General features: G+C 44.4%; 5 protein-coding genes across 6 annotated transcripts in view; 3 read left to right on the forward strand and 2 right to left on the reverse strand.

Annotated features, from left to right (window-relative positions):
• Positions 1–2,205, forward strand: part of fndc5b (fibronectin type III domain containing 5b) — a gene marked incomplete at both ends in the record, with an annotated part of 15,168 nt that extends 12,963 nt beyond the window's left edge. For both annotated transcript variants that reach the window (XM_080516441.1, XM_080516442.1), the window contains one exon: positions 2,066–2,205. In XM_080516441.1, the coding sequence (XP_080372567.1) occupies positions 2,066–2,205 (140 nt within the window). The remainder of the gene's footprint in view (positions 1–2,065) is intronic.
• Positions 2,206–17,305: 15,100 nt separating this feature from the next.
• Positions 17,306–32,613, reverse strand: ldlrap1a (low density lipoprotein receptor adaptor protein 1a). The gene is made up of 9 exons (XM_080516411.1): positions 32,445–32,613; positions 23,779–23,921; positions 23,049–23,161; positions 22,852–22,966; positions 21,707–21,779; positions 21,393–21,503; positions 20,641–20,768; positions 20,322–20,356; positions 17,306–17,996 (listed from the first exon to the last, which is right to left on the reverse strand). Exons 1-9 carry the CDS (start codon positions 32,527–32,529, stop codon positions 17,858–17,860), a joined length of 942 nt encoding a protein of 313 aa, XP_080372537.1. The 5' UTR covers positions 32,530–32,613; the 3' UTR covers positions 17,306–17,857.
• Positions 32,614–35,828: 3,215 nt separating this feature from the next.
• maco1a (macoilin 1a) lies at positions 35,829–43,067 on the reverse strand. Its single transcript, XM_080516407.1, has 11 exons — positions 42,850–43,067; positions 41,957–42,098; positions 41,739–41,865; positions 41,538–41,661; positions 40,334–40,512; positions 39,058–39,589; positions 38,779–38,937; positions 37,530–37,712; positions 37,323–37,443; positions 37,050–37,224; positions 35,829–36,528 (listed from the first exon to the last, which is right to left on the reverse strand). The coding sequence occupies exons 1-11, from the start codon at positions 42,927–42,929 to the stop codon at positions 36,326–36,328; spliced, it is 2,025 nt and encodes a 674-aa protein (XP_080372533.1). The 5' UTR covers positions 42,930–43,067; the 3' UTR covers positions 35,829–36,325.
• A 120-nt stretch (positions 43,068–43,187) lies between these two features.
• Positions 43,188–46,503, forward strand: srfbp1 (serum response factor binding protein 1). Its single transcript, XM_080516520.1, has 3 exons — positions 43,188–43,267; positions 44,097–44,531; positions 44,621–46,503. Exons 2-3 carry the CDS (start codon positions 44,118–44,120, stop codon positions 45,920–45,922), a joined length of 1,716 nt encoding a protein of 571 aa, XP_080372646.1. The 5' UTR covers positions 43,188–43,267; positions 44,097–44,117; the 3' UTR covers positions 45,923–46,503.
• Positions 46,504–47,087: 584 nt separating this feature from the next.
• e2f3 (E2F transcription factor 3) lies at positions 47,088–57,347 on the forward strand. Its single transcript, XM_080515843.1, has 7 exons — positions 47,088–47,194; positions 51,062–51,360; positions 51,486–51,585; positions 52,928–53,129; positions 54,043–54,174; positions 54,296–54,410; positions 54,522–57,347. The coding sequence occupies exons 2-7, from the start codon at positions 51,157–51,159 to the stop codon at positions 54,603–54,605; spliced, it is 837 nt and encodes a 278-aa protein (XP_080371969.1). The 5' UTR covers positions 47,088–47,194; positions 51,062–51,156; the 3' UTR covers positions 54,606–57,347.
• The last annotated feature ends 12,542 nt before the right edge of the window (positions 57,348–69,889 follow it).

The raw sequence follows: 69,889 nt of genomic DNA on the forward strand, positions 1-69,889 counted from the left end.
TTTTAATTGGGCCCGTGGGGCGGGGGGGGGGGGCGGGGGTTACTGCGAGCACATAGCCCACATCGCCCTCTAGTATGACGGAGGCGCTGACACAAGCAGAAACGGGTCTGGATTCAACCTCCACGTGCTTCCTCCGCCGCCATGATTTATTCCCCCCCCCCCCCACCCTTCTTCTATCCGCCCTCGCATCTGCGCCTCCTCCGCCATGTTCTCTAATCTCCCCCGCCGCGCGGCTATCGCTACAGTTCCTATCGCCGCTCCTCGCTCCCTGCATTCCGCGGTCGTTTTTTATCGACACATCCGAGGTGCGTCCCGTCGCCTCCCGCAGCAGAAGGGAAGCGGCGCCGCGTGGAAACTCGCGTGGAATATGAAAACGTGGCGGGCTGGATGGAAGCGTGGACGTCTTGCTCTGATCAGGTGGGGCTGGTGCAAACTGAGATTAGTTTGACAAAACCGCAAAGAACACTTAACAAACTGGCACAGAAATGGTCGTCACGCCGTAGGAACGGGTTTACTGCAGCTGCAAAACGTTCAAATAGCAGCTCAGGTGGTTGTGGAGTTTTAACGGTAAGCGTTTTAGTACAATTTCAGCCCTTTTTGCAGATTTTTTGTTTGTTTGTTTTCAGCTCTCACCATTTCCCGCCATTTTTTTTGCCATTTCTAGCAATTACAGCTGAAAAAAGTGAAACAAAAACTAATAAAACCTGTTAAAACTGCTAAATCTTTTATTGTGTTTTAAGAATTTTTGCAGTTTGCAGCTGTAATACCACGTGTTGAACTTTTTCTGCACGTGATTTGATTCACTGTAAAAAACCTAAAAATTAAGACAAATCCAAAAAGCAAGGCAACCCTACTGGACAGGATTTTTTAGTTTTGAGATATTTTGGATGAATTCCAATATAGTTGTCCTAACTCATTATCGTTTGTACAAAAAAACAAATGATTAGTTTTAATACTAGTAATTTTAAGTGATGTCATGCCAACTTATTATTTTTTGTTTGGGTGACCTCACATTTTAATGTAATAATAATTAAATCCCCTTTCATTGTGTTTTAGTTGTCCGTTTACTCAAACAGTGTTCAGAGCCACTGAAAACTTCCATTACACATTAATTTGAACTATTTTATCAACTATTACCTACGATTTGATCAATTTTAACAGTTTGACATGTAAAAAACATGAATAGATCTTTTTTTGTAGCAGCACAATATGTAATGTTTACATCATTCTGTTCTTATTAAGCAAGCAGTTGGCTGTATTTAAAAAAAAAAAATAAATAAATAAATGCAGCCCCAACTAGTGGTGAGGTGAGCAAATTACATTTTCAGTGTGATATTCTGAATGTACAACCTTTCTGAAACAAAAATGTTGTATCCACTCAATAGTTTTTCCTTGTACATCGGCCCTGAGTGGGACGAATCAAATTAAAAACGTTAATAATATACTGACAATAGATTAAGTAAAGTAACAATTTAAAGATAAAACATTTGAAAGAGCCACAATCCAGAGAAAACCTTCGAGTGTGACGGCGCCATGACACAGAGAATATATTACCGGCGCTTGACTTTGTCAAAAGAGCTTCAATTGTGCTCTAATCTGTATGTCAAGTTAATAACGGATATAATAAATGATGAAATTAGTATGCTGCAGCATCAACTGTCAGCCCAGTTCTTTGAAGGCCACACACAATAACCAGAACGGAAGGAGATGTAGTCTGATTATGTCTTGTTCATGTCAAGAATAATGTGTTTTCTATTATTCCTCATTATTATGAGTTTTTATTGTTTTTATCATGTGTTTCATTATGCTCAATGACCTTTGTATGTAAAAGTCTCGTTCTAAGTTGTTAAGTTTCATTTGCTACGATAAAAAAAGAAAGTAAAAATAATAATTTACTTAGTGTTGACATAGAGAGGAAAATCCTCTTCCAGCTCACAATATTACACTCTGAAACATCAAAAAGTTGCGCCAGAAAAGACGACTTTGTTCGTTGTTCTGTGGGGACGTTGTGGTCGTTTCCCTGTCCTGAGATCTGAACGGACGATCTGTGGTTTTGCCTCCTCAGGCGTGATCGCCCTGTTCTGTCGTCAGTACGACATCATCAAAGACAACGAGCCCAACAACAACAAGGACAAAGCCAAGAACTCCTCGGAGTGCAGTACTCCCGAGCACCCACAGGGGGGGCTACTGCGCAGCAACGTCTGAGACCAGCCCTGCATCGCCTTCTGCAATAACCAACTCCTCTAACCTCAGGACAGGTGGGGACGTCGACGTCTCGCCATCAGGAGCGCTTCCACTTGATTTGTTTTTGGGTTTTTTAGGGCAAAAGTCTACATGTGAGAGTAACGTCGTCCTGAAACGACCTGATTCTAAACGAGTTTTTGTGTACGTGCTCCCAACAGTGCGAGACTGCGAGAAATACAATGAAAAGAAAGATTTTTTTTTTTTTTAAAGCACATAGAATAGTAATCGTTCGCCTTGCCTCTTAAAGAGACAGGCACACAGAAGTATAGCGAGTACAGGTACAGCTCCAAAAATTAGAATAGCATGAGAAACTATTTTTTGTTTGTCATTTCAGAAGGAGAGACTCGGATGTGATATAGAAACATGACGCGTAGATTGAAATGTTTCAAGCCTTTATTTCTTGTATTTTACTGATTATGGCTGACAGATGATGAAAACCTAAAATTCTGTGTCTCAGACAAATTAGAATGTGGCATAAGATCAATCGAAAAAGGAGCTTTTGAGCACAAATGTCATAAAGTGATAAAAAAAGAAATCAGCGATTGGTGCATTTCATCAAACACTTGAATGCTATTGTTATTTGTCAACAGGACTTCTATCTGGGGTGTTATATTATGCTTTGCTTTGTCTCCTCCAGACCCTGAGACCAACGGAAAGCCATTCCCAGAAGAAAGAAAGGAAAAAACAACAACAACCCCATCACAGAAACTGTTCTTGACACGATGGAGAACTCTGTACCGATGCAGCGGACGCAGATCCGGAGGACGATGACACTGCATTCACTTTTTGTCGTGACCAAAAACTGGGACTGAGACGAGCTCGTAGCCCGACGCAGACGCAGGGAGAGGGCGAGGGCGAGGGAGAGGGAGAGGGAGACCCCCCCACTGACTCCCCTTTGCTCCATTCCTGCGTTTCCTGGTCGCCCCTCCATCATCGGTGGCTCCTCATCAAGCACGACGGGTCGGATCCAGGTTTGTATCGGAGACAGCCACAGCGGGTGGTGGTGGTGGTGGTGGGATTGGGGGGGGACGACACAACACAACAGGACATGCTCCGTTTTAAAACAAAGACTCTCTCTTTTTCTACCGGTCCACATGCCATTACCTCTTAGATCCAGCCCTCGGTGTCGCAGCTCACCTCTTCCTCCGTCTGTCCGTGTCGATGTCTCTTTAAATAAGCACATTGCTGTTTGGTGCCACCCCCCCCCCCCCCCCCCCCCCTCCCCTCCCTCCCTCCCTCCTCCTCCCTCCATCATGGTTGTTTCAGCCCACAAACTCCTGATTACAGATTGATTTCATCCAAGTTTTGCACATCAGGTTCGTCTAGTGTCTTACTCTCTCTCTCTCTCTCTCTCTCGTCATGAGTTAAATTACTGAACTTTCCCAAATAATGCTAATTACAGCAGCTTGGGAAACGCAGCAGCCGAACACCGGAGCCAAACTCCGAGAGGAGCGGCGCAGCTGGAGAGCAGCTGATTTCACTTCACGTGTTTTGGCTGACGCTCCATCACTGCATATTCAGCACCATATGTCGTCTTGGGGAGGGGGGGGGGGGTACAGGGTATAGATGCACCAGGCATTTCTCCTAATGTAACGTACACACGAGGCCTGCGATGGACACTTCATCTGGGACGAGCTCAAATGCCAGTTAGATGAAGCGTTACAGAGAATTGATTTGATTTAATTCCATTTTATTCCTGTAGCATCAAATACTGTCATTTCGAGAACAAATTTAAAAAATGTGCGTATGGCTTGCAAAAAAAAAAAAAAATCCCATAATACCTTCAGATAATAAACCTTCATTTCTAAATAATTTTTTTTCCAATTATCTCAGGCGTACTTCATATTTTCCTGCTCTGACATAACGCAGTGTGTCTGTTTCCGATGCATTTTATCTCAGAATCTTCATTCTACCAGCCTCCGGTGCACAAGTGGCTGGTGTGAGATCGTCTTCCTCGATTCATTGCCTTTGCACTGAAGCCACAGACGTTCAACGGTGTGCAGATTTTCTGCTTTTCTACTTTTTTTGGATGGTCCAGCCCCAAAATGTTTGGTTGTCAGTAATATTGGGAGTTTTTCCACAGCGGGATGTTAATTTTTACTCTATATCCATGAAAAAAAAGAACCTCCAGTATTAAGTGTTATCACTGTGCACAAAGCCTGGAATAATTACACTTGGGGTTTTTTTTGTGTGTGTTTCGCAGAGCTCCAGTCATTCATAAAATGTAACACTGACACGTTATTGAGCTGTTGCTCTGGATGACGACAGTGAATCCTTCTGCAACCTGCCGAAGTAAAAACTCACAAGCGTGTGTTCAGAATTTTCACGCTACTTTCAAAGGTCTGCCTCTTCGGTAGGAACATAGATAAGAAATGGTGAGAAGTTGAAAGAAAAGAGCAAATAGAAGGAGGATTCGTTACTAAGCACACTTGCACTTTGTATTACTCATGAAGAAAACTGTCTGATTTACTAAGATCCTGCATAATGTATGCGCCACGCTGTCCGTTTCCACGGAAACGACAGAAACGCTAAAGAACATGCAGTTAGTATGTCGGGCCACTAGTGGGTGCTGTTCGTTTGGTTTTGTAATGAGACCACACACACACACACTCACACACACACACACACACACACTCACACACACACACACACACACACACACACACACACACACACACACACACACACACACACACACGCCTAGAACAATACGCCATAAACAATATTGTTGTTAGTGTTGATCTACTCAAACATGCAAAACAACTACTCCCTATAGCCGCATGCGCAGTAGCAGCGTTTCAGTAAACTTGTGTTTTCCTCCCGTTTCCACGGTGACAGAGTCAGAGCATTTTCGAAAAGTTCCACCTTCGAAGCCGTTTTCAACAAGTTGCATTTTTCCAGTGGCCCCGAGTGTCGTTAAAATGCAGTAAAAGATGTGGAAACGTCATGTTTAACGCATTTAAAATTTTTGGTACATTTTATGTAATAATAGTGACGCCTGGAGGAACTCTTCTTCTTTCCCTCGTCATGTTGTCTCGATTTTGTCGGCTCGTATTTAACAACCACTTGAAATTGGATCTACACGCTGACCAGCGTTGCCAGATATGGCAGGTATCCCCCTCTCTTCCCTTGTAAACTTTAATTTCATGCATTTGTGCGTTTATGACATGTTCTTTATTACACATATAATAGTTTTAGGGTTTTTAACATGATTTCTACACAGGCTGAGATTTGAGCTGGTTTTTATTGAGGCGTGTGGGTTTTACCTGGTTTGGGCTGAAAACAGCGAGTCACATCTGGCAACCCTGGCTGCTGATTCGTGTTTACGTCTGTCAACAGCGTCTCATGGGCTCCGGGGCCCGAACCCGTCGGGTCCGATCACGTTCATTCGGCAGTCTGATAGAGGTCGCGTTTAAAAACGTAATTTGAAAGGATCAGGCAAAAAAAAAAAAAAAAAAAAATCGGATCCAAGCAAAACATTGGAATTGAAGCTAAAGCTGAAGCTTCACTTGGTCACCATGCAGTGATTGGAAGGACGTGGACTTAAAAAAAATTTTTTTTGCGATCTCCAGCACATAAAAGTGGCGTTAGACATGCTGGTGGACGGATTTCTGAAACATATTAGCAGTTTACACCAAATAAATGTAAATTAGGTGAAAAATACGTAGAAAACGTTCGTGAAAAAAAGGTCGTGGAGGAAATGACAACAGCAGCGTCTTTTCTTTAAGTAAAGCGGACATTAGCCGATCAGCAGTCACCATGTTCATGAACGTCATGGTTTTGGTTTTTTAGGGGTTTTTTTTCCCCTCGCTCTTCAGCGTTCCTGTAAGACCTTCCCACCGCTGTAGCAATCGCTTCATCCAGAAGGTTTTTACGGAGCAGAGGACCTCATCAGAATTACGTGGTTACAGATAAGGCGCCATTATCTTCGTCGGAGCCTCGTCTTTAATAACGATATTGAATCTGCCGGATCTCGGCCCCTCTCGCTTCCGCTCACTGGTTGAATTGACTCCACAAAAAGAAAAAAGGAAGGGAAAAAAAAAAAGTCAGACAGAAAAATGCTGCCAAGCTGAACTCGGCAGAGTTGCACCTTATTAGAGATAATGAGTGAACGTCTGAATGCCTCGCCGCTTGAGACGACTGCTAATCGGGAGCACACACACACACACACACACACACACACACACACACACACACACACACACACACACACACACACACACACAGACACAGACAGTGGATTTAAACAGAGAAACGGTCATTATGCTCCCGTCTCAGTCCTGCAGGGCTCTCTCTCTCCCTCCTCTATCAGCCGCCGTCTCCTTCCCTCCGCTATCTCCGGCCATCCTCGTTCCCCCATTTATGACTTCGCCCTCACTGTCGCAGTGCTCCCTTTCTCATATATCACTCCGGTCTCTCCCTCTTCACCACTCTCGTCCTCACTCCACCTCCAACCAGACCGGCTTCCCTCTCTCTCTCCCCCCGGTTCTCATTATGGCCGCTCTCAGACTCCCCCGTCAGCCGCCTCCCCGATCCCTCGCTCCTCCGCTCGTTTATCACCTCTTCGCCTCCCGACTGGCCGGGGATGCGCGCTTCACCTGGTAAACAAGCAGGGAGAAATTGACCGGGGGGGGGGGTACGAAAGAATCGATGAGGAGAAGACGAGTGGAGAGATGGGATGAGCGAGGCTCTTTTTTTTTTTTTACAGCGTTAATAAGCACAGATTTCGTCGACCAGGACCAGTGCGGGATTTTCATACGAACTAAAAATGGAGAAGTGTTTTGCTTGTGGGCGTGTGGCGCTCACAGGCCCAGGTAGAATCTGTTTTGGCCCCATTGTGAGGACGTCTGCTCCTCGAATCCCAGATGTTCTTCTCTATTGGCACCAGCCGGTGTTTTCTCAAACGGCGCTAATGACATCAGCGAGCCCGAAAGCAGTTATGACCTTTAAAGTCAAAAGTGGAACTTGACGCCGCCGATGCTCCACTCGTGTGTCATCGAGGGAAAACAACAAACTACGAGCTGAAAAACAAACACGTCGTCAAATAAAAAAAAAACAGGTTGAACGTTGTTATATTTGTAAAAGCAGAGGACGTGAACGAGCTATAATGGAGTTTGGAAACAATAATATAAGGAAATCTATTACTCATGGCGGCATGTGACTGACATTGGAAAGTAGTTTAGTTTAAATATAATTGGCCTGGAGCAAGAGAAAAACATGAGCTTAGGAAATATTGTAATGGTTTGAGATGTATCTGCAACTGTTCTTTTCTCATCAGATCAAAATCCAATCATTCTGGAGTCAATTGCACCTCTTTTGAAGCCGTTTTCCTCTGAGCTTTCAGGAAATACTATCATTTCTGGCCTATTGAGTGCATCTGTATATAAGCTGCACCCATAAAATTTTAAATGTAGAAAAACAAAATCTGTGTCTATGAGCCGCAGGGTCCACATTGTAACCGAGGAGCGAGAGGGATTACTGCAAAAAGACACACACACTGAGGGTTTTATCTCTGTTGGTAAAGTATTTAATTGTTTATTTTCCTCTGAGGAGGGTGGGCGGTCAGCCATGGAGCGCAGCGGGTCGGGGTTACGTGATGCACCTGAACGCATCGTTGCTTCAGGTCAAAATGTGTGAAAAAAGTAACAGCCAGAAATCACGGTACCTGTGATGAAACCAAGATGAACTTTCAGGTCGTTGGAAAATGCAACTTTTTGCAAACGGCTCCCAAGGTGAAAATGCTCCATCTCCGTGGGAACGAGAAAAACGTAACTTTTCGGAAACACTCCTTCTCCGATAAAACACTCCGGAAACACTCCGATAAAACATTGCCGTGTAAACGCCAAATTTTTTTCCCGAAACGAAAACGCACAAAATCAAACCTTTTCGACTTGGAGCCTCATGTTTTAAGTGGCTCTCAGCGGGTTTGACGTCGGTGAACCTCAGGACGCATCACGCCATCTGGAAGCGCTCGTGTTCATCAGTTACTCTTAAGGCAGGACGAAGGGCAAAAAGACAAAAGCGCACTTTATTTAAATGCTACATAAATAGAATGTCAACCTCAGAGAAGACATTAAAAAGGATGGCCGTATAGAATGAGCGCCAAGAGTAGAGACAAATCTTCTGACTTTGAGAAACCAAATAAAGTTGGTTCCACCGGCACACAGCGGGGGCAGACACTTTTTCTTTTTTTTCTTTTTTCTTTTTCTTTGTCTATTGTGAAGCATATGATACCTGAGGCGGTGACAGAAGTGGAGCATCGTGGCCGGCTGCTCGGCGGAACGCAGCAGAATTAGCAGAACGAACACGCCCACCGGACGAGACCCCGGGGAGGCGAATGTCAAGCTTTTCTTTCAGGGCGTCTAAGGAGGCCTGTTAAATGGTTGACGCTCTGTCGGCACGGGCGCGCCAGGTGAAAGTCAGCAAGTTTCTTTTTAGGGGGGGGGGGGGGGGGTATTTTTAAAACCGCCCCTCCCCTGCTGTTACCCCTCCTCGCTCTTGTCTTTAATCTCCCCTCGGCTCTAGAGGGGGGGACGGGACGGATCCATTCATGAAAAACACTCCTAATTAACTTAAAGGTCAACGTTTGCGCCTGCTTTCCTCATCGGGATTATTTATAGCCGTTTTAATTTCTTTTTCTTCTTTTTTTCCTTTCTTGCTCGTATCGTGCGCTCTGTGAATGAAAAGTCCACACATTCTGTGGTGAGTGCTTGAGCTCGTCTCTGAGGAAAGACTGTGGGATGAGAAAAAGGTAGATTCTGGATTTCGATGCCGATATTGTCACATTATCAAATCGATAGTCTGAACCGGAGTACCGTATTTTCCAGACGATACCTCACATTTTTTTGTTTTTTTGTTTGGTCATGTGACCAAATATCATTGGGGACCACTAGATGTCACTGTATGACAACAGAATACTGCTACAATACCACAGACAAACCTCCATTGTTACTATATTTCACTGAAATTAGCCGAAGGCTGCAAACGAGATTTATAGAATCTGTCTTAGAAATTGTTTAGAATCTGAGAAACCTTTGAGAGTCACTCTTACCGTGCGAAAGAAAACAAAGAAGGATAATCGTTGGATAAACGGCAAAAGGAACAAATCCACAGATGTTCAGGAACAAAAATCTGCTGGATGAGGATTAATCAATCATGCAGTTTCATTTGCACACGAAAAAAATAAACACTACATATAGATATTTGAAATTTATTGACAGATGTGACTTATAGTCTGGAAAATACGGTAATAATCTTTAGTGGCTTGTTGGACTCCTGCATGTTTTCAGCTCCTGTTCAGATCCCCGGGCAAGACGAAGCATAACACTCCCTGTACTTGTTTGACACTTTAAGTCTTGAGTTAGTATAGAAAGTGAGGCTCCAAGTATTTAAAGAGTTCATCAAGTCAACAGATATTGGAATATATATATGGGATTTTTTTGTTTGTTTTTGAGAACAAAAAGGGAGGAAAAAAAGATTGTTTTGGCTCATGTGGCCTTAATGTGGATGCCGTGGAAAAAACCCAGTTACAGCAGCTGCTGACTATCTGAAGACTTAGCAGATAGTCTAGTGAACCGTCTGGTTAATGTGGCTGCAGAGGGAGTGAGCGTCATCATTGAGGGCAGTAAAAGCACAAACGACTGAAATACTTCTGAGGCCTCAAGTACTAATTTTCCTACAACAGGCTATTCTGAGAACACACACACACACACACACACACACACACACACACACACACACACACACACACACACACACACACACACACACACACACACACACACACACACACACACACACACACACACACACCAGTCCCGTCCATAGAGACACAGAGGGGGGGCGCAGCAGCAGAAGGCGGCTCTGGCTCAGACAGCTCAGTCTCTGTCTATCTGAGGCTGCAGGAGGCGACTCAACAGCTGCTCAAGGTGAACGACCAATGAGGCATGTGCAAAGAGAGAGAGAGAGCGAGAGAGAGAGACAGACACCTGAAGACAGACAGAAGAAGAGCGAGGCGAGGGGGAAGATGAGTCAGAATCAGAGGGAATACAGACTGACAGGCACACGGGGGCAGGGCGGATCATTACACACAGCCGGGTTCGCAGCGTCGACGTCCTGTCACGGCGCCACAATTGAATATCGGCGTCCGCCGGCTGGGATGGGAAGGAGAGTCGGATTTGATCGTCATCCGAGCGAACGTGGCCTGAATATCGAATCTAAGTTTCCACATTGAGCAAATCATATCTGGATCCAGGGGGGGAAAAAAGAAAAAAAAGTCTTCTATCACTTCTACAATCTCCCTAAGATAAGCTGTTTGTATGAATGTTTGAGCCCCGAGTACCGAGATGTGATTAAAGTCATGTTAAAATGAGAACTATCCCAGTAGTTCACCACGGAGCTTCTCAGAAACCCCATTACGACAAACCCCTGCTAATTTAAATAAAGTACCGGCTGAAATATGGCTGAAGATCAACTCCTTCCCACCGCCGATGACCGACGAGCGAGAGCTGGGGAATATTCACCCTCGAGGCCCTACATAAACCCCTACCGAACAGGGCCTCCTACTTAATGGCATATATTTGTACTTTATGTCGAAGCAAATAACCAAGAAGCATGGATTTACAGCAGAATAATGGAGTCAGTGTTTTATGTACGATCACCACGTCCGTGTTGAGCCATTTTGATGTTTATGGGATAAAACCTGTTCATGAGGGCTAGCATGACTCTGCTATTGTTCACACTCATGGTATATATAAATATATACGTATATACTATTTCTATGGAAATATTAAATGTCTAATTATGTATTAACACAGAAGAAGGAATAAAATATTTTCAATGCACCGTTCACGAGTCGTCTGTGTGTGAGTGTGTGTGCGTGCGTGTGTGTGTGTGTGTGTGTGTGTGTGTGTGTGTGTGTGTGTGTGTGTGTGTGTGTGTGTGTGTGTGTGTGAGTAAACTCAGCAGTGTGAGTAATCACACTGGTCAAGGTGGAATTAAAGCCCCCCCTGCTGATTAATAGGTCAAACAACAGGAATAGTTTAGCAATTCATCAAATAAAATGCAGACTAAATTGGCTCTCGGTTCCTCAAACATGAAGATTGTTTCATTTCATTTCATTGCATGTTTCACTTTGGTGTGTCTGGAGATATTATCTCTGAAGAGAACTGATCAGAATGAATGAGTTGCTGATCTGAAGAAAGTGGCAACTCGAGCTCCGTTGGCACGACGACGTTCTCAAGTGAAAACACATCGTTACACAAAACGGTGTAGTCTCCATGCCGGGCCACTAGTGGGTGCTGTTGTTTGTTTTGGTCATGAAACACACACTTCATGCGTACAGAGATAATATAAACATTAACGGAGCTTTATTTCTCATTCGAATCATTGGATTTAACCTCACAGGCCCCGTTTCCACGACAACATGCCAAGTAAAAACATGTCATTTCTGCGCGTTTTGTTTCACTAAAGTTTTGCTTTTACACGTCCATGCTTTGAAAATAAAGCGACATGGCAGAAACGCTGAAGACGTGTTTCAAAAAGTTGCGTTTTCACTTACAAACAATATGCAAATGATACTTATTATATGACGTCAACATTTTTGTTGGTAAAACCGAAAGACTTCCAATCATTTTACTTTTGTTAAAATCAAAAGAGTTTATGAAAATTGCTGACGAAACCGAATTGTCTGCTTGTGTATTGTTTATTTGTTGCTGTGTAACTTCCAGTAAACTTCCAGCACCATTGCATGATGTCATCGTTCACCTCCCTCCCCATCTGCGTCATTATTCATTATTCACATTATTCGGTCATAACAAGGATCTGTCGAGCGAATCCCTCCGAACCTCACCTTTTAGTTTAATGTATGCTGAGGCGTGTTTCCCTGAGGGCCAGACTCAGGAAACACTTTGAGCTTCAAATATTATGCAAGAGTCAACAGAACACGGAGGAAAACCCTGTTCACTGTGAGCATTATGCATACGGTGCCGAGGACCGAGGTTCCCGGCCAACTCGGTGGGGGAACACAGTCTGCAGCGGTCAGAGAGCCAATACAGCCGCCAGGTCTCACACACACACACAAACATGTCCGCAGTGTGTGCTTTAAGCAGCTTAGTACAGAATAAACCCTGAAAACAAAACTACTTCAATGGAAGTTGGGTTCTGGTTGGAGCTATCGCATGGAAATCAGTGTGCGTACAAAGACGCGGCGTCCTTTAAAGAGCCGGACGGCCGGCAGAGTTCAGTTATGTCTTCACTTTACTTCCAAGCGTCACTTCAGACAGACGCCGGCCGAGCCTCCTGCAATCGGAGGCGAGAACCGACTGAAGCGTTTGCATCATTAGCCGCCATCGGCCCCCGCCTGACAATACACGCAGTCATCATCTGCCGCCGCTGTTTACCGCCAGTCATTATCCAGCAAATACGTCTATACACGACGCCAGTGTGTGTGTGTGTGTGTGTGTGTGTGTGTGTGTGTGTGTGTGTGTGTGTGTGTGTGTGTGTGTGTGTGTGTGTGTGTGTGTGTGTGTGTTGTAACGATTCACACAACCAGCCTTGAGTTTGAAGGCCTTTGCAGTCTAACCTTGTCACACCTCATGTGCTGCAGGCCAGTTCTGGCCAGATACACACACACACACACACACACACACACACACACACACCGTTCATTAGCATTCAGAGAGAGGAAGCATCTGCTGTTAGCAGCTCAGCTCTGATCCTGTTTATGGGGCCGGAGGTGGTCGTTCATTCAGATCAGATCACGTCGCCTCCTGTTGGATGAACTTTGACTCAAACCAGGACGGCTGGAGAGAGAGAGAGAGAGAGAGAGAGAGAGCGCCGCAAACTCTTTACTGAATAATGAATGGATTCTACTGGGTTTTTTTGAAAAATAATTCATAGTTTAATCTCCAGATATCCAGCAGCGCCTGACCTTCTCAGGCTTTATTGATCTCATGAGGGTGATCGCGCTCAACTGAACTACTGTGACACACTGCACTGTGTTTGACTGCAGGTTTACTTCCATCCATCTATCCATCCCTCCCTCCATCCATCCATCCATCCATCCACCCTGCTTTATCTAGATTGTGACCATTAATCCAAACAAATTAAGCGTCTTGTCTTTTTTGGTTTCCAGCTCTCTCTTCATAACAATGTTGTTCTACTTCCAGAAAAAAATGGCACAAATGTTGCAACAGTTGACAAACTATTGCATCGAACTCTGAAGTAACATCAGAGGCTTGTTTTGTCACTTTGGGGAGGAAAACTTTTCTCCGTTGTCCCAGAACCAGTGCTTTTAAAGGCCAGAGACTATTAGCAGGACGAGTCTGGGAACAAAAACATCTTCATTTCATGCTGCACTGCAGTGGAATCCTCACAAATACAAGACTGTAACACAAAATAATAAAATATAATAAGCTCATAAATAATATATATAATAATAAATAAGCACATATAATAAAGAAGCACATGGTGTAGACTATAATAATAATAATGATGATGATAATAATAATAATAATAATAATAATAATAATAATAATAATAATAATAATAATAATAATAATAATAACATGCCATAAGTCAGTGGTTCCCAAACCTTTTTGATTGATTCCCTCTTTGGTCTAAAAAATGTTTTCATTCATTCATCCCCCCTGCAATGACACTGCACACCCCCCACTTTGTCTATAAAAAGTAAATAAATAATTATTTTTGGACATTAAAATGTAAATATTAATTCCATTTTGAACAGTTAATGTGAAAATCAATTAACATTTAGTCTTCATGATCTTTTTTGCATATTTACACTACATTATTGCCTTTTGTCAAACATTGTAAAGTGTCTGTCGTAGTTTTAGGTCTGGAAGAAAATCAGGAACCGTTGATCACAAATTGGTTCGAGGTGCAACAACAGTCAAAATAAAACTTCCTCTGCGTTTTACTTTGAAGCAAACGTGGAATCCTGAAGAATTCCGATTTTTCTATCATTTTTCTTTCTTAAACGGACCTTGTTGCGAAATCTTTGCCATATGGAAACATAAAAATGATGTATTTTCACTTGAAAGGTTGTCAAGTAAACAGAACCTTTGGCGTATTTGATAGAAGATATATATATAATTAGCTACTGCACTTCTGCATTTCTCACAATTTCTTTCAAATTTCTGAAAGTGACAGTCATAAAACTAACAAGGATGTAAAATGTCGTCTCCTGATGCTGCTTATAAAGCCTTGGATCTATTTTTCCCCGCCAGATAAAACAGATTTTCTTCCTCATTTAGAATTTTAAGACCAGTTTATTGCTGTAGAGTATTTATCTGGCACACATTTTCTTCCGTGTGTTATTTTGTTGATTCCGTCTCTGTGTTTCTCCTTGCCCTCGCCTCCTCCTGGTGTCTGATTGCCTCCCTGATGAGCTTCACCTGTGACTGAGTGACTGATCGTCTTCACCTGGCGGCTGAGCTTCATATTGGGCTCCTCCTGGCGGCCCGTCTGTTTGTTAGTCGCTCTCCGGTGTGTTCTGTGTTTGGACTTCACAGTCTCCTGTTGTCTCTGTGATCCGCAGTTGTTTTGAGATTGTGTGATTTTGTCTGGAACGACGAGTCCGCAGAGCGGATTGTCGACTCTGCACCTTAGGCCCCGTCTACACAGCATTTCAAGTTAAAAAGATTCAAGAAAAAGCAGCACTGAGGATCCATTTACTCCCCCACTTGAACTTTAATTGAGCCACCAGCGATGGCAATCTAGCTCCTTTTTGTGTTTGTATAAATGTCTGTGTACTGTTCATGTTTGTGACGCCGCACAAAAAAAAAAAGGCCCCCACTCGTGACCCAACATGAAAACTACGTTGTTTTCAGGGTTTGCAGTGCAAATGTGAAACGCAAAACGTCTCGTGAACCTGGCTTTAAAGTCTGTAAAGGTCCCTGAGCTCTCACCATGGGGTCAATTCCACTGATTTTCAAATTAAAATAAAGCCGATTCCTCACTCGCTGCCCTTCGTTCACACTTTTTGCTCCAGACAGATTATTAAACTTCACTTTTTCGCCAGTTTTTTTTTTTTCTTTCCTTCTGAATGCACCTTCAAAGATGCTGGACTGAGGCCGTTTGCAGCTCGGGCCGACTTCCTGCCGGCTGCAGCTTCCCGTCAGACACACATCATCTCCTGCTGCCTTCATGTTCCACACTCGTCTTTTTTTTTTTTCTTTTTTTCTCCGTCTTGACCTCCGATGGGAGCCTGTTTTGTGTTGTCGTGGATCGTGTGGGGAAAGTTGAAAGCCAGGAGCGTAAGAGGCCGGAGGGGGGGTGAGAAGGAGAGAGACTGTGTAGGAAAAGGCGGCCTGATTGGAGATCGGTGCTGTAAAAAAGTGATCATCTGGAGGGGAGTTCGCCGATCATCTGCCACTTGACCTTGACGCCCAAAGGCTCGGCGAAGCGTTAACCCTTACCGCCTCGCTTCTCAGCGGGAACGCTTTCATCAAACTTCCAGAGAGTGGAGCCAGGAGGCTCGGAGCTCCCTTTGAGGAAAGGCTGCTAAATAATGCAGGTGGTTAAGTAAGCTTGTCGGGACGAATCGTAAGGGGGAAAGAAAGAAAAGGAAAAAAATCCTCCTGCTTCACTGAGCCAGAGCCTGATAGAGGGAGGATGAGGGAGGGAGGGAGCGCGTGACTTTCAGGCCTCTAGAGTCCTGTTCACACACACGCACACACACACGAGTTGAGTGCAGAACGTGGCAGGGAAACGTGTGTGTTTGCACGGTGAAGCCCTCATGCTTCTGCTTTCCAGATCAATTATAAACAGCTTCTTTCTCCCAAAACCGCTTTTATTGACCCCCCCGTGCGCCGTCACTTCCAGCTGAGCAGAAGCAGGACGGGAGGCTTATTGGACACAATTAGACATGTTCTAACATCAAGGTCTGGCAGCGGGGGGTACAACCTCGTCATGGACCAGAGCAGAAGATGTGACGCTTTGAATGGTGCAGTGCTGCCCCCTGCTGTTTGAACGCCGAGCTGCACCCTGGAAACCCTTCCAGGGGTCACGAGTTCTGTTTGTAAAGGTCAGATCGGTAACGTGGCAGGTTTTGAAATGCACATTCAGTGCAGATAAGTTTAGAAAAAAAAACAAAAAACACCCATAGATAGTTATTGTACAAACCATCAATGTGATAGTAGCACATTAGACTCTCACTACCCAGTATTTCCAGCAGATTTTTGGAAATCATCACCCAAAATAGTTATTTCCTGATCTGTGAACGATCCACATCAAAATTCTCTCCAACATTTTTACCATCAATTTAACTCTTAATCTTTGGTGTAATAAAGAAACGTACCAGGTTTTTCCAGAACTCCCTCCCAATCCGTGAACTCCTGGTTGTTTGGTGCATCTTGCACGTTATGCCAGTCATCTTCTCTAGTTTCCATATTAAGCTCCCAATTTTCTCTTCTATAATTTGATGAATGTCTTTCTTGTCAGTTTAGCTCTTGATATATTGCTTTAATTATTCTGGTGTGACTTCCTTTATACACTTTTATGATTTGAATCACACCGCTCACTTCTCTGGATGGATCGACCTGGATTTCCTTTCTGTAATAATCTTTGATGGAGACATCTATAAAAGTCATGTGTATTTTATTTTACAATTCTGGAAACTGTCCAGCTGTCCTTCCGTTTCCAAAACACACCAAGCCGTCGCCTCACTGCCCTCCCCCCACTGGGAAAAGATGCATCTTACACCCAGAGAGGAGCGTAATCTGTTTACAATGCACACAAAATGTGTAGATAATGTAAAATACAGACCTTTTGAAGATGTATTCTCTGCTCTGGCCTTTGTTTGGTCCTATTTTGTCACTTGTTATGACTCAATAAACCAGGTTTCAACAACAAAAAACTAAACATGTCGCTGTGTGATAAACGAATGTGGCTCTTTTGTATGAAGGTTTGAGAACCGTAGCTCAGATGCTACATATCTTTGTGTATAGCAAGAAAGAATGTACATATTAATGTTGTGTAGTTTTCCCGTCGACTCAACCAGAACATGCATGAAGACCATTCAGTAATATTGAATATACTTTAATTCTGTACAGTGCTGGTGGATTGTAAAATACAAAGAAATGGTCACGATTAAAAAAAAAAAAAAAAAAAGAAACACATTTTAATCACTTTAACAAAAAATTTCCGAAAAAGATTTTGTATAATACAAAAAAAAAAATACAAAATACAGATTTTCCGATGATTGGCAAAACACTGGATCCAGTGACGGTTCCGCTCGTCGTCCATGATTTGAATATACAGTCCAGCTGATTGTCCTGCTGTTATTAAGGCCGGCGGATATGAAATGATCAGCGCACAGGAAGCCCTACAAAAACAACTAAACGCACACAAAAAAACGCCAAGTACGCTGGCAAAACAGACGTAAACACGTCGGAGAACATAAGTTAGACGTGACGTTTGGACTAAGAGGGGACGTGGCAACACTGGATGTGGCGTTATTGCTTTGGTGCGAGTGACGGGGCCAGGACTCGTCTCGTCTCGTCCTCCTCTCCGATTTAAACGATGCTGGAAGACGACATCTGCTCCGGTCGAGGGAAAGGGTGGTGGTGGTGGTGGTGGTGGGGGGGGGCGTCGGTCAGAAACCCAGGATATTGTCCTCACACTGGCTGAAGTCAACGTTCCCGTTGGTTCGGTCCCAGTCGGGCTCGGCCAGCCAGTCCTGAGGCATCAGCCCAACGTCCAGGACCTCGGGGTGAGAACGCGACACTGCCAGTCTGAGGGAGCGCAAATCAAACGAGGTCACGATGAAATTCAACAAAAAGAAACAACAACAAAAAAACAGATAAAAAAAGATATTGCTACTGTAACCCAAACAAGTTTGAAGTGTGGTTTTGTTTAATTATCTGGAAGCGTACAAGTTTTTCCCCATTGTGGTGCATTTTGCAGTGTGTACAGGATGAACATGTTTAACTTTTCACCAAAAACACCCCGATTAAAAGATGGTAAATGACCTCAATTGCAACATGAAGCCAATTTTATTGAAACCTTCTGGTGTAAAATGCAGTAAAATGTCCAAATTGGAGCCTGTTGCAGGCCAGTCTTGGCCCACGGGCCTCATGTTTCACCTCTGATTTAACCAAAACCTGTTGAAAAACAAGGATTTGTAGATCCGTCTGCAATTCGGATGATTTCTCAACTCATTCTAAAGATGGAATAAGGAGATTCAAACTAAGGTTGCATGAGATTAGCTAGCAATTTGACTTGCAACGAATAATAATAATAATTTTAAAAAAAAAACATGTTGATATTTTGTTCCGTTTTTCTTCTTTGAACCCCCTTTTTTTTAATTCTCGGTATTTCTGAAGCAGATTGTGGGTTTTTTGTGATTAAATCAAAACCAGATATGACAAAATGTTGAAATAATGATTAAATATGACATGTCGTCAACACACTCATAAATGTTGACATGAAGCAAGTGTACACTAATATACACACACACACACACACACACTTGAATTTCACTTTGTGTATTTTGCTATATGTACATTAAAAACCACAACAATGCATTTTGTACATATAGTGCAAGCAGAGTTAAAAAAAACTGATTTTCACTTCTTATTGCGTGTGGATCTGACTTGCCTTTAACAAAAACATAAAATAAGTGTGATATTAAAACAAAAATCACCACTTGACGCAGGAGAAAGTGTGTTGTGAGAGCGCAGTGCACCGATGACATGAGCAATCAAAGATATTAACGGCCGGAGGTTCTGATGGATGAAGGTTATCATGAAGTTTTGGTGTAACTGAGTCGGGAGTTCTCAGTAGTTTTATGACTGATCAGTGCGACATGAGAGGAAAGTTGAGCAACAGTCTTCTTACAGGTCTGCTCATGAAACTGGGCACATTTTAGCATAAGAAGAATAATTTTTTACAAATGTCAAAAAATATGTTTTTTGGGGAAAGCCTTAGTGAATTAAGTCAAATATTTTGGATATGAACTCCCCAACAGCTGTTTGGTGCTAGAACTTTGTAAAAACCCCACAGAATGAAATATATCTGCTGAGAATATAGTGATTAGTTGCAATCAAGAAAGCGATAATGAGAGATTAGGTTAAAGAAACGCCACCGACAACGGATCTAAAGATTGTGGAACAAATCTTAATGGAGTTAAAGGAAACATTGGAAAGAAAATGTGGGAAATGAACTGGATTATAAACAATGAGTATTGCATAAACCTGACTTTAAGGCATGAAGGCAAATCTCGGGTGACATTTGGTTTAAAGTTTGTGTCATGAATTGTGTCCATGATCTCAGTTCAAATCTTCATAAACATGATTTTGATCTAAACGATGTTGTTGAATTTCCACTAATCTTCCAGATTTGAACCCGGAAGTTGTCAGATTAAAAGATCCTGAGAACAAAATACCTGTTTGTGTGAATAAATAATGATGAAAAGAAAAAAAAAAAAAATCAGAAATCTCCATCAAAGACGGTCAGACTGAGGTGTTTTGTGCACAGAAACCAAAACTAATCCGAGTTCATTTATTCCGCCGGTCCTCGGTCATCACGGTTCAACATCTCAAGACATGTTTCGACAACAAAGGGGTTCAGACTGTTGAAACCCCGGGCTGGTTTACCGAGAGACGCTCTGCTCACTGGGAATCGACGCCGCCGTGACCCACTACTCCACTTTCACACTGGCGGCCAACAGGCCCGACCTGTGAGCCGTGTTTAACTGGGTTTGATTGGGTGTGATGGATTGATGGCGGGTTAGTGAATTAGGACGGACAAGTCGCTAAGTGAGGCTCGTAACTTTACCTGGAAATGAACCATAGCTATCCAGAGCACAGCTGGAGACACAAACACATTGAAGACAGTTCGTCAAATCAACCCCCAAAGATCAAACTCCCTTTCGATTGGACGTGATCAGGCTGCAGTTTGTTTCCCGCAGTGCACGGAGATCGGCAGCAGGTGGCGCCGTGAAGCAGAGCGGCTACAAAGCAGGACAGGCTTGATTTTCTTTTTTTTTTTTTTTGAGATGAACAAGCAGAAAACTTCTGTTTTTAATTTATCTTAAATGGTTACGGTTAATATCTCACCTGGAGAAAGCTTCATCCAAACCATCTTCTATTTCCTGGAAAGAAAAAAAACAAAGTACAAATGTGATGAATCTTTACCCCCGAGAAAGGTTTTATACACTCACAACAAGACATGTTAAACTCGCATTTTCAGAGAGGATTGAAAACGTCCACTGATCAATGAGACACTGTCAAACAAAGGGCACAGAGGACAGACTGCAAACTGTCTATAAAAGTTCCCTTTGTGTGTGATGCCAGATCAAAAACTTAAAAAAAGTTAATTATTTAAAAACCCAGCGATGTGTAGTTGGTGGAGAATGCGCCGGGCGAAGCGGCGTACCCAGGCCGTGTTGTTATTGGTCTCGGAGGCTCTGTGGTTATCCAGCTGATCCTCTCCTACGTTCCCGTTGTTCTCCACCGCCACCGACACACCGTCCTCAAAGTCCAGCAGGTTGTCTGTGGCCACATCTGGGGGAAGAGGAGGAGGAAAAAAAAAAAAATCTTTAAAAATAACAGTTTGTTTTTCATTCACGTTATACTAACGGAACACTCTTTTTAAAGCTCTGGTCATTTCTTATGATCTACTTGGAAATGCCTTGGAAGCATGTGTGTCAAAGATGGCTGTGAAATTCTATACTTTTTTTTTTTTTTAAATCCCTAATCTGCAATGGGAACGACTTTCCTCTGTCGCATCAGACCCACGTCGTTCCCCGTCTGATTTAAAAACATGCCTCGACCTCTTTGGCCTTCGACGCCACGGGAGCGGTTTGTAACCTCTGTATCATCTTTTAAATCACCCACGTTTTTAATTTGCTCTATTGTATTGGCTGCATCTTTTATCCATTTAATGTTAAACGTGTGAACTTTTTACATCTTATTCATTCTTTGGTCCACTGCAGGGATTTCTTTAAGTAGTGCTTTATAAATAAAGTTGGGTTGGATATTGTTGAAGATGGTTTAAAAGAGTGAATATGGACCATTTCTGACAAATTCCTGCTGTAAACTTATAAGCTGTGTGCGTGTGTGTGTGTGTGTGTGTGTGTGTGTGTGTGTGTGTGTGTGTGTGTGTGTGTGTGTGTGTGTGTGTGTTACCTGTGCCTTTCAGGCTGCCAAAGCTGTTGGATCTCTCTGAATGCGAACTGCTGCTACAGCTGCTGCTGCTGCCCTCGCCAGCAGAACCAGACTTCACTCTCTTTTCTTTCTCTAAAAAACAAACAAACAAAAAAACAACAACACCAAAGTGAGACAGACAACAGTTTTACTGTCACAGACTTTAACTTCCTCAGCGAGTCAGAACGACCGGACAAAGTGTCAGCCACTTTAAGCCAGCGACCAAAAGGAGAAGCCGCTCCGTGGGAGGTGGTGGAGGACGGTGTGATTTCCAGGATGAGGAGTGTGTTGCTCACCTTCTTTGGCCACCTGCCAGAGCTCAAAAGCGACGGTGAAGGCCTGAGCCACCGTCAGCGCCACCGCCTGGGCCTGAGCACAAAACACATAGGAGGTTGAAACAAAAACGGTACATTTGTGTTTGATTTGTTCGGGGTTTTTTGTTTTTTTTTCTTCCCCCTCAGTGACTCCCAGTTCCAGTACGAATGAGAAGACCGTGTTGCTGCAGGGACTCCGGTTGAAACATTTGTGAACCGCGTTGATACTACGGGCGAGAAAGATTAGAACCAAGGACAGATGCAGCTACAGTGAGGAGCTGTCACAAAACCTGAGGTCTATAAACATTGTTAAGCTCCTGTGTGTGTGTGTGTGTGTGTGTGTGTGTGTGTGTGTGTGTGTGTGTGTGTGTGTGTGTGTGTGTGTGTGTGTGTGTTCAGTCTCAAACAAAGGCAAAGAAGCTTAAACAAGTGTGAGCATTTATGAAACCATTTGAAAAGAGCTAAAAAAAAACAACAACAAAAACACCCAAGATAATGCATGAATTAAAACATCAAAATGGATAAAACAGCTAGAAAAAAAGATGAATTACTGAAAATGTTTTTAAAAAATGGGGGGGAAAAACCAGTTTAAACCGCTGGGGGGGGGACATTGCAAAATAGCTAAAAAGGAACAACAAAAACTAGAATTTCTGAAGTGGTTAAACAGATAAAATAATTTGAACATATAAAACGGCTTGAACCACGAAATAAAAGAAGAAAAAATGTCTCGAAACAGTCAAAAACTCTTAAAAATTGTTTTTAAAAAGAGGTGAAACCACAAAACACAGACACAAGAACGGTTAGAAAACCAATAAAATGTTTTACTGCTCTTAATTTGACTCGTAACACACAGTTTTTTTTGTATCTGTGAAAAAAAAAAAAACTTCACGAGTTTGGAGGTGAAGCTTATTTCACTTTACTGTAACGCTAACGTGTGTCGAGATATGAAACGGGTTCATTCATGTAACCATTTGATTCCACCGAGGTTTAACGCCGCGGCATTAACAGCCTGTCGGAGAAGTTACAAGCCTCCTCCGTTTCACCTCGTGTCGTTAAATGTGAAACCCAATGTTTATATATATATATATATATATATATTAAAAAAAAGTCAAACGCTCCAAACTCACCACTTTCCTCTTGGAGCAGAGGTAGGCGTGGCACTCCAGGGTCCCGTTCAGGGTGTTCTGGGCGATGTAAGCAAAGACTTTGTCGTTGAGTTTGTCCACCGTGCAGTAGGATATCCTGGGAGTGGACGCGTGGTTTGATTTTTACTTTTGCTCTCGCCGACATTAAAACCGCGGAAGCCACTTTGCCTGACACGTACCTGTATATGGAGACGTTCTCCACCAGTTTGTCGGTGGAGCCGTCGTGCAGCACGATTCCCTGAGGGGAAACCTTGAGAGACACTTTCTGAGGCTTCTTTCCGCTGGCTTTAGCCTGCAAGAGTGAAACGACAGCTTTTAAACTTCCACAGCAGAGAGCATTGGGGGAATTCTTTTTTTTTTTCTCACTTTATCAACATTTTCAAAACAAAAAGAGCAAGAAAGCTTCTTTCGTGAAAATAACGTGAAATACACCCATGATATGTTGGCAGGCGTCGCTCGTGTTTCAAAGCAGACGCGACGATATTTTAATCCCGGATCCACAAACGGTCCAATTTCATCCCGAGTGGATCAGACTGGAAAAATAGTTCCACCATAACCTTTAAATTTAAACTTTAAAAAGTTTTTTTTGGTTGTTCGTTGAGGTGCAGAGTAGTTTTTGGCACTTACCAAGATTTAAAATGTAATTTTTTTTTTTAGACATGATCAACAATTTGGTTTATTATTAAAGTCATTTCCTTATTTATTTTAGTCCTTGTCTTTGCATTATAGTCTTAAAACAGGATTTTGAAAATCAAATTTTTAAGAATTTCGTGCCGCATTGGCAGATGAGGTCACAAGCTTTCAGTAATTTCCCTCGAAAAATACATCTCGTATCGACCCGACGGCATGATGATACCGCCGTCATGTTCTACAGCAAGACGACTTAAGAGGTGGACTCTGAGCGCTGACCGTGGCCACGATCCTCTTCACAGCCGCCGCCGACAGCTCCTCTCCCTTGGGCTGGTCCACCAGGGTCATGCCGAGATGTCGCAGGTTAAAGGTCATGCCCTCCACGATCGTCTCGCGCGTGTCGGTCCAGTTCTCCGGAAGCTCTGCCGAGAAAATTTTTTTTTTTTTTAAAAGTCACCACCCCCCAAAAAAAAAATCTTTTCAGTGACGAGTGGGCCAATCCATTGATCTGCGTTCATCACGTTTTTTCCTCAAGTTAGAGACATCAAATATTTATATGCTCTCTCTCCACACACACACACTTTATGCCCCAAAATAAATGAATATTCGTCGTGAGAACATTCAAAGAGCTGGAGAAATGTAAACAGCCTGGATTGAACTTCCAGTCGAGCTCTTCTCTTCCCCAAGTGAGAAAAAAAAAAAAAAGAGAGAGGCAAAAACAGGGTATTTAGGTCAGAGGGGCTGTGAATGTAAAGTAAATATCTCCTCTCCAAAAACAACTTATAGGGAGCGACAATAAAAAAAAAAAAAAAAAAAAACTGCACACATGGACTCTGACATGCTGCGATAAGGAGCGTGTGGTTTTCCTCTGATAGGAGGTCAGAGTTCACAGATGGACGTCTCAGTCTGCTAATGTCACGTTTAGAACAGAAGTGGAAAGATTTCTCACTGAAACACACGAGGAGCGTTAAACATCTGATCGCTGTGTGTGCTTTCTTATCGTCGTGTGTGTGTGTGTGTGTGTGTGTGTGTGTGTGTGTGTGTGTGTGTGTTGACCGATTAGCCGTGACCCTGGAGTTGTTTACACAGATTTCCTCAGAGAAAGAAAGGAGGGAATTGCTGGAATTGAAAGGAGAGAGGGAGGGAGGGAGGGAGGGAGGATCAGGGAAGGCAAGAGCAGAAAATCACCACCAATACCTGGAAACTCATCCTCCTCTGGGACGCAGTGCATACCACACACTCCTGCAGGCACATGCTCTCACACACACACAAACTATGAAAAGTGCACAGCCAGCGAGAAGCGAGTGATGGTTTCGTCTTCCAGCTGGGATTCATTCACCAAAACATTTGCATTCCAATACATTTCAACGAAATAAAGAGGGAAAAAAAAACCCTTTCTGACACCAACCGAATCCTGATTTTCTTTCTTGTGTGTAAATGGATCAACTTGTGTTTAATAATTTCAAGATGGAGCCAATTGATTAAATTCCAGCCCAACATGATTTTTCTTTTTTTGCCTCGTCTGTCAGGAGTGTAAACAGAAACAAGAGTGTCATTGGGGGGGGGGGTCAGGCTGCTGTTCTTTAGCACGTGGCGTTAAAGTCAACATCAACAAGTCAGTGCTCCCACGGTGACCCGGCTCCGGTGATGAAAATGAACCGCTTGTTCCATGAAACGTCAGACAGCCCGACTGCTCTCAATGCAAATATCTCATCGGCCGATGACGCGTGTCAACGAGCAAAGAGAAAAAAACAACAACAACAACCCGATAGGTCAGAAACGGGGTAAAATGACTACATACTTTCTCAAGCAGGGATCATATTTTCAGGATATTTCCCAGAGGAGGAGGAGGTGAAGCGTTAGATTTCTAAACAATGCTCGGACACAAGGTGGGACCGCGACGCTTCGGTCATCGGTTTCCAGCGTTGGATTATTGGGTCTTAACATGCCAATATCGCCTAATCAGGTCTACAGGAACGTACAGTTGAGGCCGACAGGAATGTTAATCTTTGTTGCTGGTCGTCCGCTACAACGCGGGAGAAAATCAACTTCGACGGGTTTGTGGTGCGCAGTCATTCGTAACGGCGTCGGTTTAAGTTGAAGGTAATCGGATGGAGGACTGGTGGGAATGTTGGTGGATTTAAAAAAAAAAAAAAAATCAATAAAAGATTGAAGGTAAACCGTTTCTCCACGTCCACTCTGGGGGATCCCAGTACGACTTTACACTTAAACACACATCTGAGCCTCATAATGGTGCCATGTGGAGAATTCAACTTGTGAGTTAAAAACCCACAACAATAAAAAGCATAAAAACCTTTTTTTTTTTTCTTGCCTAAAATAAAGTTACAGATGTTTTCTGGCACAACCACCTCCACCAATGTAGTTTCCCACATCCACTGTAGACTCAAGAAGGGTTTTTTTTTTTTTCTATTCTGGGTTTTGCTAACGTCTCAGCGCAGGCACAACCTCAGGTTCCCAATGTGATCTGAGGAACCGCTCTGTGGGAATCCAGAACCCCCTTTAGGCCAAATCGATTCATCTAACAAGTCCAAAAATAAACTTGCCGACTCGGTACAAAAAGTTTGTTGGTCATCAGGCGAGTTTGGCTTCATCGTCTCAAATGTTTACTTTAGTTAAAAAATAAATAGGAGTGAAAATAGCCTTCTTTGGCCCCGTTGAATGTATAAATGTATGGACGGACGACGGAGTGGGATTGTTATGGCAGGAGAATATGGACTGGGGAGTCGTGACACTCCGAAGGAAACTTTGTTATTGTCGTCCATCTACAGTGCAGAAGAATTATTTACTACGACCATGGTGTGCATTCGTAGTTCCAGCATTTAAAAAAAAAAAAAAGTTGAGTTTTCAGTGGCTCCAGGCATTGGACACAAAAACACTATGAAAGTTTTGCCTTATGAACCATTTCCGCCCATCCGCTGATGCAATTACTGGCTTTTATTATGGACTAATGTGGAAAACAATTCTGTGCATTTTACTTTGTTTTGACGTACCGACAAGAAGACAGATTAATTATACAGGTGCTTGAAAAATCAAGTCTAATATTTCGTGTAAAACCCAGAGCCAGTTGAACTGAAATAAGAAAATAAAATAAAAAAACTCAAGAGTATCATGCTTTTTGCACCACATGCAGGCTGTTTAAAGGCTGTAAAAGGAGAGTAAGAGAATTTTCAGAATGACAGAACAGATGTGTTCAACTACATCTGCTCCAACTGTTTCCTCCTTTCAGAAAAACCCACAGAGCTTTCTGTCACCTTCTGGCCAGAAGATTCGTCGTGGTAAAGAGGAAATCTGCAACTCCTCCCTCACAAACTGGATAAAAGACGTCCTTCATTCAGGAAAATTAGAGCGAATTAGAAATATAGAGAAAAGCTCACTTGGTAAGTTTATAGTATATGGAACTCTTTTTTTTAAACTATGTTCAAGAAGTAGACTTCCAGCATATTACACCTTTTCAATAACATGATTGGTGACTTATTGACACTGAACCGCTCTACTGCCCCCCCCCCCCCCCCTCTCCGTTTCCCGTTTCCTTTTTAGTCATACTTTTTCCTTTTTATGCGTTTATTTTTCTGTCTCGATTTCGAGCTTGACTTTCTCTCCCCTTGTTATGTGTTCACTGTTATTGTATGTGCCTTTTTGGTCATGATTGTGAAAATACCAAACCGATTTGAGGAGGAAAACAAAAAGAAGAAGAAGAAGAAGAAGCAGGCTCCAGCCTCAGTTTGCAGTAGTTTCTCATGCGAGCAGCAGCAGCAGTACAGGTACCAGGCGCCGCTCGGCTCCAGAGTGTAAAGGGCCCCGGGGGGGTCAGAGGTCAGCAACGACTACACGTGAAAGGAAACAGCTGCGTTCACGTGTGAACCGAGACCCAGTGAAACCAGGTGACCTCTTCTGAAATTACAAAGCAAACTTACCATCTGTTGGTGTAAAAAAAACAACAACAAAAAGGAAACCTCACGTTTTAGTCACCGTTGTGTTAATGAACACGTCTATAGAAGACGGAGAAAAGGAGGAATTTAAAGACAAGGCAAAGTCTTCAGCTCCGCTGCGATTCATTCCATCCAACACTGATGGATGAGCAACTATTTCACGCCGCCGAGTACAAGAAAACGTCTTTGTGCGGCAAACATGGCCGCCCCCCCCCTAGGAAAAAAAAGAAGGTGACGGGTAATTCATGTCCGGACTGATTTGTGTGTCTTTACCAAACACAGAGTCACTGGGGAAACCACCAGCACTGCTCCTGCAACTTAGGATCCCTCCAACACACTTTCTTTTTTTTTTTTTTATATCCGCCCTTTACAACTCATTTCACTTTCCTCTCGACTCCACTGATCTACACAGAGCACCGAATGTGTTTGACTCCATGTTCGGGGAGAAAAAAAACCCCAAACAAACTGTAAACACATCAGAGATAACGCACTTGTTTTGAAGATCATGGGCGGAGGCAAAAAAAAAAGAAAAAAAGAAGAAAGTTAAGCAAGTATTTCAGAGGCATTTCACCCAAAACGTTGTGATGTGTGGAGCCTGAGAATCACAACAACTTGATGAACTTTTGCAACGCAGAAAAAAAAATCCACAACCCTGGAGGAGCGGGGAGAAGTTCAACGTCTGTCAAGAAAGTGAGACGTTTCATTGGTTCGACTTCAGTCATCAAAGAAGCGGCACGTCATTAAAACAACCCCATAAGAGCTGATAAAAACACGGCTCTAGTCTTTTGAGGTTTGTTTCGCTCCGTGTCCAGTCGAACCCCCCACGGCGCCGCCTCAATCTGATAATCTGACATTTTGCTCACGTGCCGCTTATATGTTGGGATTTTAGGACGTAAAAGGAGGAATTAATGACTCGCTGTGTGAAGCAGGGATGTTAAACACAACACACGTCCATAAGAGGCTCCAATCGGGCCAAACCACTAAGAATGTTGTGAACATTCTAAACATAACTTTTATTTGTTTGTTTATTTGAACACATTTCTGAGGAGTAATGGACACAATCCAACACTGACACGAGATGAGAGATTGATGATGCTGCCATCAAAGAAGGCAAACTAGCATGAGTCTCAAAGCCATGCTGTCAGGGTGAGTTTGTATTAAAAAAAAAAAAAACAACAAAACAATAATGCAACAGCTATGGAGAGGTTTTTGAACATTTCACTATATTTTATGCCAAAAAGTTTCATAAAAAATTGGCTTAATGTAGAGATTGTAGTCATTTTCAGTTCCAATTGTTTGGTTTGGTATAAAATATAGACTTTTTTGTTTTTATCATGTATACTCCACAAAACAAACACGTTGAAGTTCAAATTTAAACTGGATGACGACACTATTTTTTACCGGTCTGGCCAAGTGGTCATGATCTGGATTTATGTAGAACTGAAGCAACCAACTGTAATTTGGTGATTTTCTACGTGCATGCAACCTCTCTTCAGAAAACAATACTCTGTCAATAATTCTGTAAGAGTGCGGCTCACAGAAATCTCACTGAAGCTTTGGTCTGTTGCTTAACAAGCCCTCTGACCCTGGATGGAAACTCGTCCCCACAGCAGTCTCATAATGTAAACACTTCTGTCATCCTGCTTCAGTCCAGAACAAGAATCGCCCAAAAGCCTGAGCACAGCTTCTCCAAAACTAAGTAAGAACAGTGGAGACTGATATAAAGAGGAATATATACACAAGCAGACTTTAAGAAGAGAGAAGTTACAACATGTGCTTTGTTGAAAAAAAAAAAAAAAAGTTCATGACTTCACAGGGTTCCGCCCTTCGTCCGAAAAACCTAATTGAGATTACAAAGTGTCTTAAAACACATAAAAAAATATTTTTTCAAAAACCTCAATACATTAAAAGCTTGCTTAAAAAAAAAAAAAAAGAATTACCTCACAAATTAAAATTAAGTCCATCATTCAAAACATCTGCAGACAGATCACTAAGCAACTTTTTAAAAGAGTCCAGGTTGGTTTTTTTTGGTGGTTCGTTTCAAGCAGACCGAGCCGCAAACCTGAAAAAGAGTTTCTGTGACAGCTATTGGTCTAAAGATGAGATGGGCGCAGACCAAAAATACACTTACTGAGCAGTAATTTGCTATATTGAGCGCCGATCTATGCTGGTTCAGTCACGTGCCGCCAGTGAAGGAAGCCCTTTCGGGGAAAAAAGGGCTTTTTGCCAGAGTCAAGCGCCCTCTGGCTCGTCCTTGACACTGGCAATGTGCCGCCACAGGTCGTCTAGGGCGACGAAACTGAGAGGAACAAAAGAACCCCAACAGAAAAAAAACAGAGGGCCGAGAAGTGGTTTAAAGCCTTTGCATTGAAGCTATTGAGCCGCCGTTGAGTTCAGCCCCGTTTTAAATGGCAAACTCAATAGGTTAGAAAAAGAAAGAGCCGACTCGTACAGAACGTTCACGAGGTTTTCTCCAGGTCCTCCAGGCTTTCCTGCCTGCCGGACTCGCCGCTTTCTGCGGTCGCCCGACACAATCTGAATATACGGAGAATGCCGGGCCGATCAGTTCAGAGTCAGATCGGGAAATCTGGCCCCGGACGATGTGGGTCAATGCTTGGTGAGGAATGTGAGCCCTGCAGTCAGGAGGAGACCTGGCAACCAACAACTGGGTCAGGAGCTGCCTTCACTGGAAATTATTAGTAGATTACACGCTTTGCGAAAACTTTAGCCGGTCCAAAACTAGGTTAAAAAAAAAAAAAAGGAAAGGAAAACATAAGACGGTTTCACCTGTAAAGACTTCCTCCTTCTCCAGTACTACGCCCATATTTAGTCTTGTCGGAATCACGTTGATAATGTCTTTTTCCATCTCAAATGATAGAACCGGTTAGAAATGAGCAACCAACATGAATGTGTTTAGATTCAAACAACAAAACGCAACAACTGGACTTCTTGCACATCTGACTTTTTTTGACAAGACAACGCAAACAACAACGGAATTCAGTTTTTTTTTTGTTTCCTGACATGTTAATGACGTGACTTCATGTACCAGTAAGGTAATGACGAGTGATTGTTCTCAGACTGTGGTACGTGGACCACTGGGCAAGCTTTCTCCAGTGGTGCCTGAAAGATTTGGTTTTGGTGGTTTTGGTGGTTTTGATGAAGGAAAAAAAAATGAATGCTTGGACACTGCGAGAATAGAGGACGGGCTGTTGACTGGACTCCTGTGTAATACAAAGCAGAATTTTAATTTTAATTTTAGCCATACATGCCTTAGGCCCCGGCGACACAGCAATGTTTTCAAGGGAGAATCGAAAAGTTTCATTGTGTTTTATGCACCTGTTTACATGACAACGGTGCTCGGAGTTAGTGAAAACGCCCAGTCTCCATGGAAACGGCAACTTTTGTGAAACGCTGCTACTGCGCATGCGCACCACGACCGTAGTAGGTGGTTGTTCTGCCCGAAAAACAACGGCAGCAATGTTTGCCTCCAGAGTGTCATGACTCCCAGTCCATAGTCTCTTGGAACTTTGGTAGTTTTATAATTGAGAGTCACTGTAATAACAATCCAACTTGGTTGCCTGTACATTAGAATGACGGTGTTCGCATTGTATTCTCTGCGGGCAAGTCTGGTTTCATTAAATAAACAAACAACAGCCACGAGTCGCCCAACATGAAAACGACTACTTCAGTTGTAAACGGTCACGTGTAAACGCAAAAACGTTCTGAAACGAAAACACAAAAACAATGTTTTCGCTTGAGACGTCGCGCAAACGAGGCTTAAACTAGATAAATATGTGAACCCCCCCCCCCAAAAAAAAATCACATTTTTGTTCTCTGCGCCTTCTTGAGGCGACTTTAAGTAACAGTACAGCTTCGACAGATCAATAAACGATCCTCACATTATAAATAAACAGTGTATTTTCGGGTTTAGTCATACTTGGTGAGCTCAAGGTTTTGTCACTGTGAAAAATGTGAAGGCGTGGCCTGCTCCAGGGATCACAGCTGGAAACAACCGCAGCCAGTGACAGATGTGCACAGCCAAACATCTGCGCTTCAGCCATTAACCCAACAAAGTGTTGGCGAGATCCTGCAAGGCTGGATGTCAAACTCCTGACACACAAGTCTTTCTTTCCAATAAAGACGAGTGCACTTATCTGATCTCCCCTGGACTTTTCAGTTTTGACAATCGCCTTTCTGGAATTTCAAATAGACCCGCATGAAGTGGAGCCAACAGGGGGGCCGTGCACCGACTGACCCACAGCATTCCTGGCTTGTCCTCTTGGTTACCGGCTGCAGGAGCTTTTAGGCTTTTCCACTCGGGCCATCACAGCCGTACGTACACACAACTTTTACAGCCGGGATCAAGCAAGATTTAGCTGACAAAGTGGCCCTTGAGGACCCACAATAGGTCTTGACGGACACTTTTATGGTAATGGGGACACTGTGTGGGCCAGATCTTGCCCCCTGGGTGAAGTGCCCTCGAGCAAGAAACAAAAGGCAGATAGAGAAATCAGCTGTTTTAGGTCTGACCCCCGACCTGTGTACTTCCTCCGGTGGTCGTGGAGGGGGATGTAGATTGGGATTATCCAATAAATCCAAATTACTGCTGCTGGCAATGATGTGAGAGAGCAAACAGGATTGTGTTTAATAAAATAAGCTCTTAAAATATCCAATTTACATGTTTTTTGTGCTTGTTGTAAAATAGTTATGTTTTGAAGTTTGTTTATAAACAAATGACTTATTAAATCCAGCAATAATAACAAAAACAAACACAGCCACTAACTTTAGGAATAAATAGATGACCCACAAAAAAACCAAAAAACAAAAACAGGACCAACTTTTTCCCCTTCAGACTCACATCTTTATCACTTTTAAACAACAACACACACTCACACACAAAAAAAATAAGTTTGCAGAAAGTTTAAACCGAGTAAATAATCTGTCTCCGACACGACGGGATAAAAAAAAAAACACATTTTCACAACTTTGTCTTACTTCTGTGTCTGCCGGCAGTCCACGACTGCTTCGCCATGCTCGGGCTCCGGATGATGGCTCTCCCGGCCGACTTGAGTGCGTCCATGTCGGGTCGTGAGAGAGCGGGTTACCGTCGGAGTTCGAAGCCGGAGTTCGCTGCTTGTTCTCGGGGAAGAAGGGTTGTTGTTGTCCGGAGAGCCGCCGCTGCTTAGGATGGACCGGTGTTGCCTTTACTTGCACTCGGACATCCCGCTATTTATAGCGACGCCGCGTTCACGTCACATGGGGCATTACGTTTCAAACAGGAGTTCAACCAATTCTAATGAGTATTCTATCTTTATCTGATATATATTTATATGACTCAGTATTAAGACTACTATTTTATGACAAAAAACACTACTTTAAGTTTATAGTAAAATGTGTTATTTCTATCAGTAAAGTTTCCGTGCAGCTTTGAATGCAGCACGAACAACCCCATTGGGACGTAAACATCCCAATGGGGTTGTTGCTCATTTTTTTCCTGATTTTATCTTGCAAAAAAGAAAAAAACAGTAAAAGTAAACAAAATGCTTCAAGCAATTGTATGTGGACTAAAAAAAAAGTTCTTTCTTTGCTATAAATGGAAAAAGTGCTCTGGTCTTGATCTCAAGTTTCAGTCTGGGACCCTTAAAGCTCTGGTCTTGGACATGAACTTTTCATTTGAGCTAAAGTGGGTCAGACCAGAAACAACTCAATTATTTCAGTTTGATTTGCTATCAAGACGTTTGATTGGATTTATACGTTCCCTTTAGGCTTTCTTATACAGTTCACATGCATTTGAGAACATTTGTGATTCTATATCACCAGTAGGTGTGAATGAGTGTTGTCTGTGTTTGTCCTGTGACTGCTGGCCTGTCTGGGGTGTATCCCGTTTTCTCCAAGCAGTGATTAGCTCCTGTGATACTGGATAAAAGACATACAAGGCGGACGGATGGTGCTTTGAGAACCTTATACAAACACCCACAAACCTGAACAGCTTGATTTTTTAAATTAAGTGCAATTTCAACATTATGCTCTATTTTCTACTGGTGAAAAATGCAGTCAAGTATTGCTCAAAACTTTACCTTCAAATCAAATGGGTATCAGAGTTAGACTGGCATTTGAAATGTTTGATAGAAAATGTGCATGACACAATCTACCTCCAGCTCACAAGACATGGAGAAAGTCTGGTTGGAAGAATCTGACGAGATTATACGCAACTCCCCAAATTAAGAGCAGACAGCTAAAAAAACCCAACAACCATGCTGGAGACTCAGTTGTTTGGTGTATCTACAATATTCCAAAATCAGAAAACGTATGAGGTCCCTCTTGAACACCAGTGTTGTCATGTATCTGGGAAACCCTGAGGAAGCCGTGAAGAAAGATGACGGCTCTGGTTAAAATTTTACTTATTGCCAGTAAAAAGGCCATAACCAGGAACTGGCGTCAAGTGGAAACACCGAGCATGGAGCAATGGTTTGAGATGAAAGAGTTATTCACTGGAAGAGATGACTCATTACTTAAAACTCAATGGACCACCACTGGAGGAAATGAAACATCGATACTGTTTTTGTAAGACAAACTCAGTAAAGTGTCTAGAACATCTCATCTCCATATCATTAAATTGTTGCTTCCAATAATCCCAAAATAAAATTGTGGAGCAGTGTCTCCCTTCCCAGGATTTTTTTTTTGCACTATCAATCTCCCAAATGTGATCCCGCTGTCCAGACCGGACCCTTGGAAACATCTGCCGTCAGTCATGTTTCGGTAAAGGTGAATGTGAAAAGGAAACGGACTCAACAGCATTCATTTTGCCACCAGCAAGACTTTCTTTAATAGTGTTGATCAGAGTGAGACGTGGGACACTGCCACCACCGTCACTCGGCAAAACAAAAGAAACATGGTGGAACAATAAAAATGTAAAACAAAGCACTTTGTTTAAAACCTTCTCTTCCTTCTACACAAACTCATAAAAGCCGAGAACTGAATTCACAACGCCAGAGCGATCCACAAACAATACAATTTTCTTTTTTTTTTTTGTTGGAAATTTTTTTTCTTCTTTTTCCCCAGGTAGGCGACATGACAGCACGACGTGATCAAATGGTTCGGGGGCTTTTCTTCCCTTTTTTTTTTTTTTTTAACCTTTTCCCAACACAACACATTCACAAAATCCTTCCTGGTTAAAAAATAAAAACCAAAAACAAGGAGAGGAATCCAAATGAACATGATGGGATATATCAAATAAGTGCCACTCAGTAAAAGTTTGTAACAAATAAATAAATGTGTGAGTAACACAATAATCAGCCCGGCCGACCATCTGCTGCTCGTCGGCGATCGGCTCGGACCTTGTAAACACAACACCACCCCAATATGTTCCAATGACGAAAAGAAATTAAAATAATAATTAAAAAAAATCATCAAAATGACACTTCTGAAAGCATTATGCTAGCTACATCGATGGGAACTCAACATCAACACTTGGCACTTAACTGAAACAAAGTTAAAAAAAACAAAAAAACAAATAAAACATTCCTCAGCAAGTTAATGTACATCGTTGTAAACAAAACGCCAGCTCCAGGGCACGAGAGCAGACAATCAAGTGTGGTTGGCGTATCAATACCGTGAGACGACTTTTCTTTTCCCCCGCCCTTCCCTTTTTAAGCCTTCGCTAATGTGGTTCGTTTCGTTTTTTCAAGGAATACTGACTGGAGTAGAGAGGAATTCTGCAAAGGGGGCCGAGAACGACCTCCTATACATGGGGGGGGGGGGGGGGGGGGAAACGAGTGTGAATGCCGTTTACATCTTGCTCAAGGCACAGCAGTAACCGGAACGAGGCTGGTGTCAAATTACGAACACTGAACGATGACTTGCGCTGGCCAATTGTAAAGAAATGGGGTTAAAGATTGAGTCATGAAAAACGTTCAAATTGTATCTAAAAGGAAACGGTCATAATAGCCCCGCCCCCTTTTAACAGACAGGTTTGAAGCTTTTGTATCGGAGGAATGCAAAGTTTCTGTACCTTTTAAAAAAAAAAAGAAGAGAAACAGCAAGGCACTGTAAAACTGGAAAGTCTGGTTACCTCGACATCATTTCAATCCAGTGAACGAATATGGCCTAGCGGGTTTTTTAAATTTGGTCCGGAAAGGGGGGGGGGGGGGGCCTTGTGGCAGTGCCGGGTCCGGTCCGGGACGAACAGAACCACAACCGGCTTGGACCGGCTCGGCAAATCCTGGAGGGTCGGCTGTTCCAGCATTCGAGAAATGAGTCATAAACTACCGTCTGAGGAACATTGCAAACTGCTCAATATCACTATATTCCAAAGACACGTTGTACAAAAAAACTCCCCCCCCCCCCAAAAACAATCACCGATTTTAAAATAATGCTGATATCAAACATGAACAGGGTTACATTCATGTATCTCACTTTACAGGCGAGCGTCTTGATGCTCGCTGGAACTGAAGTCGTGCCTTCCGTCTTGACGAGGCCAACGTTTCTATGAAATTAACAGCCTGGGTGTTTCAGGAGGAGGAGGAGGAGGAGGAGTACACACTGTAAACAAAAAAGCAAACTGACATTAGGTGATGCATGACGGCTCCTCGGTAAACATCTTTCCCAACCGACCGCACGTTTTCCCTTCTCCCCTCGTTTTGAACAGATCATGCTGTCTGATGGCTCCATCCCCAAAAACTGCCACCCAAAAAAAAAAAGGCTAAATTAAAATGTACACAACCCCCCTGTAAAAGATAACAGTTCTCATAATAGAACGAAAGAAGAGTCCGTGTGGGTGTTTGGGGGGGGGGGGCCGTGTGCACTGGTAAGAGTGCAAAAAAACCTTTAAAAACTGAAAGGCAGGGAAAGAAAGAGGGGGGGGGGGGCGGTCAGAGTCACTTCTTGAGCGGCTGGTAGACGGAGGCGTTGGGGTCCAGGGAGGAGGGACTGTTGTCCATGAACTTGGAGGAGTAGTGCGGCGTGACGGGGCTCAGGCTGCCGCCGTCCGACGAGTACGACAGGCTCGGCATCACCGCCATCACCTCCGCTATCTTCTGCTTCAGCTCGGCGATCTCCTGCTCCCTCTGGTGGATCTGGCCTGAATGACACACGGGTGGCGGGGTTAGAAGCAAATCTACCTGGAGCCGAAAAAAAACATGCTTGACTTTTAAAATGAGGCCGACTGCTTCTAACGTTTCAACTACAGCTTTGATCAGAGTAAAAAAAAAAATCTATATATGGATACATTTATGAGATTTGTTGCATTTTTTTCAAGCCGTTTTTGCATCATTTACCACTTTAGTCACCCACGAGAGCAGGGGTGGGCAATCCTGGTCCTGGAGGGCCGCAGCCCTGCACGTTTTCGATGTCTCCTCACATCAATACAGCTGACAGCAATTAGTGGCTCCTTGTCAAGCTTTCTGCAGAGCCTCATCATGATAACAGGTGTGTTTGAGCAGGGAAACATTAAAACGTGCAGGACCGCGGCCCTCGAGGGCCAGGATTGCCCACCCCTGCTTGAAAATGACTCGTCACATTGGACTTTGTTCAAACTCTCTTTCTTTCCATTTACTACAACAGCCGACTCGTCTCGCCGCGGGGCTGCAGCCGCCTCCTGACCTTGAGCGATCTCCAGCTGCCTCTTGGCGTCGCCCAGTGCGGAGAAGAGGTCCAGCTTGATCCGGGTCTCGGCGCTGAGGCTGTTCTCCAGGTGCTGAGTCTTCTCCTGCATGGCCGACAGCGCCGACATCAGCACCTCCGTGTCCTTCTCGTTCTCCTTGTACTTGCGGAGCTCCTGAATGGAGGACGAGACGGGGGTGGACGAGGGTGGGGGGGGGGGACATTTAAAGCCACTGGCATGTCGTGTCGCAGCCTGTCGGTCGCCTCACTCACCTGACACTTTCCCTCCAGGTCTCGGATCTGCTCCTCCTTCAGCTTCATGTCCATGCTGAGCTTCTTGCACTCCGTCTCCAGCTCTCTGATGCGGCCGCGGAGAGAGTCGGTCGACTCCACCCTGTCGGACAGACGACACGTCTCATGCTTTGGGGCGGATCGGCCGAGAGACGCGAGGCGACCAAACGAACGGGGGACCACCTGTACCTGGTGGCGGCAGCCAAGGCCACGGCCCGGGCGGCGGTGGCCTCCTCCATCTTCTTCCTCTTCCGCTCCTCGGCCAGCTGTTTCTCCACCAGGGCCCGGGCCTCCTGCTCCGCCTTCAGCCGCTTCTCCAGCTGGGAGATGGTCTGCTTGTCTTTCTGCTTCGCCTGGACGGCGCTGTGGAGCCTGGAGGGACGGAGACGGTCGGTTCAAACATGTCGCCGTCTTAACGGGACGACAGCATGCAAATCTCAAAGGCAATTTGAACAAATGTGTTGTCGTGGGGAAGAGACACACGGTCCTGAAGAATTCTTAGACATTTGGATGATTCAGATTCAGTGTTTGAAATTAGCTTCAATCTAGTCTGGATGCACCGCTTAGGCTGTATGTGTGGGAAATAAAACCCAATCCACTTTAAATCCAGCTCAACTATATTCAAGGTAATGCACAGGGAAATGAAAATAAGATTACTTCAATAATGTTCATAGTATCAAATGTCAGACAAAACTAAAAGGATAGAAACCTGGGAAGAGTTATTTAATAATGGCTTTTTCTATTCAAGCCCACTTGTCGAGGAAGAGTTTCCAAATCTATTCGATGGGGCTTAATGAAAGTTTTAGTTTTTGATCCTGTAGGAAACTACGAAAACATCAAAATATGTCCCTTCTATCTGCCTCATGGGACTTTAGAACTAATTGACGGCAATAAAGCTCCCATATATGAAATAAACTCTGGAAATACAGGTGTGCTATGTTAAAACCTAAGTCAGGGGTGTCTGAACGGTCCTGGGGGGCCACTGTCCTCCATGCTTTAGGGGTCTCACACTTCCAGGACACCTCACTGCAATGAGGAGCTCATGACTGGGGCTTTTTCACAAGCTTGATGATGACGTCATCATCATCAGATGCAGGGACGCCAAAGTGTGGAAGCCATTGGAACTCCTGTGCCGCTGACAGTCACTCAACACACCATCTAGTGGTGAAATCAAGTATTGCAGGTAGGTTTACCTGCAGGAACTTCACATGTTTGTCCTTTATAATGACGTCAAGACTATTTAAATTTACATTTAACACACTTTGTTAGGAAATCTTGAAATTTGTGCATGAAACACCTTTATTTAATTTCATTCTGACCATTTTAATGTCGGGTGACCTTGATAATTACCCACTTCAATAAACCAAAATTACAGTAAACGACATCTGGCGTCCCGTGGGAGCGAGGTAAAAGAGAGAGCGAGCGGCGAAGCACCCACTTGTTCTGCAGCAGCTCATTGTCCTGGCGCAGCTGGCCCAGCTCCGTGCGGAGGCTGCGGTCCTGGCTGCTCAGCGACGACAGCTGACTGCGCAGCTCCGACTCCAGCTGCCTGTTGGCCTGGAGGTCGGCCTTCAGACGCTTCACGTCCTGCTCCAGCCTGCCGAGGAGAACGACGGCATTGACACACACAAACACCTCGTCACGGCACCGGAATCTGCAATTTCCGGCCGTCGCCGGACGAACGGTACCGCGCGCCGCGCCTCCGACGGCGTCTTACCGCACGAGAGCGTCCGGCTTGCCCAGCTGGTTGTTGGGGATGCAGTTCTCCACCGGGTCCTTCTGGCCCTTCCCCGCCCCCTTCTGCTTCTTCTCGGCCTTGCCGGCGGACGACCCCGGCGGCACGCTGCCGTTGGCCGCCACGTGGTTCCGCGGGGACGAGTTGCTGCCCCCGCTGGCGTTCTTGTAGTTCTTCCCCGTCCCGCCCATCTCCTCTTTGGACGCGGTGTGCGCGTTGCTGTCCGCGTGTGTGTTCTCCCCCGCCAGGTCGGTGTTCAGTCTCTTTGCCCCGACGTAATTCTCAATGTACTCTGCCTCCTGCAGTTTGGAGTCCAGTGCGTGTACAATGCTGTTGTTATTGATTCCGATTGTGTTCTGTTTTTTGCCCTCGCGCTCCTTCGCAGTACTGTCCTTCCCCTTTTCCCGGTACTCCAGTTCTGGCAACGGGGCCGACGCGCCCTTCTTTCCGGGAGGCGCTCCGTTCTGGGACACCACTGTGGGCTCGACCTCCGAGATTCCTTTAGCCAAGGCAGCTGGACCAAAAGCAAGCAGAATGAGGTTTTTAAATGAAAAAAAAAAAAAAATGGAAACAGATTTTCGAGAAACAGACTGAAAGATGAGCTTCATTCGGGAAAAATCTCCCGACTGTGCGAGTTGAAGTGTCTTAAGCACACCACATGGAGTCTCAGCAGTGTGCGACACGCTGCAAGTAACTTGGAAAATATCGTGTCAAATATTCAACAATTAAAGTTACTTTTCAGGTGAAATTGACATTTTTCGTCATTAGAATCTGCCGGCTTTGAAGCATGTGATGTAAAATAGTTTCTCATTGGGAAGTAGGGAAATGTGTTTTGTGTTTTGAGGCGTCCAAAAGGGGTTCGATTTTTTCCAGTTTCCTACAAATACTTGACACATCGACTTCACGTTACTCGAGCCGTCTTTCATACTTACTGGCTCATAGTCTGTGGTTCCATATACCTCTGATAAATGAGTAAATGACACACTTTGATAAGAAAATGAAGTAAATGGCCCCCTTTTACACTGGAATGTCTAATTGAAAACTTCCATTGTATTCTGAGACTCCCTTTACATGACAACGGTCTTTGGAGCCACTGAAAACGCAACTTTTTGAAAACGTAGACACTCCACTCATTGTTCTCTCTGGACATGTGTGGTTCAGATACATGGAAATCATCTGACGTATTGAAGAGAAGCAGCCTGATCGCCGCAGCCTTTTGTTCACTTCGCGCCAACTGCTGTGTGCGCCGAGGTCTCACCTTCTTCCGCCTCCCTCTCTTGTCTCTGCAGCATCTGTTGCTCCGGCGGCAGCGCCTGCTGGAGGAGCTGCATGTAGAACTCGTTCTCTTTCTGCACCTCCTTCTGTTTCCTCAGTCGCATCTTATAGCTAACGTAGCTCTTGAAGCCGAAGCCCAGCGTCACGACGGGGTAGCCGATGCTGGAGGACGACAAGACGAGCATGTCGCACGAAGGTTAGAGGGAGTTCTGGTTTTCGGGATGCAATTCCGTGCTGCGACAATGCTTCGTGGCAGAGATTATACATATTTCAAGGAATATGCATTTGTAATGAGAACAGCAGAGCTCAGGATGTAGACATGCAGGTAAATAACCAGTGTATTCAATAAACAGGAGCCTCGGTAGGTCCTTCTCTGCAGTGGCTCTGTGAAGTAAATAAACTTTGTTTTAAATAGGTAAAATAGCTGAAATGGCTAAAATTGAAAAAAATGAAATAGCGAGGAGCAGCTAAAACAGAAAAACGCCTTTTAAAAAAAATTATAATAAAAAAAAAAAAAAAGAGTAAAAACTGTGAAAGCAAATAAAACTAAAATAGATGAACAGCTAAAATTGCTATAAATGTGACCGAAATGTAAAAAAAAAACAACCCACTGACAAATGTGACAAGGAAAAAAGATATGAAACAATAAAACAATGAAATTGAAACAGTTTTATGAAATTTAGACACTTTCAGGCCCAATTCCTTCGACAATGTTTCAAGTGAAAACATTTTGGATTCAGAAATGTTTCGCATTTACATGACGTTTTGAAAACTATGAAGTTCGCACGTTGCGTCACTCGTTGGCCCTGTTGGTTGTTTTTGTAATAAAATCACACACAAACATTACATCACAATGGTGAGGAGACAGATATTCATACGGACAGGCGATGGAGTTGGATTGCTCTAAAGTGACTCTTAAAAGTAATAAAGTCCCAGGAGAATATGGACTGGGAGTTACGACACACTGGAGGCAAATCATTATTGTTAATCTCAACATATTCACTATTGACTACGGTGATGTTGAGCACGTGCAGTAGCAGGGTTATCAATAACATTTTAAACCCAAACACTGAGTTCTGCTGCTTATCTTAAAAATACAAAAAAGGGAGGGAAAAAAAGACAGAATGAGCCTTACAGTGCAAATACACACACACAAAAACCAAAAAAAATCTATAAATTCTGTTTACCAGTGAGCAGCGAAGGGGCGACACAAGTCGACGTGAAAGTTCTTGAGGTCCTTGAACCGTATGGCGGCTTCGATGTACACAAACAGGATCCAGAGCGATACTGTAGGTAGACAGACTCCTCTCTCTGGGTGGAAGACAAAGAACAACATCAGTGCCGGGGATGCACTTCGCCCTGAAGAAACTTGGCAGCGGTGGACTGACCTGTGTGCCAGACGTACTGGACCCATACGTAGGTGCTGGCAGCGAAAAACAGCCACTGGACCGGGATGAAGAGGAGGCATATGATGTCTGACGTGAACGCCACGCACACAAAGAAGACGGAGAACGCCTGTGTGCGGGAGGAAAATAAACAAACAAACAAAATAACAGTCATATTTCACATTAAATGCAGAAACATGGAAGGCCGGTGGATCTCTTACCAGCCCCTGATATCTGAAGGAGTCGTAGACGCTCCGGATGAAGAGCCAGAAGGGCCACAGGTACTCGAATCTGAACTCCAGCACAAAGTCTGCCAGCAGGACCAACACCCACACCACCAGGAACTTCAGGTACAGGAAGGTACTGTGGGGAGGGACAATGGAGCACACAGAAAGGCACATTAGAGAGTGGGGCTTTAGGCGCTTTAATGGAGAGCACGGGTTCAGACACATTTGCAGTCAAATTTTTTTTTTTTTTTGGAGTAAAACCCACTAAATAAGCTGAAGATCACACATGTTGGGAGCAGAGTGCGGCAATGTACCCAGTGTCATGCCTGGACATGTTTTACCCTCAAAGCACAGCTGGGGTCAATTCACCACATTATCTCGTCAGTCAGTCTCGTGCATTAAAGACACGCCTCCTCCTCCTCCTCCCCCGCGCAGCTTTGTCCAGTTTACCGTTAATTGTCCCTATTCACGTTTTAACAATTACCAATTAAGCCCCGCGCCAGACAAAGCGCAGGTGAGAGCAGCCGGGAGCGCCCGGGCGGCAAAACGAGCGCTCCTAACGCCGCTACTGTCATATCTTAACGTTGTTATTACATTTTTCTCTCTCTCTTTCCTCTCGCGCGCAAGTTTTCTTCTTTGTACTTGAACACAAAATACGACCGAGCGCCATTCATACTCAATTGCCAACGACATTCATTTGAAAATGTGAGCAGGAGCTAAAAGCTAAAGCACGCACACACACACACAAAAAAAGAAAGGGGAAAAAAAAAATTAATAATACACATGTAAACGTTCACGTCGGGCCTGTGATCGTGAGAATATGCGGGCATGTTTGAATGTATCAGCCCCGCGCGGCGCCATTGTTACACAACCCCGTCCCTCCATACCTGCTATATATACCCTCGGTGATTCGGTTCCGTTTTAACGGCCGTCGGAGTTTGCTGCAGTCCGCATTGCGCCGCTTCATCCTCCCCCCTGTTGATTATTCACGTGTGATATCGCGCTGGTCAACAAAAAAAATAAAAAAATCCGTGACTGGAAATGTCATCCGCTCATCCCGGCATTCAAGCTCCCTTCCAATTACCCACCATTGTTGTTGTTTTAATGCTACATGAAACAAAGAAATAAATAAAAACAGTCCCGCGGAAGGCCCCTCCCCCCTTTTTTCGCTACACGCTGCGTCGTCTACGTCTGACGTCATGACGCCGCGTACTGCGTGACCAGGACTGAGGAAAAAACATGGCGGCCCCCTGCAAGGCGAGATTATCCTCTCGCTGTTAACGTTTTAAAGCTCATTTCTCTACGGTAAGGTACATTTTAACAGCATCGTCTGGTTTTCTAATAATCGGTTGTTTTAGTTTAAGTCGATAAAGCTTGTGTGACTCAATATAGAGTCTTAATTACGCCTCACGTTTCGGAGTAGGATTCCCCCATGTGTAATCAACCACGTTTGTTATGTCAGTTTTCTTCAACTTGCTATTTTGGCACTGTCGATTGTGTTTATAGTTTTCTTTTGGATCTGGTCAATAAGTTAATATCGATTAAGTTGTCCCTGAGGTAGAAACCGACAGTAATGTCCCAGAACGCTTTGAAGTTTTACTTTTTTGGTCGAGCAGCTATTTTGGCATCATCATCATCATCATCGCCACAACTACGTTCCCTCTTCTCTCCAGATAAAAATAAATAATCCATGTGAAATATAATTCTTGTTTAAATCAATAGGTGGTGCCATAAGTCTACATTTTCTGGCGTGTTGGACGTGAAACTGGCCGCTGTCTAAGCGTATTTCCCCAAATATAAACTCTACCACACTATAATAACATGAGAATGACTAGCTTATAAAATTAGGTTTAAATCCCACAATTTTATTTGTGAACATTTTTTTTTTAAGTCATGTATAATTTTCTTTGTACTTCACAATTGTGTGACACTTTGTGTTGGACTTTCACATAAATTTCCAATAAAATATAGTTATGTTTGTGGCGTGTAATGTGACAAAATGTGGAAAAGTTCAAGGGGTATGAATACTTTTGCAAGCTACTCAAAATATCCATCATTTATTGGGGTTCGGGGCAGACGTTTGTGGTAGCGATGTGGTTATTTACCAATAATCTAAAATGTTTTCTCCCAACAGATGAAAAACACACAAGGCGAGATGGAGAAGATGATGCTGTCTGCTGAGCACGAGGAGCAGGAAGACAACCAGAGCGAAGAAGACGGGGAAGAAGAGAGTGAGGATGAAGATGTTGAACTGGAAGATGGTGGAGATGATGACGATGACGACGACAAAAAACCTGAAGCCAAGCCTCAAGGTAAAGATGGAAAAGTCGCGCCACCAGCTAAAGGAAAGAATAAGAAAGAACCTGACGTCCTGAACCTCAACAATGAGGTGGTGAAGATGAGGAAGGAGGTGAAGAGGGTGCGGGCTCTGACCATCAGGAAGCTGACGCGTCAGATCACCCTCCTCAAGAAAAAGAAGGGGAAAGAAGCCGAGGTGGAGAAGAATCAGAGGAGAGCGGCGAGGCTGCTGGAGGAGCTGCACGCCATGAAAGAGCTCGCACCCGACCTGGTAAGTTGGTTTGGTTTGTAAAGCGGGAGCCGACATCCTTGTTTTTCCAACTGCAAAGCATTAATACATTTGTTTTTAAATAACACCAGGTGACTAAGATGGCCCTGCAGAAAGACATCAGCTTCGAAAAAGTGTTCAAAAACCCCAAGTCAACCATTTCTGACCGGGCGACGGCTCGCATCGCCACGCACCCTCAGTTCAACAAGAAGATCCAGGCCATCAAAGCTGCAGTGAAAGCTTTTAAAGACGAGCGGAGGAGAGGCGGGAAGCTGGCGGTGCAAGTGCAAGTGCAACCTGCAAAGGCACCCCAACAGCCACCGGACAGAACGAGCGCAAGAGAGATAGAGGATGAGGAGGAGGAGGAGGAGGAGGAGGAGGAGGAGGAGGAGGCGGCCATCGCAGTGACGCCTCAGAAAGCGACGGGCGATGAGGTCAGAGTCAAAGTAGTGGAAGACGCTGATGATCCTGCTGTCAGCGAAACGGAAGAAGTTTGCTCAGATGCTCCAGAAACACCAGAGTTTCAGAGTGAAGAGCCAGTCAAGATACAAACATGTGACGTGAAGCAAACCGAGAGCACGCACATTGAAAGCCGAGGTGCCAAAAAACCGCCCAGTCCAAAGCCGGCCGCCGCTGAGCCGCAGAGAACGACAGACGACGACGACAACGAAAGCGATCTGGAGTCGTCCGGAGACGAGGAGGAGAAGGAGTACTTTGACGACAGCACAGAGGAGCGCTTCCGCAAGCAGTCGTCGCAGTCCGAGGAGAGCGACGACGACGACTTCTTTTTGGGAAAAGTGAGCAAGTTCAAGAAGAAAAAGCCGAAAGCAGAAGGGGAAGTAGAGCCGAAGGAGGTGAAGAAGGGCAGTGAGAAACCTTCAGATAAGCTGCAGAGCGAACTGGACGTGCTGGAGTCCCGGCTGAAGTCCAGAGGAAAAGGCTTAGAGTCTGCTTTCTGCTCCTCCCTGGGCGGGGCCAAGGCAGGCCGGGGCGGGGGGCCCGGCCGGGGCCGAGGCGGAGGAGGGGGACCCGGCCGGGGCCGAGGCCGGGGAGGGGATCGATTCAGAGGTCCTCAGGGCGGCAGCGGACCAAGTAGAGATTTCAGTCAACAATCAAAGTACCAGAGAGGGTCAGAAAGCAGCGCAGTGTCCAAGTACAGCAAGCCCTGTCCTGAAGCAAGGCATCAGGAGTTGGGAGAGAAGGGCGGGAGAGGGAGAGGGAGGGGCCGCGGCAGGGGCGACGCTTTCAGGCAAAAAGATCCCCGAGATTTTTCCCATCAGGCGCCACGGCAGGCGCTGCATCCATCCTGGGAGGCCAGCAAGAAAAGAAAAGAGCAGCAGGGACAAATCCTGGCCTTCCAGGGAAAGAAGATCAAGTTTGATGACGACGACTGACATTTTCTTCCTTTGTCCTTTGTGAATTTATACATTTTACTGTCTTTTGTTCTGTAAGGGGTCGTTTAGGGTTCATTCTAACAAAATTATGAGCAAAGGTATCTTTCAGTCTTTTGAATAAAACTAACTGAATAACTTGTGATTTAAAAACAGTGGTACACATTCCTTTACAGTCAAAGGCAAACAATGTTTATATCAGAGTGCTCTGTTTTGACTTGTGTATCCGACAGTTTGAAGTATTAAAGGATTGAGTCTGTGCTACAGTTGGATTCTTTTAAGGGCGATTAGAAGAGTTTCATCACTAATAGCAAATCCATGTTTTCTCTTTTTTCATTTACTTTATTTGTAGTGCACAATACATTCAATTCAAATGCATCTGAAGAGAAAAGCATTTTAAATCTACAAAACCATCAGACGCAGACGGACAGAAATACACAAGCTCCTCTGTCATTCTCTGCTGTGAAATATGCCTGTTATCTACTTTTAAATTGTATTATTATATTGTGTACCAGTTGCTGTGAAACTTTAATTTTTGTGCCACTCAACTGGGGATTATTAATATCCCTTTGTTTCACATTTTCTCCAAACCCAATACTTTTATTAAGATATATATATTTCATTTCATTGCACCAATACCTTCTTTCATTTTGTTTTCTTCATCATGGTAGGTTAATAAATACCTTGTTTGGTAGTTCTATGTGTATGTTCAGATATGGAGAGTATTTTATACAATAACTTGAGTGTGAATTAATCTGTAAATAAACAGTGTTCGCACACAATGTTTGATTTAAATAAATTTAAAAAAAAAATGATATAGCCACTTTCTACCTTCCAGAAACCCCCACACCCTCGCTGACCTCTTGGTCTCACAGAGAATATTTACTATTGGTCAGCTGCAGCACGTGCCATCAACCAACGCCATCACGTGCACACATTTGACCAATGAACAACCGGCGTGCAGTTTTACTTTCAAGGTGTCCGCGGGAATGAATCGGGTGTTCGGAGTCACGACGCGGAAAACAACATCTTTATAACAAGTTAAAGTGAATATCGGGTGTTGACGGTGGAGGATTATATTCTGGGGAAATGGCGGAGCAGACTGGAGAAAACGACGCGACGGGAGGAGTTCCGTCGGTTCCTGGAGGCTCTGTTGTGGCCGCCGACGTCTGTTCGCAGCTGCTCGGGGTGATGAGCTCCGGCGGCCTCGTGTCGGTCCTGGAGGAACCGACCTCTCTGCTGATGCACGAGCTCGAGACGTCAGGAGAAGTCGCGGTAAGACACAAAACAAAGTGTGGAATAACGTCCCAGGTTGATACGCGGATTTACAAAACTACTGTTTATTTACTTTACACCCCCAGAGTGGATATCTACTGTTAATTTGAATCAGAGTAGCGCCACAACGCTTGCTATCACGTGACGCAATACGTCACACGAAGGAGCCCTGAGAATGTAAACACCGGAACATTTCTGTGTATCTTCAGAATAAAAGCACGATAACGTTTTGGTTGACAACTCGTTTCCTTCATGTTTAGTGTATTAGTGTTGTAGTCAAGAAGACCAGAGCCAGACCAACTAATCTGAGACCAAGACATTGAAAATACAGTTGAAAGACGGGTTTCAATATGACTGCTCTTAAGTTAACAACACGGCAGTGTTTGTAAACATAAATGTTGCCCAATTTCATTAGTTTATTTAAAGTTGTTAAAATTAGAAAAACAAAGTTTTTTTGTAGGCAGTTCTATCTTCAATATATATTGGGATGTATAGAAAAATAGTTAAACACGAAGGCAGGATAAAGACCCTCTTGTTATCAAAACAGTCCGATTGATGAAAAGAATCTACATTTATGTTTATTTACAGGTAGTTGCATTGAAGGGCTGCATGGTGGTCTAACTGTCCACTGCTACTGACACATTTGTATTTATTTTTTTAGCAGTGGTGATCTCGATGCTGGAAAAACAGACTCGAGATTTGAAATTTGCAGGTTCGAATCCCCCAGCTTCCAGAGCAACACCCTTTTACCCCCATCAGCTCCCTGGAGCGCCTATCAACATGGTTACTCACTGATTCCTAGAAATATGACGGGTAAATGCAGAAGAAACAACATTCTCAAGGCGATTATTAAAGTATTGTTAGTTTAGTGTATTTGCAGGGCAATCATCCTCTCTTCAACTATGGGCATGGGGAGTTTACGCTTGTGTTCGTCACCAAAAACACATTATTTAGGGAGTTTGTGACTTTAAATACTGTTGCCTCTTGGTATTGAGGTGAGATTGAATGGTGCTGTCCAGAGTGTAGCCTGCTTCTACCCACCGTTCCCTTGGATTTGCGTTATAAAGTAGAATAGTCATGGATGCATGTCACAATACCTACTTTGATGTTATAATTACCTCACCCCGATCTTGAATGGGAAAATTTCGGTTTAAATTATAGGCTCTTATTTTGAAAGCGTTTCCGGAAACACCTTTAACTTGACGAGTTTATTGAAACTCAACATTTCTACCGCACCCCGCAGGATCCCACGCCAATACAAGAATTTGCAGGTGAATTTGTAGACTTGTGTTGCAGAGGGAAACACGTGGGAGACAGTTTGTGACTGGACACAGAAACTCGCGGACTTTTCGGCGCCATCTTGAGGACCGACTTCCAAAATAAAACAAAAAAACATGCCGTCTCTCTGCGCTGCTGTGGGCTGCAGCAACACCAAAGCCCAAAAGAGGGGATTGACTTTCTATTATTTCCCCAAAACGACGACACGAAGACAGAGATGGGTGGCTGCCTTAAGGAGGAAAGACTGGATCCCGACGGATCACTCCAGATTGTGCAGCGAACATTTTATTTCCGGTGAGGAAACGTGAGGCTAGCTTAGCCTCTGTGCTACACTTTTACCTCCATGGTCTTTAAATAAATGAAAAAGTTAAGTTTTTTTTTTGTTTTTTTTTGAAAGAGTATTAAAGACATATTTAAATAGACAGTGGCTTTGCTAAGAATTTTAAAGTACCTACTTATGAATTTCCAGTCATTCAACTCATTTTTTAATTGAGTTTATTTTTCATGGACCATATACAAAAACATTTATCTTCAATAAAAGATGTTTCGTGCCAGATTTTAGCCAGAGCTAGTTTACATCTGCGGTCCCCGGGTAGGCACACAACATAATAATACATATTTTCAAATATAACATATAGTTAACAACAGATTTCAAAACCTTATGTACCACATTATACAGAAAACACAATGAGCAGGAACACGTTATACATATACATATTAATATAACCTCCAATGAAATCAGTAACATTATTATTAACATCAACAGTAACCATGCAAATTCAACACCTGGATTCTTAAAATTCATACAAAATACTAAAATGCAGTATACAATTGGACAATTAACATAGACAAAGGCCCCGTTTACACGACAACGATTACGAGTGTATCCGCAAAACTTTCTTCACTTTTGGTGGGGTCTGTTTACACGGCACCAGTGTGCGTCTGCACTGTATCCGCAAAGTTTTTAATCCGGCTCCCAAGGCGGAAAGTTTCTTTCACGGTCGCTCATCCCTCCTGCAGAGACTGCTGGAGGCTACAGAGCCTGTTACTGCGGTTACGCAACTCTCCCCCTCCCTTCCCCTTCCATCCCTTGTAAACAAACATGGCGACCCACTGTGGTATGACTCGCGGTCAGTATTCTAGTCTTATCGTCTATCAGTAGTCTTATAGTTGAAGGTACATCCACACAAAGAAAAAAAGCCTTCTCCAAAACAATTCCGTCCACACGTCACTATGATCTCGGCTCCACACGAGGCTGCAGGTCATGTAGTACACATGCCAGGCCTTTAGGGGCGCTGTGACTCTCCAAACACAGCAAAAATGCAGTAGAAGACCGAGTACATAGGAATTTAGATCCCTCGTTCTATCGGTCTATGACCACGCTGCTGCTGGCATCAAGGAGCTTCTGTAGATCAACCAGCGCTTGTAGTCCCTGATTGTTGTCGTTATTTGATGGCATTGTGGACCACAATAGGGGGGAGGGGGCGACTCCATTATCTTTTATTTCACAGACGATCGTCTTTGCCGTATTTTAAAACCCCGGCACGAGCTGGGGTTTTGAAATGTCCCCACTCAGGGACCCGTGTTAAAAAAAAACCTGTTTTCACGCTTCAAAAACATCACCTCACGTGGATGACAGGCCGATGTGATCAGTCCACCCTGATGTCGGGTGCTCACCATTTTCTAAACGCTTCTCTTCACACGTCTGTGTGGTTTCATTACAAAATCAAGCAACAGCGCCCCCACGTGTCCCGGCGTTCTAACTACATCATGGTCTCTGTGTCCGCTGCAGCAGTGTGAACGCTTTTTTTTTTTAACAGATTAGGTGTTGTCACGTGAAATGTTGTCGTGTAAATGGGGCCTAAAGCTGACACAGCTGGTTTTACCTAATGTGATTTTTAAAATTTTTTTCAAGTTTTGAGATAGTGTTCCAGTCTATAGAATGCTTCAGACTGTCTGGAACGTATCCATATAGCGCCAAATCTAAGAGTAATCTAAATGCATTACAGAGGAAAATTAAACAAGATCAAGCATAAGTAACGGCAGAAAGGCAGAAACAAACTCTTTTAAAGAAGGAACCTGCAGAACTAGATGTTTAGGTTTTCCCACACATTTAAATATTGCAGCAGGGGAATTTACTTGTGTATGTAGCTTGACCGCTGATTACATGAATAATATTTCTGATTTAAGATCCTTACCAGGTTTTTTTCTTAAGTGACTCTGAGTTCAGTATAAAAACTGGCACTTGGGTGACGTGTTGTTCACCCAATCTAACATGGATACTTAAAGATATATGTAGAAATACTATATTGTTGGACTCTTTAAGTAGTGTCAATGCATGTCGTATGGCTATATTTTGAATTGTGCTGGTTTTAAGTGTCTGTTTAATTTGTTTTCTCTCACACCTGGCAACCCCGTCTCTCTACGTGTTTCTATCTTAGATTATAGGCAGATGATAAAATTTTATCATAACTGAATTTTGAAATGGTGCCGTTGAAGTAGCTCCATGTCACGTCAGCTCTTGTCTTTTGAATATTGGAGGACGTCTCAGTCCAGCGACGTGTGGTTTGTGTCTCGTTCCTGCTGCAGGGAGGAAAAGCGAGAACCCTCTCAGTCCGGATTACGTCCCGAGTCTCTTCAGCTTTCTCTCACCTGAGCAACGTCAGCAAAAGATCCACAGCTACATGGAATTTCAGCAAGCACAGGCGGACAGCAGTGACGGCGTCCAAGAAAACGAGGACGGAAGTCAGACTCTGGGGCGTGATGAAAACGGAGTTGACGAGGAAAACGTGGAAGAAGTAGCTGTGGTGAAGTCGCCAATGAAGGATATGGCGGACGACGAGCTCGCCTCCATGCAGGAAGCTTTCAGAGAGGACGATGACGCCACGGTGCAGGATTCAGCAGACTGTCCCCTCCATACCGAGCCCGTTGGAGCATGTCATTTCCTCGCGACTCGCCTTCGACCGGTCAAATAGTTTGTTTCTAACGAGCTGTGATAAATGTTTTCCCACAGGCGAAGACAAAAGTGGAGGTGGAGGCCGATGACATTGAGGACGGCGACCCATCTGCTCAACTCGTCCAAGCAAAGGAGACGACGACCAAGAAAATAAGAAGTAAGTCAATTCATTTCAATGCAGGGAAGTTCTTGTACTGGAAACCATGGCAGTTCACAGGATGTCGCAGCAGGGGAGCGGGTTCATTCCATGAAATCATTGGTGCTTCCAAAAAGGCTCTCCTATCTACTTTCCTAAAGGAAAGGTGTTGTTCGACCTCCTAAAGGAGATAGTGAAAGGCGATCACATTGTTTTGACAATCAGACGGCACTTCCACGAGGTGACGTAATAATAATCAGACGAAGGTTAGTGAAAAAACTACTAATCTCCAAAAAAAAGCACATTTCTAACACTTTCCCCTGTGGCTCTAATCTCTGATATGACCTCAAATATGACAAGATTTGAATGTAAATCAAAGGAGAAGAGGCCGCGAGGTGAATAAATAACCAATCAAACTGAGGACAAGCTGCACAAAAACTCATTTCTTCAGCTTCTAGAGAATTCCAACGCTCCGCATCACTTAAACACTTCTAGGTGTTTAAGGAAAGGTGGATAGGAAAGGAGATAGGAGGGACTATTAGGACGCACCCATTGTGTGAGAAAGAGATAAAAGAGACATAGAGGTGATGGTGCAAACTTGCTGTTGTGATCGTGTCTCACATTTTGCTGGACACTCTGCTAGAAGGAAACCGTATCACCTCAACATTATTTAAACAGATTTTCTCTGAGCCCCCGTTAGAGCCCAATATACAACAACGACCCAAATTGCAATTTAATCTGATGTAGCAAAACCCATAATATAATAACTGGTCGATTATGTAACAAAAAGTGCTGAGCTCCAAATGTCATGAGAAAAATGTAATAAAACCCAAAATGTAATAATTGGTCAATAATGCAAATCAACCCTGAGGCCAAAGCTTAAACCTTTAATGTTGCATTATTATGATTTTGTAATAATTGTATTGCGTGATAATGTAAGTTAATGATTTATGGTTTTGACTTGAACTGCTTCAATTTGAATCACAGTGAAAGAATGAGTTCTCACAGTTTCGACTGTTTATACGTGTATCTATATACACTTTATGGTATTTATGTATTATTGCTGTTGTAATCTGTAATCTATTTATCCCATCATCAGTGCAAAATAATGTACAAACGTTAAAATCACATTTAAATTCTTGATGACTTTCTATTGACATTTTGTGTTTTATTACTTAAAAAATATATATTTTTATTATTATTACAGTTCTGGCTCAGCACTTTTGTTTCATTAATGACCAGTTATTACATGTCAGGTTCGTTGAGGCGTGAACACGAAACCTTCCTGGAAAAAAAAAACACAAAACGATGCGTTTTCACTTTTCTTTTGTCTTTTTCCTTACATTCTTCCCGTCGTCCCCAGTGAGCAGAAATTTGGACAACACTGCTCTGGGCGACCTGGCGCAGAAGCTCACGGCGCTGATCGGCTGCCCCAACAAGGTGTTTGACCTCAAGCTGATCGCGCAGGAGCTCGGCGTCCCGCGGCGACGCCTCTATGACGTCACCAACGTCCTGCAAGGGATCATGTTCCTCGAGAAAGCCTCCAAAAACGCCATGCGCTGGTTGTGAGTATATTTAACTGTGATTCATTTTTTTTTAGCAGTGTGTTTGTCAAACGCTTGCTTCATTGGTAAGAAGCCTAAAGTTTAGTTTGTGGGCATTCGTTGTGCTGCTCATCCCACTAATGTGGCAGCAGACGCTGATGTACAGGCTTTATAGTGGTAGGAGATGTAATCGCATAAAAGTTCCAATGTGAAAAGTGTAGCAATAGTTTATTTCAGTTGCATTTATACAAAGCAGTAAACAAGAACATTATTACCCATAAAATTTCGTCCAGCAACCGAAAAAGGTGACCGGCTGAAGCCTGTGGCTCATTGAGCCGATCCTGTACCGTCAAAGGATGACAAAGAGAGATCAGTAATCAAAAATACAGGTTTAAGTTGGAAAAAGTTCTTTGGATGATCAGTAAATATCAAATCAACAATTCACAGCATAACCTTTAATTATTTGACGTCTTAAACTCTTTTTGAAAACACAGAGAATTACACCTTTTCACATTTGGTCTTGCTTTAGAGCTTTCAGACATTAACACCCCCTTTAAATGATTAATTGCCTTTCTTTGAAGAAATAATTTTTGAATCCCGTCTGGAATGCTATGGTCCATCACACGGAACATCATTTCTAATGTTTTTAAATATGTAATTTCCAGGGATTTTAGTGTGGATGATTGTATGAAAAGTTGATTGGTGGAGTCCTGATATCCTGCTTTATTTATGATCCTGATCTCTTTCAGTTTCAACATTATTTAAATACACTTTTACTTCAGCATCTGTCCTTGTTTCCACCAAACAACATGCGTTTTGTTTTGACTTGCGTTTAACGATAACCCTGTATTTAACTTATTGAGTTCTATTTCTGTTGCTTTCAACAATTCCTTCAGGTGAAAAGTGAAGTTTGTTGTTTGTCTGTGTTGAACAGGGGTCCGCAAATAAATCAAGCCTTGAAAAGTGAGCTGCAGTCCCTGGTTGAGCAGGAGAGGGAGCTGGACGAGCTGATCGAGGACTGCAGGCTGCAGGTGCACCGGCTGTGTGAAGAGAGTTACCGTCATGGATATCCTCTTCATTTTTATTATTTAAATTTTTTTTTTTGTAAATGGCTTGAAATTGAAGTGTTTTGCCCTGGCGCTCAAATCGGCTCCTGTCGGTTGTCCTCCCTGACTCCCGTGTCGCACGTACGCCTACTTGACGTACGGAGACCTGCGGGCCGTTCCCACCCTGAGGGACCAGGCCGTCATCGTGATCAAAGCCCCCGTCGAGACCAAAGTCCAAGTGTCGCATCCACACGAGGTACGTCTTCAGTCGTCGTCCGGGAGACGGGAGTGCCTCCCCAGAGCGCCTCCCCAGAGCTCGCTCTCCATTTCCAAAAAAAAAAAGGCTCTCGTTCTGTCACGTTCTCAGAGCTTCCAGATTCACCTGAGCAGCAGCCAGGGACCCATCGACGTGTTGATGTGCCACGACGACCCGCAGGAGGCGCCGGCGTGACGCGCCACGTGCCCAGTTTTAATGTGAAAAGGCCAAGCACTTGTAGTTTCAGTACAGAACATTTTTGTACTTCGATGAGGACGAATCCACCCGCGGTGGGAAACCCCCCTCTGGGAAAGTAGCTTTATTTCAACCTGCTTAACTTTCATCCTGTGTGACGTCCACATGTCCTGTGTCTGCTGGGGGTTCCGTCCGGTTTGCTCCGTGGACAAGCCGATCTAAAAAGCGAGCTCACGAGGGGAGTTGGCGACGAAATCGTCTGCGAGTGTGACTGTGGAGGGTGTTGCCCTCCTGCCGGCCGCGACCTCTGTCGTGTTCTAAAACACTTACAGGAGATGGATGAACCCACTCGCTCCACTCCCAAAGTTTTCTTTAAACACGTTTATAGGATTGTCCAAAGTCGTCTGCAAGACTTTCTGCTTCCATGTGCTGAAAGAGAAGGAGAGAAGGGAAGAAGGGAAAAAAAAAAAAAAGGTCCTTTCAGGATTCCGAGTGCACAACAGTATGATTGATGAGGCTGCGTTTTATTGCTAAATCAATCACATTCGGAATCAAATCTTGTGCCCCCGTGCAGACGGTTAGCTCCTCTCGACCGGCATTGACATGCACAACGTCCGTGTCCCGCTCGCCCCGCTTCACCAAATGGACTCCAACACTTGTAATTTCGTTACGTAAACAAAGAAATGATTGAGTTTGGATTTGTTCTGCGGCGTGTCGGCCCCACCGGCCGCTTCCTTCCTCCGTGAGTCAGCTCATATCTCAGTCCTCCAGAGGTTCTTTTTTTTTTTTTGTCTTCTCAACGACTCGGGCGACTTTTACTGTACTGCAATTTGATCTACGAAGAGACCGATTCACGCCGCGTGCTCCCCGAAGTTTGATATTGCACCCCGGACATCGTCGCAATACTTTTTGATTACGGGCGAAAGCTGACGGCTTTTCAACGACCAAACGACTAAAACGAGTGCGAGCAATTCACTCGTCGGTAGAAGCCCTTTTGGTCTGCTTTGAGAAGCCGTTTCTAAAAGACCCGTCATCGTCCTGCTGTATCGCAGGCGCCATTTTTTTTAAAGACGCAGCGACTTAAAGCGCCGGTTCCTCCACAAACCCCGCAGGATGAAAAGGCTTCCTGCTTGACTGTAGAGCTCAGCGTTTCTTTCCAGCTGAAGATTTTGGCCCTGCGAACGAGTAGAAAACGGTTTTGAAGCGCTCGTGTGTGCGGCCGACGAGAAGCACGGCCAGCGCAGGGCACTTGGCGAGCCGTGAGAGTCAAAAGCGCAAAAGAGAACGGCTCCGTCACTCGGAGTTCTTCAGCACACGACCGCTTCATGCCTGGCGCTAATCACTAGGCCGTTCAATGCTTGTGTTCCAGCTGCGCCAGTTGACCGCCTCGCTGCTTTATTGGGATTACGCAACTTGTTATGCAGAATACGACAAATTCCTGCCTTTGGTTCATATTAAAAGTCGAGATGGTTTCGGGATGCCAAAAGCCAAGTGGCTCCAGATGTGGTGTCAATGTGGTCTTTGTTTGAATTGAGGATTAATCTCGCTCGGAAAATCAGTTGATTTTGGAGAATCTCTGGGTTTGATCGTCTTCCTGTCAGCCCCTCGCGTTTGTCTCTCGTTTGGTGAGTCACAGTCGATAAAACTCCAGGGGACAACTCACTCTTGTTGGAGTCATAACACTGGAGCCTGTCCGTTAACCAAACGAGTGTGTTCAGCTTAATCCTCCACAGGGCCGGGGCGTCCAGTCGAGCCGATGGCCCGCGTGTGTGTCGGCTTCCATCGCAGCCCCGTTAAAATCCCTGGCTGCAGCTGGAGGTTTCCTCTTTTCCCTCGGCCTCCTCCTGTTCTGTGTGCTCCGATTCACAACATTCAGACGATTCCCCCGTTTGCTTCTTTCTGACTCGTGCTCCCGGTGCAGTTTGCTGATGGAGCCACTAGGAGGCAGCGAGAACCCACCGAATCCAAAACACACCAACGGGGCTGGTGATGTTTTCACACTGTAAATGTGAATCGTTTCACTCTATGAAAACAGGCTTTTAGGAATTCCTGGGGAAATGGGCTGAAGTTGAACTGTGTGTGTGTGGGGGTGTCGTTCAATGCTAATATGCTAATTGTAGAAAGTGGGCTCACGTCACATCAAGTATGTCTCAGTGGCTCGGCGTCACCTCTTGAGCCGTTGGGACAATGAGGCGTTTCTTTGGTGCGACTGGATCTTGTCCAAGTGAATTCTGCCACAATATAGAACCACAGTAGTGTTGGAGACCGTGACTCGCTGAAACCTTCACCCCATCACTTGAATTCTCCAATCGCTAGATTCCATGTCGGGGTCAGCGACCCTTCTTCAGGGGGTCACCAGAGATCACAGGTCGGTTCTCATCATTCAGTTTGTCAAAGAAAACCATCCTGAAGCTGTTTTTTTTTTTCTTTCTGAAAACCATGTGCAGACTCCCCCGTGGCTTTTCGTTTTGAAGGCTCTTGCATGTTGGTGAGTGGGTGTGTCTGCTGGTGTTTCTGGCAGCATGGAGAGTTGTGCAGCTTCGCGAGAGGCAGTGGAGAGGGTAAAGCAAGGCTGTGACCCTCTGAGATCACCATATATTTAAGATAATTCGATGTCACCGAGTAGATTGAAACCATCATGGCGTAGGAATGTTGATGTACCAACATATTGTTTTTTTTTGTAAGGATCGTACCTGTGAAATTAAAAAAAAAAAAAAAAAAATGTTAAGATGTATAAATAAACCTATTCTTTTAAAATCCTCCAGTGTTTCTCCTCTACACGCCCACATACACTTCTTTCAAACTTTTCCTGCTTCTCTTATATTCAGTCCAGCCATCGCTGCCCCTGCTTCTTTGTCTGAGCCACAGCATCTTCGAAAAACACCTTCAACATGATGATGTAATCTGTTGGACGCCTGCAGTGTCCAGAGCCGTCCATAGATGGCAGTGTTGCACCTCCAAATCATCACCCCCCCCCCCCAAAACAACCCTGTCAACCCAGTTCCCCACAAACAGTGGCACACTAGCTCTGAGTTCATGGAGAGTCACTGGATCACTGCTATTATTGATTCATGTGTGTTTCTTCTTTTTTTTTTTTTAAATCCTCCCTTGCCACCAAGTGTTTTTTTTTTTTCTTCCCCCAAAAAAAGCAAGCGAATATTGAATTGGGTCGTATTGAATTAGGCCTGACGTCAGCCCGCTCCCACTTCGAGAGAGTTCGGTTAAAGATCAGTCAATATCATCGTCAATTTGCCGATCGATCGGTCAATTAGGTTTCATTTTTCGAGTGCTTATTTTTTTTTCCTTCTTCTTCTTCTTGTCATCAGGCAAATGATGTACAGCGAGAGGTGTTTGAAGCGTAATGACACAGATGGCTGGACTATGAGATTGAGAGAGAGAGAGAACCAAGTCACCACTTAAGACTCCCTCCCTCCCGGATTGGGGGGGGGGGGGGGGGGGGAGGGGGAGGTGAGGTGAGGGGTTGAGGAGTGACTCCAAGTAAGTGCAATCCACTCTGACAGCAATGGTGTAGGTCGGCGTGCTCGTCCGGCTGTCCCCGTCCCCCAAAACGAAACACTTGTTACTGCGCTGCGCTCTCTCTTCAAGCCAGGCTGTTGTTTTGACTGGTGTAATGTACTGAGGCAGGGCGTGTGAGAGAGAGAGTGAGAGAGAGGGAGAGAACAAAAATGAGAGAGGGTTAAAGAGGGAGCATGAAAGCGGGAGAGGGAGAGAGAGAGAGAGAGAGCGTACTACTTGTTTCTCATTGGTACTGGGAGAGCGGCGTCTTTTTACGCAGCCGTCGGCCCGGCCAATGGGCTCCCTTCGAAATATTTTGGGTTTATGAATGAGATGAATAGTGAGAAGGCAGGACAGGAGTACTTTGAATCATCACCAGTAGCTCGGGCTGCGCGGATCTTTGCCGAACGAGACGGGTGCGCCGGTTTGGCTGCTCGATCCGACCCGACGGGGCCCTCCGGACGCCAGACTGGCTGGATCAATGGACAGCGGTGTTGAGATGTCCGTGGAAGCACCCGCAGGCACATCTCTACCTGCCTTCATCCTTCCACCAGAGAAGAAACGGGATCCGCCGACGAAGACCTGTAGAGGGATCTCTGCTGTCAGACTGAGATGCAGAGCTGCTCTTTCAGGCTGCGTGTCGAGTTGAAAGACCCTTCGTCTGAGTCACTGTAACGAAGAGGATTCTTGTTCTGGACTGGAACAGCAGATCTGGGGCTTTTTCCACTAGTAATGAAGCGGCCATTCTTCCAAGCCAAAGTGTGTTGTATTTTTTTTCGAAACATCTATTTTACAGCCCCGTATCCAAAGACGTAAATAAGATATCAACAGATCTTAAGAGACCAGAATTACAGGTAGTTGTAGAATAGTTTGTTCAAAGAGGAAAATAACTTCACAGGGTTTCAACTCCCCTGTAACCTTGTTTTCCGAGCTCCAACCAAATACCCACTTCTGAGTTATTTGCGTAGCTGCCTAGCTACCAAAGACCAACTGATGGGTGCATACGAGGTGCCTTGTGTATGATTGTACGGGCAGAAAATCACCATGGTTACACTCACTTTTCAACATGCAAGAGTCTTTTCTTGCACGCTGGTCATATGCTCGGACTCCCACCAAGCAAGAGACGATTTGTCCCAACACACGCTCACAAAGGTGAGCTTCACTTGTTGACAAGTTAAGCTCCCGTCTTGTAATACCATTTTGTTCCACAAGATGGTGTGGTTAGTCATTCTTGTTCTATAGGTCTAAATGGAAAAGAAGCAGTCACCGATGTTAACAAAACAACTTTAACGTCATGGCAACAGCTGATTTCTGAGTCCTAAACTGAAGTCAGTGGGGACACGACAGCAATTTACAACTACTACCTGAAGGGTAGCATCACTTAAAACTTGTATATTGTTGTATTTTGTGTCCTCTTTAAAAGAAAAAAGAAGAAAGAAGTCACGTTGGTTTAGAGCCAGAAGTGCAAGAACTCCAATATATGATGATCGCATAACAAAAATGAGTTGCTGCTGCAGCGAGGCACAAGTAAAAAAAAAATGTGAGCTGTTAAACCTCGCGTAAAGCTGAAGTGTGCAGTATTTCTGTGAGCGTGCAGTGTGCAGTAAGGCCCAAGTGCTTACACAGAGCTGCAGCGTCTCGAGTGTCAGTTTGGGGTTACCGAGGGTACTTTTGCCTTTGGGGCTGGTTTCTTGAATGATTAAAGAGTAAATGTTGCAGCCAGTTTGAACTGGTGAACTATTAACATGCATGCGAGCTTGGGAGTGTGGGGGCAGAGGTGGCCGACACCAGCTTCTTGTGTTTCTACACTGGGTTGTTACCACAACTGTGTACGGTTTCACTGGAGTGTGCCTGAAGGACAGGGAAAAGCTACACTCTGTGGGCAGGCTCCTAAACGCCGCTTCTACTGGGAGGAAAAGAAACGTTTGGTTTCTTTTTTTCACAAAGTTCATCCAGGACACAAGAGATACTTTTGCCATTGACTCATTACTGCACTTTAGGAGTCGTTTATGCTCGCAACAGATGAGGTTAAATAAAGCTAGGTGGTGGAACACAACTAATAAACTATGATAATGAGACTGTTGAAATTCACATTTTCCAGATTTCTATTTATTTTTTGCCCAAATTCTGTGTTTTTCATCCCAAAAAATTCTGAATTTTGTGTTTTACAGCTTAATGACATTTGACATTCAATAGTGTCTCATCATGTGGCGAAGTTAATTTGAAAAGTTGAATAAATACCAACCAGAAAAACCTGCCGAATAAATGTCCTTCTGACTCATTGCAACTGTTTCGGAGTCGGAACTTTTGAGCTTGTTATTGCTCCTGCACGCAAGTTGTTGAGACTGGGGCCGGCTCCAGCCTCCCGCTACCCTCGACAGGATGAAGCAGGATGGAGGATGGATGGAAGGACGGAGTTGTTTACCAGCTACGATCAACTCTAACGTTCTCAAGCGAAAATGGAAAATTTGACTTGGGCCTTGCACCTAAACCTCACTACCACTCACACAACAGTTAACCATTGGTAAAGCATGGTTCCATGTCCATTGTGGTGTAGATTTCTTCTATTTTTTTGAATAATCTGCATGTCAAATTCATTGATTTCACATGCATGCATTTCCCATTGTTGTACTTTGAGCATTTTACTGTACCGAAGGAGCTTCTATTGGATGATTTGCCTTGTTCTGTGAAAAACGGGACAAAAGGCTGTGTCATCTGCACTTTACTACAATGGAAGGACCGTGAATCTGCGGAATGCCCCTTTTGTTTTAAAGTAGTCAAATTAATCCGCTATAGCACTAAGCTATAGGAACAAAGCTCAGCAGTCATAGAAGATGACTTAAATAGAAGCGCTCAAAGACACGGCATTAAAAGAATGCTTTATTTTGCAGTCGGTATGTTCCTTTCAAAGCGCATCATCTCAGTATTCCCACACCCTGGTGGAGATCGCTGGAGATCACATGAGGCCAATGCTTCCGGAGGATTTTTTTTCCTCACGTGTGCGGGAAGACGAGAAGTTATCTGAGGTTGCAGCCACGCGACGAACTCCTCAGCTGTGCCACTTCAAGGGGTGGCCTTCAGAGAATTGAAGGCGGGGAAGCTGGCGCGGCACCACTTTTCCTGGAGGAGACGGCAACGCGCGCTGCCGGTTCGCTCCTCGAGCCTGACAGAAACAATTAACTAGGTGAGATCGTGGTTTGGAGTGCGGCAAACTGCAGGGGGCCATTAGATTGGGAGCGTCTGTCAGGGCTTCTTCGCTGCATGTTTGCTGTTGACACGTCTCCCGCGAAAGAGGCAGGCCTGGCAACATAAATCCAATCAAATCGTGACTCAAGGGTTTGGAGTTTAACGCATACTTGTAAAAAGGAAAGAGGCTGCCACGAGTTACTTTCATCCTCTGCAGATGGTTGATAGAAGCTCTAGAGGGGAGCTCAATTAACGGCTGCAGGAATCCATACCGTCGGTCGGTCTGCATTAGGGAGAAAGTCTTTTTTTTTTTCCTGCCACGGTCTTGCGGGGCTTGTCCACACAAAAGGTTTGACCTCTTCTCAGGAGGCTCTGGCTTTAGATACGGCCTCCGTCAAGACGTCACAACGAGCCGGGTTCCAGGTTCCTTGCTTTATTATGCGGGGCTCTCTACTTGCGGGGCGCAGATCTCGGGAGTGAATGTGTGAGGCACGGCTCCAGATGATGTAGGAGTTGGCTGGTTTCGCGCACAGCTGGGCCCTGGCTTTCTGTGGTCGGAATGCAGCGTCTGGTTCCCTCTGGTTTGAGGTTAGTGTTTTTCCTCTCCTGCGCCGGTGTGGGTGTAGAACGCTCCAGCGGCTGCAGCGACGACGAGCCCCCGTGACCTGTCGTGAACCCCCCCCCCCCCTGTCCACCACTCGGCCTCGCTGTCCGCCGGGGTGTTTGCTTTCTTTGGTTCCACTCGGATAAATCAAATATTTGCATAGACAAAACCAGACGTGAACCCGAGCCCGTGGGCTCTCAGCCTGCAGCCGATCCAGACAAAGGCCGTCAGTTGTCATTTGCATGTGATTTGCATCGGATCCCCCCCTGCGACTGTTTGCAATGTCAGGAGGCCAAATTAACCAGTGTTCTGTTTTAGCCTGATTTACATCTCATTTGCATTCGGGTTTCTTAACTAGGGTTACTTAGCCGGGTGACCCCAGCGGAAACTCCTCAGCCCGCGCTCACAGGCAGGATAGCGAGAGCCGCTAATTTCATTAAGCCAAACAGCCGTTTGACGGAGAGTGCCTTTGGATGTAATCATTAAAAGGGATGAGGACTTGCAAGCTGTTTGTAATCAGGCAGTTTTTTTTTTTTTTTCTTTTTCCGTGCGTGCATATGGACATTGTGTCATATTTACTGTAAGGATGAAAGATTAGCCACGGAGGGGATAGCGGGCGGCATCAATCTCACTCAGCATCTTAGAGCGGGCTCATTAATCATCTCATCTACGGGAAAGTCGTCCTCTTCCGACTCGGGGCCACCGCGCGCACACATGGCGGTGATCACTGGGACTCGGGGACGGACAGAAGGAGAGTTAGTGGCTGACTGAGCAGAAGCGGCACGGCCAATGCTTCTTCATTGATCCCTGGAACTTGGGCCGAGTGTTAGACGGTGTTTTGTCTCGCTAATGTGTTCATATGTAGACTCCCGGCCGCGCCGAAGTCCCAGCATGCCCGAGCGGGGGCCAGATCGTTAAAAGCGTTGATCAGAGAGTCCTTCTTCTTCAGAGAGGCTCCTGTTTTCCACTCCGTTTCCTGTCGAGGCCGATGGATTCCCTTCTGATGTTATGCGGTGGATTTTCAATAAGGTGGAGCGACTCGGGCTTTCTGGAATCAACCCAACGCTGCACACTTGAATGTGCAAGGCGCCGGGCCGGGGCAATATATCGTCCACGAGAATTTCATCAGGTTGTTTGTTTGCGTTTGAAAAGGGGGAGAGAGAAGAGAGGAAAAAAAAAGAACCTGCAAGAAATTGAAGTTTTAAGAAAAAAAGCAGACCTATATTCCAAGAGGAATTGTTATGTTGCTGCTCTGTGGTGTTTTTCTATAAGTATTACCTTCACTTCTACCTGTTTCATGAAAGAAAGTGTTGCACCAAGAAAAAAATGTGATTAAATCTTTTTTTTCTCTCTCTCTCTCTCTCTCTCTCTTACTGTTTTGTTCAAGGATTTATCAAAGGCTTTCATACATATTGCATATACACTGTTTGGGCATGGTTCTTAAAGCATTTTCTCTCCTGTTGAGTGGTTTTATTAGGAAAATGTGACTCCAGTTTTCTGTATGCGTGCTAATCCAATCTATACCGGGGAAAGAAAATGCCCTTGTTGGCTAAATCTGCAATTATTCCGTCTGTAAGCGGACTAGCCAGCACTCACACTCTCATTACCAGTGTTTAAGTGTTTAGTATAGTGTGAGGTGCTTAGCTGCAAAAAGCGTGCCCGTACGCGCACGCCATGACACACACACACACACACGTGCTGCAAGGCTGGTGGTAGGTCTAATGAGGGAGAAGGCCTTGAATGGTTCCTATGCTGTGATGCATTAAAGCTTAATAACCTGTCTTTTCAGCTCACTCTTAAGAACATGCTCCAGAGCTGATAATTGGAAAGATATTTGCCTCTTTCTCTTGCCCTCTCTTGTCTCTTTTTGTATAATGGCTGCTTCCACTTCAGTCTGGTCCATTATTTGCCCGTGAAAGAATATTTCTCCTTTTTTTCAAAGTCCTGTTTTGCCTCTTTATCCCGAGCTCAGTTTATGAATCAGGCTAAAGTGCCATATTCTGCTTCTCCTGTTGTTGCCACTCAGAGCGTCTGTCACTTTTTAGCCTCGCCGCGATGGCACATGAATGAAGGCCATTCAGAAGTCGTCAAAAGGCAGTTGTGTCTTTTAAATAATAATAATGGAAAAAAAATGGTTTATTCGCATTAAATCCGCAGTAATGACAGCTTGAAAATTGAAAGTGCGGCCGGTGTCACGGCGGGAGAGAAAGACCTCTGCCTTCTTGGATTCGACTTTATTTCCCCAGATGTGATTCGGAGTCAAATAAACCATTTGGAAGAGATGATTTTGAACTAAAACGGAGCATGAAAGACAGGAGAATAGCAGTTTAATGAAACATTCAACTCCAGGTCTACTTAGAAGCATTTTCCAGGGCTTTCAGCCGTAACCCCAACCCTTCCTTAATAGCTACTGAGCTTTCATGTCAACAGGTCCATCGCCATGACAACCCGGCAAATGCCAGCGGTGATGTGGACCGCACAAGCCACAAAAATATGAGGAAGAAAAAGTGGGCCTTGAGATATATTTGGTCAAATAGCACGACACATTGAAACGTAAACACCAAAGGAAAGAAGTGAGGCAGGTCACAGACATATGAAAGTTATGAGGAGCATTTCTAAACTGCAAAAATAATAAGAATGCGCATGTGGGTTTGTGAGAAATGCAAAAGAAAAATGTATACTGTCAGGGAAACTGCATTTGGACATGTTAAAAGTCTATTTTGTATTAAAAAAAAAATGGGGTTATAGTCAGTGTTGAATCATTTGTGTGTTGTGGACAAAACACTAAATGACACAGTTCAGCCTTTAAGGCGATTGTGGCACAACGACACATTGAAATTCGCTTTCTGTACAAGTCGCTGCTGTGCTGCAGGACCAAAGGAAAACACGAAACGCCACTCAATACTGTAGGTAGGCGACTTGTTGTTTTACTATGTAAAAGGATGTCGTGGGTTTCGGATGCTTATATTGACTCTGCTGCTCGCGTTTAATGAGCTCTGAGGAAAGACGAGACCCGACAACCACCACCAATGGTGTTAGAGTGAAACAACTGTCAAACAAGCTACGCTCACACTGTTTCTGGGTCTTGTGGTCGAGTAAAGACTTGGTTTTAGTTCCGTCGATGGCAGTTGACTTAAAGTCCTAGTGAAATGAAAATTTGACCTCCAAAACACTCTGGCTGTCATTTCTAGGGACATTTTATGCCAACTGGCCCGAGGGTAAAATGTTAAAACACAGCAATCTGTGAGAAAATAGCCGATGAACAGCAGTGTTTTTGCTGCTGGGCGGAGCTTCTGACAATAATAGAGTGACGTCACTAGTTGTGCACACGACCAAGTTGTGTTTACATTATGGAGGATCAGAGTTTTGACGACGAAGAGGCTGAATTTAACGACATTTCATCATCATCGGGCGTTTCAAATCCAGTGATTGATGAAGAAGACACAGAATGTGGCGTTCTGCCATCGGTGACCCCGTCTGGAACATGTTTCAGGAAGCAGAAGATGGTTCGTCCGTCTCCTCAGACTCAGCAGCCGCCAGTTTTCACCTTTGAGGCTCCTGACTTTTGGAAGAACGACCCGGCTTCCTGGATCATGTCGAAGCGCTTTTCCGACTGCGCGGAATCACCGAAGATGAGTCCAAGTATTACTTGATCGTCCACTTGCTGCCCGAGCTAGCGGCTCCTGCTAGCCGCCCAAGCTCGTGGCTCCTGCTAGCCACCCGAGCTAGCGGCTCCTGCTAGCCACCCGAGCTAGCGGCTCCTGCTAGCCGCCCAAGCTAGTGGCTCCTGCTAGCCGCCTGAGCTAGTGGCTCCCGCCGCCCGTGCTCCTTTTCTCCTCTCTCGGCCTCTTCCAGGCTCAATCTTTCGTCAAGGCTCATAAAACGCCGACTATAACTTCAAAACACTGTTAAAACTTGGATATTTAAGAGGGAAACAAGCCGATATAAACACAACAGATCGAGATCTGCACATCCCTTGACGTCACGCTCACGAAGAAGGATTCCCCCGACTTCCTCGGCTGGAGATTCAAAATTGGTGGTGATGAAAATTTGAGGAATAAGCGATGCAAACTAAGACCCTGTATGCAGCACAACTTTTTCGTACCTGTGTTTTAGTGTGTCTGTTTATACAACGTTTTGAAAACGGCTCCCACCATATGGCTGAAAATGTCGCTCTCTCCTTTTAAAAAAAAATACTTCTTTTTTTTCTAAACATCCGTCAACGAAACGGCCTTTTTGTTTTTAACGACTCCACCTCAAACCGCCGTCTCGTCAAACAAACACGATTTACGGGGAACCTTCGACGTGTTCCTCTAACCCTGCGTGACGGCACGCCACTGAGCATCAACAGGAGTCGGGCTGAATTTCACCGCCAGAATTACAGGCTGGAGTCAGGCGCGCTTGTCAGACTGGTCCCCCTCGCTGAACAACCGTAGGAATGTGACATGAAAATAAGCCCCGCACGCCCCGCTGACAAGTCGGTGACTTGCAAATCATTCTCATGTCGCATATATTCCATACCATATCCTGAGTGCGTTACCTTCCAGTGTTTATGCCCTCAGCGGTGTTCCTGGGACCGTTACTGATGAGAGTTAAGGTTAACATTTGTGCCAGTCGGCGCACACGGACACACACACACACACACACACACACACACACACACACACACACACACACACACACACACACACACACACACACACACACACACACACACACACACACACACACACACACACACACACACACACACACACACACACACACACACACACACACACACACACACACACTGCACTGCTAGCTGCTGGCCTCTTGGATGTACGTTGGGTCGTGTGTGTTTTCCCCTATATGCTGTGGATTAAAATAAAGGGCAACTTTATGTGTTGACGCCCTGAGCGGTGTCTGCAAGGCTTGCAGTAAGTGCCTAATGTGCGGTCACAGTTGGTGGAGGCCTGTCCACATTGCTGCGTCGCCACGGGGCCGAGGACGACGGCGCGGCGCGGCTGCTTGTTTTAATGCGCTCTGACCCAGAAACCTGCAGTCTGACCTCTTTAGCTTCTGCTTATAGAAGATCTCCCTCTCTTCCTCCTTTCCATCCCTCTCGCTCTCGCTCACTCTCTCTCACCCGTTCCACCCTCCTTCAAGCCCCTCCACACCTCTTGCTCGCCCTCCCCGCATTGGCCTTCTGTCCTCTCCCGCCCTTCGCCTTGAAAATTGTCACTCTGAATCACGCATGAACTTTCCACATTCATTGTCCCGCCTGTCCGACCCCTTCAGTTTCTCTTCCAGCAGCAGCAGCAGCGGGATTACTTTCAGTGGAGATCACCTCGAAACGTTGTTCAAACCCCTGACTGAAGCTGATTTGTGGAGACACTTAATCCACTGATTGATTGCCTTCATTAGATGATGAGCACCGAGTAAGGACATGTCCTCTGGGTTGACGACGGCTAAAAGTCTCAAAACTGAAATGTTATTGAAAGTTTTGTGGAAAAAAGAAAACAGGGTAAGGTTCCACAATAAATTTCTTTGGCATGAACACACAACAGTGACCTTGCAGTGCAAATTACATCAAAACAACTCAAACAACCACATGTAAAGGTGCAGTTTATGAATTCAAAGCCCCACCTGGCAGCAGTGAGTCATTGTTTTTAGCTGTTGTTGGTAAAAAAAAAAAAATGTGAAGCACTCGCTGGAGTTCATGTTCACACTTGTTCTTCATGTCGAGCTTCTTTGCTTCAACTGAATGTAGAGATCATGGCAGAGGGACTCAATACACCATCTGGTGGTACAAGATGGTATTACATGACCCATCACGCTATAGTGAATATCTCAAACTTTTTCAGTTTCTTCAGCTTCCTACTGATGTTTTTTTTTTTTTTTTTTTGCTTGATGAAATAACTAAGTAATGTACATTTTTCAGGAAAAAAGACTTAAATTTGCCAAACATTGTAAAAGTTCTCAAAGAAGTTTCTACATGCTAACAAGACATGCATGCCATTTACGCCAATATACTGGATAAAAGTTGATTTAGGGTGTAAATGACAACTTCACTACAATTGACCTTTGGCTAAGACCCGCCGTCGAACGCAAAGGAACCAATAGCATTCAACTACCAACTACCCGGAATAAACTTTTGTTGTTTTCTGGGCTATTGAAGCTGTTTAAAATACAAAAATGGTCAAACGATGTGCCTGTTTTTTTTTTGTTTTTTTTTACATTTTGATTAAAGTGTAAATAAAAACAGATTGCAACTCTCTTGATTTCACATTTCTTTCCAATGACAGAATGTAAACAACATATGGGGTGGTTAATGTCGGACGATTCACAGTTTGATGATAATTTAACTGACCGCAACACATGTTCAAAAAAGTTGGGCAACAAATTGCTTCAAAACGTGAGTCGCACTCATTAAAAAAAAAAACACACGCAAAAACTATTTTATTTCTACCAGTTGGGTTAATTAGCAACAAGATGGTGTACGCAATTTTGCACAGACTTCGTCGAACACTGTGACTTGACTAAAAGTATACACAGTATTCTGACTCGTGTCGCTGACAGTGGATCCGCGAAACAACCGCTGAAGGGAAACGCTGGCCAGCCCGCCTCTCTCCGCCTCCAAATAAGTGTGGGAACATATGCTGTCTCTCAAGTGTTGAAAAGCTAAACAAAAAGTACCTTCTAATGGGGAAATCTATGAATGTTTGCAAACTGCATTAACTCATAGTTACCTTTTTAATTGGCGATTTTAAGTGGAGTGCCAAATTAACGGCGCGTTGAGATTTCCCAGATGTTCAACGTTATAAAGAACCGGGCAACCTAAAATCACTGATTGCGTACTCAGTGGTGTCTCGGCTTGTTAAAAAAAAAAAAAAAACAGGGAGGAAAACAATTAAACCAGCGAGCGACACACACAATAACAAGTCAGGAGCTCGGATGCTGTTTCCACAAGAATGTCCATAAAGTGAAAGAAATGGAAAATACATACTCCATTGTATAACTGGTGGTTGTTTTTTTTTTTTTAGTTTGACACTGAGCTTAAAGGTTGCAGGTTGAAAGGTTTATTTACATGTGCTGCACATTTCTGAGAGATAATGTAGAAGCAACATGGGTGTCCTCCTCCTTTTTCTTTTTTTTTGTGTGAAAGATCACCGCTGTCTCGGGTTATTTCGGAGGTTGTCACGCAGCGAACATAAAATCAGCTGTTGCTCTCCATAACCTCACCCCCCCCACCCCCACCACCACTAACCTCCACCCCCGCTCCCGTTGTTGTGACTTATATAAGCTGTGCTACTGTTTCTGTTTGACCTCTCACTGCGGTGACAGTTGGTGCTGTGAGAACGCTGCTCAGTCCTGTTCAATCAGGCTCAACAGATGTGTGTGTGTGTGTGTGTGTGTGTGTGTGTGTGTGTGTGTGTGTGTGTGTGTGTGTGTGTGTGCATAAGTGGATGGCTCCACCTGAAATATTCAGCTCCAATAGAGCAAATATTACTTCAGCGAAATATATAAGTTGCAGCAAATAATATTTGAGCAACACATAAGGCAAAAACTGCTTTAAAAGTTCCGACAAGACGCAAAAGTTTTGTTTCGTTGCTCCGAGTCCATCGACTCAAATACGAGGAACTGAGTTGAGGAAAAAAAAACAAAAACAATATGGTTCCGTGGCGCGTTGTGGGTGTTTGCATATGCTTGTGAATATATACACTGAGTGTGTAGGAAGTGCACAAAAAGAGAAAAATGTAAACTCTTGGCTTAAGTGTGAAAAGTATCGTGGTCTGACAGCTTGAATGGGAAGTGTGCAGAAGTCGGCGCGGGGGGGGGGGGGGGGGCAAAAAACAAAACATTTCCCTCCCCTCCTTCCTGAACACAATAAACACTGCGGGAGGGAAATGAAGTGGAACGAATTAAGAGGAGCTTCGTTGAAAAGTGTGGGGAACAGTTGTGCACAGAGGCGTGTGTGCACGTGTCAACATGTGTT

Source organism: Blennius ocellaris (genome assembly GCF_963422515.1).
Source record: "Blennius ocellaris genome assembly, chromosome: 20".
NCBI classification, from domain to species: Eukaryota; Metazoa; Chordata; class Actinopteri; order Blenniiformes; family Blenniidae; genus Blennius; species Blennius ocellaris.

Excerpts from the sequence above, each read along its gene's own strand:
- ldlrap1a (XM_080516411.1), bottom strand. The coding sequence starts at position 32,529 with ATGGACGCACTCAAGTCGGCCGGGAGAGCCATCATCCGGAGCCCGAGC. Across the intron at positions 21,504-21,706 it reads CTGGCAGGTGGCCAAAGAAG|AGAAAGAAAAGAGAGTGAAG; the intron begins GTGAGCAACACA and ends TTTGTTTTTTAG. Across the intron at positions 20,769-21,392 it reads TGGCAGCCTGAAAGGCACAG|ATGTGGCCACAGACAACCTG; the intron begins GTAACACACACA and ends CTCTTCCCCCAG.
- maco1a (XM_080516407.1), bottom strand. The coding sequence starts at position 42,929 with ATGAAGCGGCGCAATGCGGACTGCAGCAAACTCCGACGGCCGTTAAAA. Across the intron at positions 39,590-40,333 it reads AGAGAGGGAGGCGGAAGAAG|CTGCCTTGGCTAAAGGAATC; the intron begins GTGAGACCTCGG and ends CTTTTGGTCCAG. Across the intron at positions 37,444-37,529 it reads GCCTTGGCTGCCGCCACCAG|GGTGGAGTCGACCGACTCTC; the intron begins GTACAGGTGGTC and ends TCTGTCCGACAG.
- srfbp1 (XM_080516520.1), top strand. The coding sequence starts at position 44,118 with ATGGAGAAGATGATGCTGTCTGCTGAGCACGAGGAGCAGGAAGACAAC. Across the intron at positions 44,532-44,620 it reads AAGAGCTCGCACCCGACCTG|GTGACTAAGATGGCCCTGCA; the intron begins GTAAGTTGGTTT and ends AAATAACACCAG.
- e2f3 (XM_080515843.1), top strand. The coding sequence starts at position 51,157 with ATGGAATTTCAGCAAGCACAGGCGGACAGCAGTGACGGCGTCCAAGAA. Across the intron at positions 53,130-54,042 it reads AAAAACGCCATGCGCTGGTT|GGGTCCGCAAATAAATCAAG; the intron begins GTGAGTATATTT and ends TGTGTTGAACAG. Across the intron at positions 54,175-54,295 it reads GAAGAGAGTTACCGTCATGG|GTACGCCTACTTGACGTACG; the intron begins ATATCCTCTTCA and ends CCCGTGTCGCAC.